Source organism: Setaria viridis, chromosome 9 (assembly GCF_005286985.2).
Source record: "Setaria viridis chromosome 9, Setaria_viridis_v4.0, whole genome shotgun sequence".
Taxonomy (NCBI): domain Eukaryota; kingdom Viridiplantae; phylum Streptophyta; class Magnoliopsida; order Poales; family Poaceae; genus Setaria; species Setaria viridis.
Window position 1 is genome coordinate 35034723 of NC_048271.2, and position 67881 is coordinate 35102603.

Below are 67881 nucleotides of genomic sequence, written 5' to 3' on the forward strand. Positions count from 1 at the left end.
TCGAGTTAAGTTGAGTGGTACGATGTGTTGGATGGTACATGTTGATATTCCAATTCGAGTTGGGGTTGGGTTTGTGTAACGGTGTTGTATGACGCGTGCTGATATTCCAATCCAAATAGATCAGTTGTTATTCCAATCCAATAGATCAGTTGTTATTTTACTGCCCGATTTGGATAAATCTATGTAGCTGCTGCTTGCCTATGTACACCGGCTCACGGCTTGAAAATGCTGTGGAGTGTGAACCTAATGGAACAGACCCGTGAAGGCGTCAACCAACCACACATGTCCTCTCGGGTTTTTTTTCCAAGAACTTCCTCTCAAGCTTTTTTTTGGCTAGTTGTGTTCATACCCCTGCTTTGAAGTGTAATTGTGATTTTATCTTCATTTTCTCAACTTTGACCATGTTTAGTTACCTCCCAACTTCCAACTTTGACACTATGCAAAAAGAAGATTCCCCATCACATCAAACTTGCGGTACATGCATGGAGTACTAAATGTAGACGAAATTAAAAACTAATTGCACAGTTTTGTTGTACTTTGCGAGACGAATCTTTTGAGCCTAATTAGTCAATATTTGGACAATAATTCACATATACAAACGAAACGCTACAGTGTGCTACAGTGCTGCACAATAATTTTGCATCTCACAATTTGGCCAACTAAACAACACCTTTGTGATATTTCTCTCAACTATTTACAAGCCAACGTGAATGTGCTCTCGGTGTTTGCCTACTTGTAGGGGGAAGCTAAACTGTGATTTGAAGAACTTCCTCTCGGGCTTTGGCTTGTCTTGGCCTGGCAGACGCCCCCGCCCGCGATTCGCATCGAATCGGATCGGACCAACCCAGGCAGGCGGCGGCGGCGGCGGCGGCGCCGGCGCCCACATCCACCTCCACCCCCGGCACCCGCCCCCCACCCCAAGGTGAGCCGCTCCGCTCCTCCTCCACCCGCCCGCCCCGCGTCTCACCCCTCTCGCCGCATTGCTCGTCGGATCGCCTGGGTGCCGTCTCCTCCTCGTATCGTTCCCCGCCCTGCGCGCGCGGGCGCCTTAGCCTGCAACGATCTGACTGCCCGAATCATTTCATCTCATCTCATCTCTAGTTAGTTGTCGTGTCGTGTGCGTGTGCGCTCGCGCGCGCGCGGCCCTGCTTACTGTTTCTGTTCGCCGCGATGACATCGAGGGCGCCTGTGGTCCGCGGCGACCGTATCGCAGGTACTCCAAACGATCAAATTCGGTGTGTTCGTCAGGTTTCGGTCAAGGCCTGCCGAGTGGCTACGCGAGATGCCAGGGCAACGTTGCGCCCAACAGGCTGTAGGAGGATTAGGGAGCCCCTCAATCCTGATGCAGACGGCCTCCTCATGTGCCTGAGGATTCTGATGGTTCGCCGTGAAACGCTTTTCAACTTCTGCAGGAAGGGTTGCTTACATACCCCACTTCTGTAAAAAGTATCGATCATTCATGCCACAGTGTAATTTTCTTTGACATCTCTATTGGTGACTGCCACACTGTAAATTTCTGAACTTTGAACCAGCTGACCTGTTTTGTTTGTCTGTCTGTTCCTTTGAAAAGCCAAGCTGACTTGTTTTAAGGTTCAATATGCCAGTGTAGAATTCCTTGGTACGTTGGTTGTTATTTTGCTTATCAGCTTGGCTCGGCTCAGCTCATTCTTAGTTTCCATCCAGACAACCCGGTGCTTGATGCAAAATCCTGCCATGAATATTTACTTGCATCAAGTCATTTATATTTTTTCCCCTCATAATTCCTGGCAAATTGAATTACATTGAACTGATTTTTGTTGCATTTAGCAGATGGGGGAAGTTGTGAAGGACTTGACAGCCGGGACTGTAGGAGGGGCTGCCAACCTGATTGTTGGGCACCCCTTCGACACCATCAAGGTGAAGCTCCAGAGCCAGCCCACCCCTGCTCCTGGCCAGCTCCCCAAGTATGCAGGCGCCATCGATGCTGTTAAGCAGACGATTGCAGCTGAAGGGCCCAGGGGCTTGTACAAGGGAATGGGGGCACCTCTAGCCACCGTTGCTGCCTTCAATGCTCTCTTGTTCAGTGTGAGGGGGCAGATGGAGGCTCTCCTCAGGGAAGAACCCGGTGTGGCCCTGACGGTGAAGCAGCAGGTTATCGCAGGGGCTGGTGCTGGACTCGCAGTCTCCTTCTTGGCGTGTCCAACAGAACTGATCAAGTGCAGGTCAGTGGAGCTAGTCCAAATTTTCGTCACTCCATTGTTCACTTGAATGGTGATGTTCAATAGGTGGCCTTTTAAATATTAACATGACATTCATGTGGTAAAGAGAGATGCACTTCTATGAAATACACTTCCCTGAAGATGTTAGACATCATACATGTCTCATACTTTATTGTCATGCATCGCAGTGCCTCATAGTTCATCTCACTTCCATCTTATGACCTGTAGCGACGAATTTAAGCAATTCTATTGAGAATTTCTTATGCAGCTTAAACAACTGAAAAAATATCCTTGTGTTTGTTTGAACACAAACAAATAAAATTAGTCATCGTTTTCTTGGATCACACAATTCACCTTGTGATTAAAGTTGTGAAGACTCATGTAAAATACATGATTATTTGTCCTATGTAATGCACTTTCCTGCAGATGTTAGACATCATGCATGTCACATACTAAATTGCATTCAATCCAGTGTTTCTCAGTTAAATTATTTGTGTCTAATGCCAACACAGACTAAAATTATTTATGTGCTTATTTGCAAATAAAGTCTGGTCAGACTCATGTAAAATGCACGTTGATCCAATTTCAAATTACGTTCAGGGGCTGTGCTGCTGTCACCTCTTGTGCATTTTATGTCTCCTGATCTTTTCAGAAAAGGTTGTTCTAGGCAAATCATGTAGAATTTAATTGTGGTCAAATTACTTGTCGAATCATGTTGTGCATCCTACATTCGTTGAGAAATCTTTTCAAAAGGGACTGTGTTCCTCGGTCCATCATATTTGCATCACTTGAATGTTCCATTGGAATCGATGCGATAAAGCCTGATATCCGTTCTCTAGGGAATGCACTTTTCGGCAGACGTTAGAAATCGTACCGTCAGATACTGCTTGCCATGCATTCCAGTGATTCAGTTCATCTCAGTTGCATCATATCATGCTTAACTGCACTAGATTAATGCTATAGTATTTTCCATGTAAGTCTTTTAGTGTTGATTTCCTGCGTGACCTGGGCTGCTGTAGTGCTTTTTACCAAATGCCATAAACTTAGACTGCAAAACTTATTGTGTCAAATGCAAACAGATAGAACAGAGTCTGCAATATCTTTCTGCAGTTATGCTTTTCTGTTTTGCAAATGAGTTCCTACAAGCCATACTCATGTAGAACAGATGGTGGATAGGATAACATTCAAGGGCTGTGCAAGCCATCTTTTGTGCATTCAATTTTCCATTACTGCTTCTGAGCTATCTCCCCTCTTGCAGGTTGCAAGCCCAGAGTTCCTTAGCCGAGGCAGCAGCCGCTTCCGGCGTGGCTCTACCCAAAGGCCCGATCGATGTGGCGAAGCACGTGGTGCGGGATGCCGGTGCGAAGGGTCTCTTCAAAGGTCTTGTCCCGACGATGGGTCGCGAGGTCCCCGGCAACGCTTTGATGTTTGGCGTGTACGAAGCCACCAAGCAGTACCTCGCGGGTGGCCGGGATACTTCTAACCTCGGCAGGGGCTCCCAGATCCTGGCTGGTGGCCTCGCTGGCGCCGCCTTCTGGTTGTCCGTGTACCCAACTGACGTGGTGAAGAGCGTGGTCCAGGTGGACGACTACAAGAACCCTAGGTACTCCGGGTCCCTCGACGCGCTGAGGAAGATCGTGGCGGCTGATGGCGTGAAGGGCCTGTACAAGGGGTTCGGACCGGCCATGGCACGCAGCGTCCCCGCCAATGCTGCTACGTTCGTGGCGTACGAGATAACGAGATCTGCTCTCGGTTGATTGGCTGCTACTCCAGTGCCACTGCCATTTCTTCTGCTGGCACGGCTGGAGCTGCTACATCTTCCATAGCAACACAGGATGGAGCAAAGGCACGCCTTGCATGTGCAACCCAGAAATTGTACAATTGCAAGCATTTTTTTAGGGTGGAAAAGGGGGGAACTTTTGGCTGCAATGGTGACTGTTGGGATTGTTTAATAAGCAAGCTTCATAAGATGTTGATGGGTGTAGTGAGTGAGTGTGATGGTGGTTGCGCGATGGTGGTGGACTGGTGGCCTTTGCTTTGTTGGGTTGTGGCGTCTGGTGGCGAGTGGCCCCCTCGTCAGCAGGTTGTCGTCTCCCTTTCTTGGCCTTGGCTTATTGGCCTGGATTTTATTCCCTCTTTTCCGCCATATACTGCTCTCTCTTTTTTTGCAGTGGTATATGCGCCGTGCATTTATTAGTATCGCATTGCCGCTCAGGTTGGTGTGGAGGAGCGCTGGGCCGTACGTAGGTGGAGTCGAGTCGTGTTCGTTGGGTGAGGAGGAGGCACCCGTCCCTGGGCTCCTCCTCCATTGCCGACCTCCGCCGCTGCCGCACCTCTCCTTGCACAAGTATGGGTTGTTTTGTTCCCTTGCAGATTAGCTTCTGTCGTCTGGTCAGCTTGTTTATTTGATTGTGTATGGGCATTGCTCCTGCTCTGTCTTGCTCTTCTCCTTAATTTTGGATTCGTCGACCTGGTTGAACCACTACGGTTCGTCAGATTCATCAGAAAGTAGCATGAATCAGCCCAAGTGTACCTTTCTTTTCTTTACCTCGTAAAACAATCTGTACCTGACGCGCCTCCCCTCTGCGGCACTACTCGTTGCCGAAAGGGTTACAATGCCTGAACATCAACATGTTCCCCTTGTGTCTTCTCTTATCAGAATTCAGAGCAAACTTGTCTATCTACCCTCGTAGATGTTCCTACGACAAGAGTGCGAAACCGTAGGTTCATAAGCCAGTTGGAACATCGAGCCACCCCATACATGGTGAGTGCATACAGCAAAGTGTGTCTGCGGTCTGTGCTCTCCATTCCCGTTCACAAAAAGCTCAGCAGTCAAGCTTGTTGTTCCATTTCGCCTTGGTCACAAAAATGTCTATCATTTTTACAAACCCATCGGCGGCTGATGTCAGCACCATCTCTAACCTGCTACGACTTTTTGGAGAGCTCTGTGGCACCAATCAGATGTCAAAGACATAGACCTCTCAGCTGTCCTAGCTAATTTCCCGGCCGTGAGAACAAGTTTTCCGATCAAATACCTGGGACTGCCATTATCACTCACCAGAATTAAGCGAGTTGATTCCCAACCCTTGAAGGACAAGTCCCTCTGATTGCTCCGGCCGGAAGAGCAACACTGGTTTCTTCAGTCCTCACCTCGCAGGCGATCTATTATCTGACAGCCTTGAGAGCGCCAGCTTCTGTACTTGAGGAACTTGACGGGAAGCGCAAACGTTTTCTGTGGACCGGCACTGATGCTATTGCGAGAGGTAAATGCAAAGTGAAGTGGACAAAGGTATGCGTTCCTAAAAGTCTTTTTGTTCACTGTCGTTTCTCCGCACGCATCTGGGATGCAATCTTTGACTGGCTCTCTTCAGATCTTCCACCGCGAGGTAACTGGCACAACTTGTAAACGGTATTCGAGTGATGGACACACACGGCAACAACACAAAATACCCCTCTTAATCAAGGGCCTTGGCTCGATCCTGATTCTCAGCCGCTTCAAAAAAGAAACTTTCCATTTGTTCGATCGTTTTGTTTCACGTGTGCATCTTTGATCCTCTTCTATGTCAATACACGGCAGTCGCTGCTTTACTGGCAGCCGCTTCAAAAAAAGAAAGAAGAAGAGAAGAAGAAGAAGAAGAAGAAGAACTTTCCGTTAGTTTGATCTTGCGTTTACTCAACCTAAACACGTGCTCCGGCATGTTCTCGAAAACTGACACGCTGAGAAAAATCACTGAAAATGAGTACAACTGGCATACTGATGCGCTGAGAAAAACCACTGAAAATGAGTACCGTGTATACACTGGTAATCAGATGGCCGACGGGAGCACCCACTGAAATTTGCAGAACGTGCGCCCCGCAGATGGGTGACGTCGCCAAGGACCTGGCCGCCGGCACGGTGGGCGGCGCGGCGCAGCTGGTGGTGGGCCACCCGTTCGACACCATCAAGGTGAAGCTGCAGAGCCAGCCCACGCCGCCGCCGGGCCGGCCGCCCCTATACGCCGGCGCCGGCGACGCCGTCAGGCAGACCCTGGCCGCCGAGGGGGCCCGGGGCCTCTACAAGGGCATGGGCGCGCCGCTCGCCACCGTCGCCGCCTTCAACGCCGTCCTCTTCACCATCAGGGGCCAGATGGAGGCCGTGCTGCGCTCCGAGCCAGGCGTGCCGCTCACCGTCGGCCAGCAGGTCGTTGCCGGCGCCGGCGCGGGGGTCGCCGTCTCGTTCCTGGCGTGCCCCACCGAGCTCATCAAGTGCAGGTCAGTTCTGACACCGTCCTGTTTCTTATGTTCTGCCTTCTGTGTCACATGTTTATGTAGCCTGAATGCAACAATAATACATAAAGAGTGTCATCTCATTCCATAAACATGAATGCCCGAGTACTTGGGGTTCTGAATTCTGAACATGAACGCCGAGGTCCTGAGGTCCTGAATACGAATGTTGGTATCAGTAACCTGAATGCAACCAAGCATACATTGGCATCTGATTCCATAAACATGCATAATGTCAGATCCAAATGAAAAGAGCCATCACTTATCACTGTCTTAGCATCGTTTCCCTGTGGCATGGCGTTATGCAAATGCTCTAGCAAAATACAGGAATAACATTTGTGTTCCATTCTTCCATTCAAGCAACCCATGGCTTTTATCTTGGCACTGCTTAACTGAGCTTATCAGTTAGTATGATGTCTGTCAGTGGTATGCTTGTTTCCTCAGACATTTTGGCATCTTAAAACTTGTTTCTCCATGGCAAAAAGGATGTGATCACATACGCCAATGACAATCATCTAGCAAATATACTCTGGTGTGTACTATAACTCGCAGATTATTTTGTCTCATAATCCCATCTAAATTTTTCACTCAGCTAGACCATATTATACATCAGAAATTCAGAAGGCGCAATGCATCTCTTGCTGCTGCTTGTTCAAAGTTGTTTGACAAATGACAATACAGAAATATGCATAAGTTTCAGATCAAGTGGAGCACTGATCCTTTTATGTTCCTATATCATGTTAGGCTTCAAGCCCAGAGCGCCTTGGCAGCGGCCGCTCCCGCCGCCGCCGCTGCAGGCGCAGGAGGCGCTGCCGCCGCCACCGTCGCCGCCCCAGCCGCGGCCGTGAAGTACGGCGGCCCGATGGAGGTCGCGAGGCACGTGCTCAGATCGGAGGGCGGCACGCGCGGGCTCTTCAAGGGGCTCTTCCCGACGCTGGCGCGCGAGGTGCCCGGCAACGCCATCATGTTCGGCATGTACGAGGCGATCAAGCAGGCCCTCGCCGGCGGGCAGGACACGTCGCAGCTCGGCCGGGGCTCGCTGATCCTGGCGGGCGGGCTCGCCGGCGCCTCCTTCTGGGGCCCCGTGTACCCGGCCGACGTGGTCAAGAGCGTGCTCCAGGTGGACGACTACAAGAACCCCAAGTACTCGGGCTCCATGGACGCCTTCAGGAAGATCCTCGCCGCCGACGGCGTGAAGGGCCTCTACAAGGGGTTCGGCCCCGCCATGTTGCGCAGCATGCCGGCCAACGGCGCCTGCTTCTTGGCGTACGAGGTGACCAGGTCCGCGCTAGGGTGATGATCGGTTGCGTGCTAGACTGATGGCACCGTTTCAATGCCTTGTGATCTTTGTTTCCCACCTCTACTGATCCATGTCATGATGGCGATGATGAATTGATGATAATGATGATCGTGTCGATTGTCGAGATCAGGTCAATTCCCCTGTGAAGGAGAGTTTATTTACAAAATCTGCATTAACTTTGCTTGGATTGGAGCTTTGCTCATGCCTCGCTTTGGCGCCATGGGATTTATGAAGCTGGTAAGGTACTGCTGATGCGAAGCATTCGGCGACTTTGCGTTGGCAGTGACGTCACAGCGTCCGTCCCAAATTTTAGGAGCTGATGATAGTGACCTCTGACGGCTGCACAATTGCGGTCTCAGCGGTTGCCGAATTCCAACTTTTGTTGTTGGTGTCACGACCTCACAAATATACTTTTATTTATCCACAGAAAGGAGCGTAGACATCATTGGGGTGGTGGCGCAGTTGGCTAGCGCGTAGGTCTCATAGCTAAACGTGAGTGATCCTGAGGTCGAGAGTTCGAGCCTCTCTCACCCCAACTTTTTTTTATCCAATTTAAATTTCGTCTATCAGGTACCTTTTGCGCCTAAAGTTTGAAGAATTTTTTTCCCCACTTGATGTGATTTGGTGATCAGTGATCACTAGCTATTGGACTTTTGAGAAAAATTAATTTAATCGCATGACTGTATGAGTTGAGCTTGACATGATGGTATCCTGGCCAGCTGAGCCCGAGGGGCCCAGAGGAGAAGAGTCTTTTCTTGCTTTGATTATTAGGGCAAGTTGAGCAAGTTGACGAGGGGAGGTCAGTGTCCTAAAGACAGCGCCATGTGAGTGTGCAAGAGTGCAACTGCCTCCCGGACTTTTAATTCTCTCTCTCTCATCATCTCCGACGGCACGGCAGCCACCACCAGCACACATCTCTTCTTCTTCTTCTTTTCTTTTTCTTTAAGTACCAGGACAACTCTGCTTCTGCCTTCTGCCATGTAAAAAACCAATAATTATGCTGCACTGAATATTGGAAGTGCATGTTATGAGATATAGGATGGGACCATAGGAATGTGGCGGGTCTCTTTCAGGCTTCGTTCTTGTTTGGACAAATCCAAGATTGATGTCGTTCAGGCGGTCAGGCCTGATGAGAGTTGGCGCCCAATTTCATCGCCGGAAATCTAGGCTTCTTGTTGTTGATCTAGGGACCACGATAAGATCACTGCCCATTAACATTATTCAGGGGAGGGGTGTGTGAATTTTCCACCAAGCCTTTTTATTTCAGCTGTGGCTGCAAAAGCAGAAGGAATCTAAACAAGTTGGCGATGGGGTTGAATCGGCAAGGAAGATGGGGCGAAAGGCTACGAAAATGTCGAATTGCTGATGAAGCAAAAGCGGATTGGTGAGATGGAAGTGGAGCACTCGTTATTATTCCAAAGTGCCCTCCGAGGCTTTATTTCCAGTCATTTGATCGAGCAACGACATTGCTCCCCCGGAATCTCTTGATTTTTCACTTGTGGCAAGTACCCCTCTGGTAATGGCCTTGTGTGGCTGAATAGGAAAGGAAATGCCCATTGGTTTTCCCCCCTTCGCTGTCTGAATCTTCCATCGCTTTTCGAAGGCGATGCAAGATATGGCTTCGAGAAGGTGCGGCGGCATCCGGAACAAAAAGAACTTTACAAGAAATAGTTGCATGGACTTTACAAGGAGCAATTCAATTTTCGTACCAGTCCGAAAACATTTGGGAAGGAAAGAATTTTACCAAAAAAAAAATTCAACGATCATGTCATTCAAACGGGTCCAAGAACATGCCAAGCTCAAGATAGGCACAAGAAAATGTGTGCAGGATGAATATACATTCACTTCAGTACACTGACATGCTTACAAATTTAAATTGCTTGAACTGCAGCAAAAAAGATGGTGACATCCATTCCGTGTGAAACAAAACAAGCGTCGCCATGGCACATATGACGCTTGTTCCAAAACACTGGCCTTGGGAGGGAGTATACTGCACACGGAGCAGGAAAATATGGCAAGAAGAGACAAAAACACTGCCAGCAATAGTACTTAAGCGAGCATCTCAAGACAAATCATCAAATATAGTACAAGTACAATTTAAGGAATCGACGACACTTACTATTTCCTCATGTACTGCTAAGCTGGAGCAACCTGAGATTTACTCAAACTTATGGTGTACAGTACCCCTACAAGGCAAAGAAAACTCCAGGTCCAAGGTGCCTGCAACCTGCACAAAATATAGGCTGCCAGCTCCTCCAGAATCTTGGCAAAAAAGAATCAAAAATGATTCATGCATTCTCAAACAATTGAACAAATTCAGTTGCAACCACAACATGTAACCATGCGTAGTCATCATCGTCAAACAACTTCTAAGATACTAATGAGCACAATTGATCTATGATTAATTCAGTAGTGCTAGCAATAGCTGGCTTCTCTTGCATTTGTACTTGCCAATCTATGAGGATCAAACTATGAGTGGATCACGCTAATGAAGATAGGCGCATGCGAATATGCAGTGCAATGCAAAGACACATGAGAAGCCGCAATTCCTAAGGAACCATTCCAATCACATAAAGCTGAAATTAACCAAATTCCGGAAGAAGTAAAGAAGAATGGAAGGAATCCCAGCAGGAGAAAGAGAGATTATTACAGGTAGCAGCACCCTTGCAATGACACCTAAATTCAAGCTGACCCCTCCTTGTCCAGAAGTGCATCCATGATCCGATTCAATTCAGAGAAACCCTGTCCCCATGAAGCGAAATTACAGAAACGCCCAAAACTTGCTGTTGCTCCCACTCCAGCCGTCGCTACTCCGCCGGCTCCGGCGGAGGGGCGGCGGCGGCTGCGGCGTTGGCCTCAGCGACGGACTTGAGCTTCTGGAGGTTGAGCCTGATAACCGTGTCGGCGAAGAGGCGGGTGTCATCCTCGGTGTTGCCGTCGGGGACGTCGACGACGTAGGACTCGAGCACGACGGTGCAGATCCCGGGGCCGGCGAGCTCGTTGACGGTGGTGACGGAGCGGTAGTTGCGGAGGCGGTGCTCGCCGCCGGTGATGGAGAAGCCGAAGACCCTGGCGGCGTCGTCGAGGAGGTCGAGGCGCTCGGTGCTGGTGCTGGCGGGGAGGCCGGAGATGACGCTGACCTCGCGGAGGCGGCCGGGGCGGAGGTTGTCGCCGGCCTCAGGATCCGGGCGGAGCGCGCAGCTGCGGATGAAGTGCTTGTACACCTGCGGGCAGTCGAAGCGGCGTACGATGGCCCAGACGGCGGCCGGCGGCGCGTGGATGCGCTGCGCCAGCAGAGAGGAGCATTGGCCCGCCCCCACGGCGTAGCGGTGGTGCGCCTCCACCGTCGACCGCAGCTGCTCGTACTCCGCCGCCGTCAACCCCAGCCCCGCCGGAACCTCACCGTCCGCCCCCGCGCCCTGCTGGTCCATCGCCTTGGGCTCGATTGGATTCGCTGGGGCGATTTGGGAAGAGAAGGGAGAGGACAGCCGGTGAGCTGGAGCGCGAGTATATTTAGGGTGCGTTTGGCATAGCTCCCGAGATGATTATACGTTGAATCTAGAAGGAGTTCTACCAAACAAACAGTTTTTTCACAGAGGAGCAGAGTAGTTCTCTGCTGATTCGATAGAGTGATTCTCTGAAATGAACTAAGAAGCTAAAAACTGAAAAAAGTAGGTTCTTCTAGTTATGTGGAGTGATTCTCCATCCTGATTGCAAGAGTTTATGCTAAACAATTAAAGAGACTCATTTCCAGCCATAGAATCACTTCTCTCTAAGAATCAGCTCCCGTAGAGAATCAGAATTAGATGAAGCTTTACCAAACAGACCCTTAATACACTGGGGAGCGTGAAGGGGAATTGGGATTTGGGCTTTCTACCCTCTTGCTTACCTTATCCTCCCCTTCTTTGTTTTGCCTTGCCTAATTGCCTTCGGTTCACACTCTCGCCCTCGTCTCTAGCCATGCATCCCTCCCTCCCTCTCTCCCCCCACCTTCCACTTTTGGAGGAGCATGGATCCTTCTCCAATCGTGTCATCCCTCTACTTTGGGCTTTACCTTTTATAGTAAAGTTTTTTTCTTATACACGCTCTTTTGTTCCCTGTTTGAATTTTAAATGCTTGTTCTCTTGAATTGGTTTTTTTTTGCAGTCTAGAGCTGTTTGTAGTTTCTATTATTTTATTGGTTCAAAAAATAAGAGATTTTGTTCAAACTGTCATTTGTTATACCACAATATTTGAATGCTTTTTTGGGGGTTTTGTGTGAACTTTAGTGTTGTTTAAAACATAAAATAAAATGTTCTCTATTAACCTTTAGCATATCATTGTTTAAGCAGTAAAAGGTCTTAGCATCTCACAAAAAGTTTTTGTTGTTAACTTTAACATCTTGTAATAAACCGCAAAAGGTAACGTCTTCGCACAAGGTTGTTACTAACTTTAACGACTCAAACTGTTTTAAGCCACAAAATGTTTTTTTAACTTTATCATCAAAGCAAAAAATTTGTTAAAGGTGACGGTTTAAACTACCAAAGTCGCCGGTTTTACTAGGGGTTATTCGGCAATTTTAATGGCTCAAAAATAAATGAATTTGTTAAAGAAAGAATTGTTTAAGCTATCAAATAAGTGAGTTTATTAAAGCTTTGATCTTTTGAGGTACAAAAGTCATCATTTATCCTAGGGATTCTTGAGTAATTCTCATGGATAGAAAAAATAAGCAAGTTTATTAAATCTATGACTATTTAAACCACGAAAGTAATCGTAATGGTACTTTGATAATCTTAATGGTTGGAAACCAAACAGAGTTTATTAAAACGTGCCACCATGTAAGCTGTTAAGGCTTTAAGTTTCTATGTGTATGTACTTTGTTAGTTTCTAGCTTATACATATATACGCTAAAGTTGTGATCATTTAGAGCCACAAGAACCATCAACGTCATAGTTGTTATCTGGTAATTTTAATAGTTTGAAATCAAGAAAGTTGTTTGATTTAAAATTGCAACCTTAAAGCCGCAAATGCCACACGGTTGTCTATAACTTAAGTCTCCAGAACAAGAAAGTTTCTTAAAGTTGCAGCAGTTTGAACCTTTGGTTATTTTAATGGCTCGAGAACAAGAGAGTCAATAAAGCTACCACCAATTTTAAACCACAAAAGCTATCAATTTCTTTGGAGCTTCTTTGCTAATTTTAATGGTGAAACAAGTGAGTTTGTTAAACCATAAATGTTTAAGCCACAAAAGTGATAGGGGTTCTTTATTAGTTTCTAATTGCTCGAAAACAAAATTTTTTCTTAACCTGTAACTTTTACACACAAAGTCATTTGTTTTGCATGAAAATTGTTTGTTTTTGGTGTGCTCATGAAACATGGTTTTGTTTAATTCATAACTTTTGTCAATTTTTGGCATACTCTCTCTGTTTCAAAACGAATTCAATTCTAATTTTGCCATAAGTCAAATTATCTAAATTTTTATTGAAATTGTAAAGAATAGTATCACATTTATAGCAACAAATTGGTAGAGTAAGTTCTTAATGAATCTAATGATACTTATTTCATGCTAGAAATTGGATAATCTTCTCAATAAACTTGGACATTTTAAATTGTTTGATTTAGGACAAAGCTTAAATCACATTCTTTTTGAACGGAGGGAGTACTCACCAACACTAGAGCCATACCAATGCCATTTATTTGAAGTTGGGGGCTACTTTTTAGATGTAAAGGATAGCTACTGCTCACTTCATCCACAAACATAAGGAGTTCAAAGTTTGTTCTAAGTCAAATTATCCTAAGTTTGATCAAATTTACTCAAAGATTATTAGTATCTACCACATCAAAAAGTAAATTATGAAAGTATGTTTCGCTAATGACACTCATTTGATATTATAAAAATTATTATTCTTTCTATAACTTGGTCAAACTAGAATAGTTCGACCTAAGGCAAACCCAAAATCTCTTACATTTATGGACAAAAAAAGTATGTTTGTTGAGCCTATAAAACTCATGTTATTATTTTAATCGATAAATGACATGAGTGAAGGAGACAGATAAACAAGTTTGTTTAAGCAAATACCTTTAGGGTTGTCATAATTATGGGAGAGGTATTTTGAGTTATCAATTAGAAAGGTAGGCATTTTATTAAAACTATCATCTTTTTCTATACAACATGATATTGTTTTACCAAGTGGGTTTATTGCATATGCCCATGAGTTTTTCAAAGCCGTAACTCTTTTAGCTGTAACTATTATCTGTTTCTAGCATAAAAGACATGGGTTGTTAAAGCAATGATCTTTTTTAGTCGTAATAATTGGTTGTTCTCTAACACATGGGTCGTGAGTTTGTTAAAGCGATAGTTTCTTTAGTGGTAATGATATTACTGCTAGTTCTCTAGCCTAAGGGTCATGATATTGTCAAAGCAGCAAATGTAAGGGTGTGTTTGGTTTCAAGGACGGGACGAGACAGAATGGGATGGTTCCAATTTTAGAGGTGTTTGGATGGGAGTCAAGCGGGATGGGCTCATCGCCTTGGAGGAATATTCCTCCAATATGCGAGACAACCCCGTCCCTCCGAATCGAGCGGACGGGGTCATCCCGATTCGACGGTGCGGCTCTCCGTTACCAACGCGAGCGAGTGAAGATGAGTGGCGGGCCGGCCACCAGCAGGGACGAGCGGCAGGGATGGCAGCCACGGGAGCCCTGAGGGGATCAGCGGCAGGACGACCGCTGCGCCGTCGTTGGGGCGACCGCTGCGCCGCCGGCAGGGCGAGCAGGAGCTCCGCCGCAAGTCCTCGGGTGACAAGATCCGGCATCGGTGAGGCAGAGCGACGAGCTCGGGCAACAAGATCCAGTGCAGGCGGCGGGCACGAGCTCCCCAGGCGGCACGGCCAGGGCACGAGGCCGGTGGGGGCGGGTCCTCGAGCGGGGGCGGTGGGGGCGAGGTTCCCTGGCGGGGCGGCAAGGGGCTGGAGCTCCACTTGCGGCACGCGGCGTGGTCCCTGGCGGGTGGGACGAGCTCCAGTGTCGGTGGGGCAAGCTCCCCTGCGGCCTGCCGTCACACCGAGGAAGAAGATGAAGTTGTTAGAATGACTGGTGGGGTCCGCTGATGGGAGCTAACAGAAGCTGCAAACGGTGCTCATCCCCTCTACCGTAAAACCTCCAACCAAACAAAAAATGAGGATGAACCTGTCCTTCTCAACCAAACACGAGTTGGGACCGTCCCATCCCAAAAACTTAGGACAGGATCAACCTATCCCATCTCGTGTCCAAACCAAACACGTGCTAAGTTATAAAAAAAATCATATGTATATTTTTCTGGCATTAAAGATCATGGACGTATTAGAGCAATGTGAGCTGCCAATTAGGAAAGGTAGCAAGTTTGTAAACACGATAGTATTCTTTTTAATTGTACAATTCTCAGATTTCTAACATTGTACAATTCTCATATTTCTAACTTGAGGGTGAGCTCTAATACGATGGGTCAGTGGTAATCCGTAATCGTGATTATCGCCATGAGTTCACAAGACAAACATCCAAGTTTGTCGAACACTAGTCTATCCAAAAAAAGATACTTCCTCCGTTCCAAATTGTAGGTTATTTTGACTTTTTTAGTTTATAGTATGCGCCTAAGTGTATGTCTAGATGTATAATAATATCTATTAATCTAAAAAAACTAAAATGATCTGTAATTTGAATTTGGAACGGAGGAGTATCTAGGTTCGCCGAATTTAAGAGTTGTTGTAGGTTGCTAGAACAAGGCTATGGCGAAATGATTTGGGGAAGCGGGGTATAGCCGTATAGGGTCAGCAGCCGTGAGATGATGATGTGGGGTGGGGGCCGGAGGAGACGTTTTTGTTTCTACGACGAGCATGTGGGCCCACCGGGCTCTCCAATCAGCGTGCCGCTAATCCTGAGGCTGGGCCCGCCTTAACGAAGGTCCAGGAGGTCACCAACAGCACCAGCAAGACTAGCAGGCGCGCGCAGAGGGCAGAGGCCCCTCGACGAGAATTTGGTAGCAAGGACAGTTGCGATTTGGACGGCGAAACATACCAAACCTCACACACATTCAAATCAGATATCGTCACAGCTTTTCAGCCAACTTGGCCAAAGTTTTATTGCCTGCTTTTCCTTATTTCTTGCACGGCTCAGGGTAATGTCAAAAGTACGGAGAAAACAAAATAGTTGAACTTGTCATAAGCCACTACCTTATACTCCCTCCATCTATATTTACAAGGCATGCCATGACTTGCACGATTTTTCAAAAAACATTTTGACCATTCATTTACCTTATATTATATTATTTATAATTATAAATTTATAATCACTGTAGAGTATATTTGATTACGAATCTAACCATATAAAGTTTACATTGTAAAAATAAAAGAATTAATAGTCAAATTATTGATCAAAGATCGCAAAGTTTGAACCTTAATATACGTGTATGCCTTATAAATAAATCGGAGGAAGTATGTGCTCCTTCATTTTTAAATATATAAATATAGAACAAGCATCGATAAAGCTACGTACTTCCATCGTTTTAAAATAGTACACCACTATAAAATTGGTTCAGATCCCACATAGAATGAGGTAATTAGAACTGAGGCCATGTTTAGTTACTCCCAACTCCCAACTTTGACACTATGCAAAAAGAAGATTCCCCATCACATCAAACTTGTGGTACATGCATGGAGTACTAAATGTAGATGAAATTAAAAACTAATTGCACAGTTTTGTTGTACTTTGCGAGACGAATCTTTTGAGCCTAATTAGTCAATATTTGGACAATAATTCACAAATACAAACGAAACGCTACAGTGTGCTACAGTGCTGTAACAGTAATTTGGCACCTCCCAAATTCCCCAACTAAACAAGGCCTGAGTATTTGGTTGCCCCGTGCATGTTCCAGTACACAGTCACCGCAACATGTTCGAAGCACTAATACATGCACAAAAGCACGGACAATCGATTTCATTACCGTTACCACTTTCTTAGCTGATCCAAACACCATCCAAATAATCTGTTGCTCCCATGCACATTTCAGTGCTCATGTACATCACACCACCTACCCCACCATAAATACGACGAGCGTCCCGTATATGTGTAGAGTACCATGTTGCATTCCGGAGTCCGGATGGATGGACGGATATGCATCTGCATCTGCGACTGTTGCACTGTGTCATCCGATCGATCTGAGGACCTGTTTGGTTTCAGGGTGCTAAAATTTAGCACCCGTTATATCGGATGTTTGAATACTAATTAGGAGTATTAAACATATGCTAATTACAAAATAAATTGCACAAATTGAGTCTAATTCGCGAGACGAATCTATTAAGCCTAATTAGTCCATGATTTGACAATGTGGTGCTACAGTAACCATTTGCTAATGATGGATTAATTAGGCTTAATAGATTCGTCTCGCAAATTAGACTCCATCTGTGCAATTAGTTTTGTAATTAGCTCATATTTAGTCCTCCTAATTAGCATCCGAACATCCGATGTGACACTGCTAAAGTTTAGCACATTGTATCCAAACAACCCCTATACGGTTTCCCCGTCACCATCTGTCGTTGTACTACCTCCGTCCCTAAATAATATCGTTTTTGTTTTCCGTACCATAAATTTAATTGGATTTGTAAGAAATACATGCACTATTTATATCTTCAAATAAATTTATTAAAAAACTAGATTCAAATAGATTCAAATATATATGTAATGGTATTAATTTCGTATCATAAATATTAATATTATATATATAGTTAAATTTGTTTCTCGGAAACGAAAACGACACTTAAAGATGGATTGGGTACGCGTTACACGTACCGAGGCTGGCAGCCTGGCAGCAGTAATCCTGCTCTCTGCTCACTGCGATCTGTATGGGTGGTCCCCACCATTGCTGCTGCGGCTGAGCCAACATGAGCTGACCAACCCAGCCGTCAAATACCAGGGGGCCTTTCCCACTGCTTTGCCCCTCCCTGCTGTTTCTTTGCCCACGCCCTCGTGGCCTTCTCCCTTCTCGCTCCTCGGTTTGGGAACGAAACAACGAAAAAAGGGGTTCCGGCCGCGGATGAAGCCAGGCCAGATAATTAACCCAGATGTGCATGTCGAGTTCGTCGTATAACATCTATACAATGCAACGCAAACTCGTATACTAAAAGCATTTTTAGCAGATTAATTTTCTCCTTTTTTTTCTTTACCTCTTTCATCGTTCACCTTTTCATCCCACTTGTTAGTGACACTTCTCTCCTCTTCTCTCCCACGCACGACCTCCCATGACAGCACGCACCACGTATAGCGGGGTGGCCGGCGGGCGACGGCACACGTGGGTGCCGCGGCGGGTAGTGGCATGGGCGGCCGGCGAGGTGGCCAATGGTGGCGGCCAGCGATGGCAGCCAGCGGGGCACATGTTGGCACACGGAAACCACGGCCAACGACGGGCAAAGGTGCGGGCGGAAGGTGAGGGCGGCCAGCAAGGGAGGTCGTTAGTGGCACGGATGCTAGGGGCGACTGAATGGGCCTGCGGACGGTAGGGGCATGGGCGGATGGCAGATCGCGAGGTGGGCAGCGGTGGTGCTGGTGAACGGCGAGGTGACCAGCAGGCAGATCGAGCGGCCAACATTTCTCGCACGCATGTAGATTGAATGGTTGAAGAGAAAAATGAATCGAAGAAAGGGAGAAAGAAAGGAAGATGAGTGAATTTCCCTTTAGAAAGGGGAGAGGGAGGAGGATAAAAGGGATTGAGAAAAAAAGAAAAAGGAAATGGAAAGAGGATCTATTAGAGTATGTTTTTCTTCCCTCAATCCATTTTTAACTGAAAAGAGAAAAGAAAATCTGCTGAAGATGCTCTAATAACAGGTACTCCACTTCTACTCCGCATTGTTATACACCAAATGCCAATTCTTTTCTTTCCCTTTACCTACCTCTCACTATCACATGCGACGGTAGAGTTCTATACTCCGCATTGTTATACACCAAACGACAATTATTTTTTTTCCCGTTACCTACCTCTCACGATCACATGCGACGGTAAAGGCGTAGAGGTGATGCCGTTCTCATTCTCTTTTAATATACTAACAGAATACTAGAAGTAACCAAAGCTACATATTTCTTAGTTGCTCCCCACGACCAAAGGAGAATCTCGCGGACATGCATGGCCACTCTTGCATTTGAGTATTCAATCCCTACAGGTACGTGTTGATATTTACAATTATAGCTAGTTACTTTTTCAGTAGTAGATTATGTGCTCGTTGATTTGACTTCTATGTGTCTGTTCATATTTGTAGCTAATTATTTTTCAGTAGTAGATGATGCGTTTGTCGATGGTGTGTTTATCGACAGCAAGACATCTATGATAGATATGCGTAAGTGGGTGCGTTCACAAAGATAATTGTGTGTTCATATATGTAAATGTATGAATACCTAGTGCGGTGTTTCGTAAAAAAGCATTTAGCCTTTATTTTAAAAGTTATAATGTATAGTGGGTGCGTTTACAAAGATAATTGTGTGTTCATATTTTTAAATATATCTATGTTTGCACATGTTTCGTAAGAAAAATATTTAGACTTTATTTTAAAAAGTGGTGGTAAACGGCGCCTAGCTTAGCTAGCCGATGCTTGGGCGCTTGGAAGAACAACTCCATCTTGCCTATAGTGATTTCCCGCTTATAGTGATTTATGGTTTCATTTATATATGAAAGTGGAGATGTTGGAGATGGACGAAGATTAGTCATGGGTGCATAATAATACCAAAGTTACTCGATTTAACATGGCTTAGCTAGTCGACTGAGCTCGACCTTGTCTATCTAGTTCCTAAAGAGTTTTTTTAATGAAAATTTGAGCTTAGCTAACAATCCATGTCAGCTCAACCTCGACATGCTACTCGATCATGGCTTGACAAGCCCTGAATAGCCATGCTTCTCGCGATGGACCGGTTAGAGTATAGAACTCCAGGAGTCATTAGAACTTCCGTCTCAATCCGAGTTCGACGGCACCATCTTAAAACAAAGCCCGGGGAGTCTCCGCCCGTGGTTGAATTTTTTTGACAAGCTCGGAATAGAGCTTGGCTACAAATCTACAATATTGGAAAATGTTGACGCCAAGCCTCACACAAGCTTTATATTACCAGCCTCCGCCGAGCGACCTTGTATTGCCATTTGCCAAGTGTAATGTAAATGTTTAATACACGCTTTCTAAGAAATATAGTTGGGGATGTGATCGTGATAGAATTTTTCAGAAAGGATAGGGAATCACAATGGACAAAAACAGTGAGATAAAGTATAGTAGCTACTCCCTCTATCCTAAATTGCTGATTATTTTAGCATTTCTAGATTCATATATTTTACTATGTATTTAGACATATTGTATATCTAGATGTAAAGAAAAACTACGAACTTAGAAATGCCACGACCTATAATTTGGAATGAATGGAGTTCTTCGGTCAAACTTTTTTTTAGGGCGGTCAGCCTTTTTTTTTACTTGAGAGAGATTTCTGTCGGACAAGAGGAAATGCAGGCCATGCGCAGGTGTGTGCAGTCGGGCCCGATCAATGCAGTAGGCCCAATTTACACAAGCTTTGCCCGAAAAGGCCCAACCATTTCATGGGTCCCACAAGTCAGAAACGCTGCCGCCGAATTCGGCGATCAGACGCGCCGTCGTTCGGTTCGGGCGCTACGCATTTCGAATCGAAACTCAAAAACCCTCCCCTCTTCTTCCTCATCGCTCGCCCGCCGAACCCAACGTTCCCCAACCCGATCGCAGCCGCCCCCCGCCGTCTAGGGTTTCGGCCCGCGCCCTCCCTCCCCATGGCGAAGGTCAGGAGGTCGACGCCCGCCCCCGTGCCCGCGGCCAAGGCCCCGGCAGCGACGGCGAAGGCCGCGAAAGCCAAGAGCTCGGCGTCCGCGGGCGCGGCGGATACGGCCGCGAAGAGCCCCGCGGCGGCGGCGGCGTCGCCGCCAATTGTGATCGAAATCCCGTCGTCCCCCGACCCCTCCGTGGGGGTAGGCTCCAAGGGGAGCAGCGGTTCCAAGAAGAAGGCGCGGAAGAGGCCCGCGCCGCAGCTCGATCTCGACGACGAGATCGAAATGTGGACCCCGCGGCAGAAGATGCTCCGCGACGAGGACTGCCAGATCCTCGCCAGAGATCCGTTCTCGGCCACCAGCGAGGTGGCCTCCTCGCCCGCCACCGCCAATGACGAAATCGCGGTCGTCGCCGAGCGGGGCAAGGTACGCGCGCGACCGGACTCCCAGAACACGGGCTCTGTTTCTTGTTTGTGCGGTGGAGCGGTTGAGCGGCCAAGGCGTCGATCTGAAATGTGCGATCATTCTGATGGGGTGTTGAAAAGCCGAGCCTCCCTCTGAAATGTGTGGTCTCTGATGTGGTATTGCAGGTGGCGTGCAGAGATTACCCGCATCCGAGGTCTGCTTGCGCCAAGAACCCGTTTGGCACTACGCCTCATGAGCGTCACTGTGACAAGGTACTGTCGCGCCAAGACTTCCACTCCTTGCTCATGATATTTTACAGACAGGCTAGGCTTATTGCACATATTGTCCATTTTAAGTCTGGGGATGAAAATGAAGCTTTTTGTAAATATCATACAACGAATAACTGCTTGGTATACTGTAACATGCAAATTAGTTGCTAAAGTTGCAAAGTATAACATACATTTATGATTTTCATGCCAATATAAGTTGGCTGCAAGAGCTTGCTCTTCACGCCAAACGGCACCCATTTATCATGTTTCCTTATCTCATTGGCTCATTGCAGCCTTGTTCACTTTATTTAGCTATTTGGATTCCAATAGGGATGAATTTGCGTGTTATTATGATAAATTACTACACCATGTAAACCAGTGGCTTTGCTTAGTTCCCAAGTCCTAGATGATAAATAAGTTGTTGCTTGTTACTGAATGCTCCACATTTACAGTTGCATTACCACTAAGGCTTATCACTTATCAGAATGCCACGAAGTAGTGTTTATCTTGTGTGGCAGAATTCCTGCTTTACATGCTACATCATAGTCCTATGTGTGCTTTTGAAAGGGTCCTGGCAAGCATTGTTGTGCTTCTTACAAGGAGATAAAGTGAAATGTCATGAGATCATTAAGGATCTCATGATCTTTGCCACATTACACTCAAACTTAGCAGTAGTTGCTGACAGCATAGGCATACTGTGTTCATGCTTGCATTGTTCATTTAAGTTCAAGGGATGAAAATGAAGCCATTTGCAAATCTTTGCTTGCCACAAATTAGATGGGTCTTGTGAGCTATTGTTAAGGCATTTCAACGCAGTTCTTTCTATATGAATTAATTAATGTTGCTTTATTTAATGTTGCTTTATTTAAGTTCAAGCAAGAAAATTGAATATTTGTGCGAATATTGTATCATTAAGTAGTTATTCGCTGTATGGTGATCAGTTAATTTGTTTCCCAATCTGCATGTGTAACGCATACCTGTTGGTTGCCATGCCAATAACAGTATTCTAAAACTGATTCTTCGAATGGCATGGTCGATTGGCTAGATTACCATGTTGCTTTAGGCCTTAGCTCAGTGTGGTCTTGTTTATTTTGGTCATTTATCTGGATGAGAACTGAAATGGACTACTGCCTTGTTTAGTACTTGATGTGTTATTGTGGCAAGGTAACTTTGCCCTGTTTTTTAGGACTCAAATAGCAATAAGGTAACCTTGCCTGCTTCCAGAACTTAAAATGGCAATCGGGATTTTGATTGCTACCGGAAATCCCACAATGTTAGAGTTGCATTACTGCCATCGCATATATCAGACTTGGCTGATATCGTGCTCATCTTTTGCAGTGTTTCTGCTACGTGTGCGACATTGCTGCCCCATGTGTGTCCTGGAAGGGTCACGGAGGGCACTGTCATGCTTCAGATAAAGACAAGAAGTGGAAGACTATGAGATTGATCAAGAAAAGGGCGCAAGTTAAGCCTAGTTAAGTCAATCCTAACTCTAGGTCTGGCAATCAGTATTTTGCAAGCGCTTGTCAGCTTGTTCTGATAGGAGGGTTATTTTGCAGCAACTTGTACAGAGGGTTAGTACCGGCAATAGATCTGTCCCAATGCTTGGTGCATCTGTGTGCCGCCTATCACAAACTGAATGATACTCCTATATAAGAAGAACATCTTCGGAGTGTCATCAGTGTTGTGTTACATTAAATTCCAGCATCTATGTATCTCCTGCTCTCTTTGTCCCACAAAGAATGTTTATTTAAAAAAATTTAGATAAGATAGTACCAATGCTAGAAGTCTAAAGTACCCCTAATAACTCTTCTTAATCGGATGGATTATTGAGTATAATTAATTATGCATGCACGCTTGTTGAATCTATTAACCTTCCTTATTTAGCAAGTCTAACTAAATGATCGATTCGTTAACTGGGACAGCAAGTATTATGAGGGTATTTGTTGGATTGTCAGAAAGTTTTATGGACACTTCTTTATGGGATAAATTTTGAAGGGCTAAATGAACGGTCACGAATTTCAGTTCGTCTACTCCAACCCCTTGGGACCTGCAAATTCGTCGAGACTTTGCAGTGCCCATAGTTGTTTTTTGAGTGGCTTGCATTTATGAGTACCTTTGCGTCCCTTTGTTTCCCACGCGAGACTCCTCGTTGCCTGGTATGCCACTTGGAATTCTGCAACCTGTTTTTATTGCAGAGATAAATCAGTTTCGCTGCCCTCTGCTATATAAACGGGCATGATATGTGGTTGTTTTCCCATCAAAGTGGACACGGGAAAAGGTCTGCCAGGAAAATATGGTGAAGATAGTAGATGTCGGAGAAGAGCCTGATGTTAGCCGTGATGAGGACGACTGCGTCGAGATAGACCCTGCGGAGTTCGCCAAGAAGCTTAATCTGAAGGAAACTGATGATGTGATTCTTGTCGCTGCAAAAGGGAAGGTTAGCCCCTTTTCTAATCCCTTTCTCATTTTCTTCTCCATTAATCTCCCTGTAGGCTAAAAATTGTACAACGATTGCGTCTATTGCTTATAAGTCGTAGGCAATCCCTTTGGAGTAAGCATTGCTTTATCAATTGGTGGCGCTCGGGAAATTTTAAAACCGATATCTAAAGAAAATTTCGCACTCTAAAAGACTGTAAAGTCATCTGTGATCAAATCATAAACTGCCACATCTTTCCTTTCATGACCTGTAGATCGTTAAGGTGGAAGTGGATCAACCGGAGGGCGTTGCAAAAGCGTTGTATGGCTGTGGCCGTGAGGCCAACCATAAACATGATGCTGCTGGTGATTGCATCGACAACCCATACAAGATAGATGAAGTTGGAACGAGTCTCCTTAAGGTCGAGATTGATGTGGACAGGTTTGCGCTTGACAAGCCTTCTGCCAAACTCCACGGTGTCGACCACAACGTCGGCCAATTTTTCCGTGGAGACAAAGATGACCTCAGCAGCCACACTGTCAAAATCATTCCTGGCAAACTGGTGGTGAAGCTCGACAACATCGGCGCTGAAGTCATTCCTGACAAGGCGGTGGTAAAGTGCGAACCTGTTGGCGACAATGGCGTCGAAGCTGATGAAGAAGGTTCATATGACTACTGCCTTGAGATGACCCCTAAGATAAGGATATTTGACGAGGAAGATGACGAGGACGTCGTTATAGTCAGATAGGTTCCGTCCGTGAGCGTTTGATCCCTTGCATGATTCTACCAACTCAGCACTATGTATTCAGTCAGTATTAACCTTTGTTCCCAGTGTGAAAAACCGACGTGTTAAACTGTCTGATCTTCTTCGAATTAATACCGAAGCAAGAGATTATAATTTGTTATTGTTTCATCTTCCATGATTTGATTGCAAATACACGGCATAATTAAATCTTAACATCTACTTGGTGATGGCGAATTAACTAGGTGGCACTGAGAGACTATCCTCATCCAAGGCACTTGTGTGGTAATTTCCCCTTCGACAAGACTCCTCATGAGAGCCTTTGCGGCAAGGTAATCAGATCAGTCATCCCATTATATTTTCCTAAATCTCTTGGCACGTGTCTATAACATCAGATGTACACCAACTGCTCTGCTCAATGCAGTGCTACTGTTCTTTGTGCGATGTGCCTGCTTCCAGTTGCTTCAAGTGGAAAGGAATAGGAGGACATTGCCATGCTACACACAGGCAATGTAAGCTGCTACTATGTTTTGTTAGTCCTCTTTGACATTGATGCAAGATCAGATAAAGAAAAAAAAATGAATTGAGGCAAACTACAGATTAATAGGAACGATCATCTCAAATCGATCAATTTCACCACATAATTTGCACTTGTTGTAGCACATAGAGTATTCCGAGATACATAAGCACCATCCATCACAGGAAGACATTATTCTGGGGACTTGTTGGTATGGTGCCCCCCTTTCCTTGGAATTTGATGATGCTAGACCAATGAGCTGTGAGGGGTGGGAACTCTTCTAAGAAATTCTCACCCCCAAATTGCTCCTAGATAAATTATAAACAGTTCTTTTCAGCTTTTGCAATACGGATAAATCAATGGCCTGGCTTGAAGCCATTAACTACAGTCACCCCGTTAATTGCTGGGGCTGCACCTCTATTCTTCTTGACGTATGCAACATATTCACCATAGTGCATGGTGTACAGGGTGCTCTGGTAGCGAGTGACACGGATCTTCTTCCTCAAGGACTCAGTGATGGTACCATGGTAACCCGCCTTCTTCATCAGCGTGTCAATAGTCTCTACGTGTCCCCATCCTGCCAGAGATAATCAAACCTTAAGTTACAGGTTGTTTTAGATAGATGGGAAATGTACTGGTCAATTGACTTTTTATTTAATCTTTATTGCTCATTAGACTGTATTTCAGCCATATGGATATGAAAGATGGTGAAATTCATATCTGATTTCAACTTCTGACCATCCCTTGTAGCAGTTTTAGAAACTAAAATATTCTACGTAAAGTGAAAATGCATGCATTAGATGATGGAGCATTCACCTTCATGGCTAGCAACCTCAGGTAAATAGGTTGCACTGCGTCTTATGTTATAGTCTGGATCTGTAAATTCAATAATTAAACCATGCTTTCCAACCTGCATTCACAACAAGAAATTGACTTTGATGTAAACGTTGGTGAAACAATAATACCTAATGGTGAGTGAGAACATTTCACGATCAGAACATGCAGAAAGGAAAGGAACATCTGAGAACGTGGAAGTTGACCTCCCAATCGAGGTAGCCCTCTGCAGTTTCATAATCAGTCAGTATAGACACTGTGCACTCCAAGGTTGGCAGTTCCTTTGATTGGATTGGGGGGAAGCGCCGGTCCCTCAGGGCACTGCGAGAGGATACCAAGCTTACTATATGCCTAAACATTATTCAATACAAAATGCATAATTGCTACTTACTAGCACAAGTCCACTAAATGTTTTGAGGACTGATAATACAACTCGGTAAGAAAATCAGACAGGATTTTATTGCTGAAACAATAGTTACCTAGTTAGTGCGTAGTCCTTAAAGCCACTGACAATCTGACGGGGCTCCAAGGTTCCTATGCATCCTCGGAGGCGTGGTTCTGAACCATTGGTAGCCTTCTTCCAGGTCACAAACAATGGGCTGAAGTTACAAAAATTGACCAAACAAGTTAAGCCATCGTATGCTAGAATAACAATATCTACTCCGTATATCTGAGACTACAATATAACTGTCGGTCAACCTTGATAAGCACTACATGGTTAAAAAGGAACTCATTAACATTCTGAATCCTAGACTAACGAAACATTAGAGGGTTATAGTCGAACACGAAAAGCCTTATGATTAAATTGCTTCTCCCACTTAAATTATAATATCAGCTGTGCAGCAGTGAGATTCCTTGTCCTCCCCTACTCTCGGACAGACAATCACAAGAGGCAGGAAACCTGCACTCTCTACGAAAGTCCAGAGGCGACGAGCGTAGTGTGCTACTTTGCTTCCCCTCTTCCATGCAGCAGAAACTAGCGGCACGCGATATGATCAGATGATGCAATCGCCAAGCGAAGAGCCGAGCCGAACCAAATCTACCAAGGCGCCGCCTTTTGCCCAAATCTACCACAATTGACCGAAACCCAACATCAGAACCACCGTAAAAAACCCTGATTGTGACGGGGGCAGCGCGGACCACGCGCCCACGCTCCATCGCGGAGGGAGGAGGCTTACTGGTTGCCGTCCTCGAAGGCGGGGGCCGGCGGCTGGTCGCCGGTGAAGTGGGAGACGAGGGTGTCGAAGCAGTAGACCGCCATTTCCTCCGTGGCCACCACCATCCTGCCGATCGCCGGGGGAGCCTGCCGCGGCGGGCTACGTCGTCTCCCGCGAGGGTGGGGGGCACGGCGGGGGCGGCGACCGCCGCGGGAATCGGGCGGTGGTGAGGAAGAGGAAGTTGGGAGGGGGAAGCGAGCGAATGCGTCTGTTTCTTCTCTCGCTTCTGGGCGTTTGCCTTTGCGGGGTTTCCCTTTTCTATGGACGATTTTGCCTCTGGGGGTGTGGGTATTTACGTCTGCATTACTTGTTGTTCGTTTGCATTGCTGGAATGGATTTTGCTCGTGTTTTATTTTCTTTTTTTTTTTTGCTCGTGTTCGTCTCCAACTCGCTTTCAGCAGCGATAGAATTTAGGCAAAGTAGCGTAGAAGTACTGAACCATTTTATGATCCTCAAACTTTCAGGTGCATCATCATAGCACAAACCCCTCATTAGCTGTTGATTTAGGGCATGTTCGGCTGGACTTATAAGTCGGTTGAAAAGTTGAAATGGCTGATTTGTTGTGAGAGAAAAATACTGTTCGATGGTTGATAAGCCGACTGAATAAGCTGAAGCGAACAGGCTTTGAACCAATCACGACGTTAATCGTCCGAGTTCATTGGTACTAGATGAGAACTGACACGTTTCTTCAGTTTTTGACTACTCCGATTCGTCACCAAACGCACATGACTCCGACACGTCAACGTTTCTAGCAGTACAATTTCTTGATGATTCCTCAAAGATTGTTACTTGGATTCAGTGGAAAACTTTGAGATCGGACACCGAATATCAACCGTTCCCCAACTTTTCTTTTCCGTCGAAAATGGAAGGCTTTCGATCACGACATGTTGCGTAGATTCATTGATCTCTTGATTCTTTTAGTCCCTCCATTCTCACTCTTCAGTGTCAAGGACTGCGTATGCTGCAAGCAGCATCTCCACTGAATTCTTTTATCCATTAAAAAATTGATAGAAACAAAGTAAGAGCATCAGTTGAACAGCATAGGGAGAGATTTGCTGCTTTAGGTGAACCAACCAGGGCCAAAGATATTATATATAGCAACCTTTCGCGGGCGATAGCGATGTCTGACCCAACCAGGTCGAATCCGATCCAGCAACGCCGGATCGCATCACTGCAGCTTCAGCTTCATAGTCTCACTCTGGCTGCGGTTTTCAGTGGATCGCAGAATGTTGCTCACTTCACCTAAAGGCCAGCATAGCATTCATCCGAGCGCATTTTTATGAACTCTATACCACTGTAATTTCCATGTCCAATGAAATCTGTTCAATTCCAATTATGGGCAATGAGGGTGGTAAGGAATATCAAATGGGCTGCCAGGCTTTATCCAGCTCGGCTGCCTGCCCTGAACAAATGTACTAGACCTACTGAAAAGGGCAGGGATTTGTATGTACACATAGATGTCTAGGGTTCGGACTAAACCAGAAACAATCAGATGTTTGCAACTCGTCAATTCAAACATCTGAACAGAACTCCAAGCTATCCAGGTGATGCGCAAACGATTCAGCCAATCTGTCGGCGTCCTGGACCCGCAGGCGCGTGCCTTGCTGCCCGACAACAACAGCAGCTACCCGTGAGGCCAGCAGGCCGATGCCTTTCAGGTCTGAAGCACCCCGGAGGATGCCATACAGAATCCCAGAAGCGTATGCATCGCCGGCGCCACAGGTGTCCACAGGCAAGCAGGGTGGCGGAGGGATGTATATTGCTTCACCTTTCACCCCAATGTAGGAGCCATGCACGCCATCGGTCACGGATACTAACGGAACAGAGTGGCTTAAGTATCTTGTGGCTGACATGGGGCTGTCTGTTGAAGGTAGCTCGCAGAATGCCCTTGCTTCGTTGGCATTGGCGAACAGAATGTCAGCATAGTTTCCTACAATGTCCCTGAAAATGGTTTGGTTCATGATCATTAGTATTATAAATGAGGCCACAGTATAGATGCATTACAGTAAAAAGAAAATAGTTTTGGGACCATAAACAAAAATGAATTTAATGGTACTATGCGATGAACAATTATGCCCTAATATTCTATTGCTACTTTCAGTGATATGACCAGATGCAGAATAAGGTGGGCTTTGTGTAGGCCATGAAAGCGATTTTAGATGCGTAGCAGTCGTCTTTTTAGAGTGGACATGCACTATCAATGGAAGCAAGTAAAAGATTGCTCATGGAGATTTGAGAATTGTGTAACTGGGCCCAGATGGTCGCAAATGTGAAACTGACAGGAAATTCTTTGAAAGGAGGCTAGCCTCACCAAAAATCATTGTAGCATCTCTTGATGCAAGATACATCTGATGCTGTAACAGCAATGAGTGCACCATTCTTGTGAGCATCTTCACACGCTTGCTTGATAGCTTCAATTGTGTGAGGAAGCTCAAATAGATAACCTTCCACAATTAGTACATTTGATTTGGACACTAAATTGGCCAAGTCTGAATCATAACTCAGAGTTGACGATGTACCCTGCAAAGACAGAAAGCGCACGGTGTTGTTAGAGCATATATTAGTTGCAGGTGCAACAGCATATCTAGATGATTGTCAAATGAATTATTCTTGACCAAAATACAGGTTGACAAAAGGATGTATCATTAAAATCTCATGTTAGCCCTTGCTTCCATATTCACACTACAAACAGTACAATGACAAAAAAAATATACTGGAAAATTCACTTGATGCATTGCACATTAATATGCACTAGTCCATCAACCCGTGCTCCGCACAGGCTAATATTTTTAAAAGCTATTGTATTTGAAAATTATTTAGAAATTAAACTCCTAACTAATAATCAAAATTATTTACCTACTACTCTCTCATTTTTTTCAATACTTCAAAATAATACTCATATAGATGTGTACTTATCTATATCCAGTTGTGATTGATTTTTAATTAGTAATTACTCTATACACTTTTCAATCCACATTCACACTTTTTTTTTATTTTGTATCGCACCTTTATGCATTGTGTTTAGCATAAAAATCAATATTTTTCATCACTTCCTCGCATACATGTTGACACTCATGATACGTATATACCTTAACTTAGTATTTCTATATTAACAATAACATAAATAGGTAATTTAGAACATATATTAGTTTAATTTTGAACATTTCTTTATGATGCACAGGAAGATAATTAGATTAAGATAGATGTGGGTAACATTTCTTTATGATTTTTATTAATAATAGCATATGTGGGTAATATAGATGCAAATTTAGGAGGTTACTTTAAGTTATTTTTAACTATTTAGCTGTGGGCAATTTGATTGCAAATATAGGGGGTTATTTTAAATATTGTTTATAATGGCATAAGTGGATAATTTTGACGAAGATTAGGGGGTTACTTCAGTTTATTTTATATAATTTATATAATGGCAGAGGTGGGTAATTTAGATATAGATTTCGGGGGTTACTTTAGGCTATTTTCATAATGGCATAGGTGGGTAATTTTTAGAAAATGTAATATATCCAATAGCTATGATGATTTGAGTCTACTGATTAATGGCCAAATGTTTTGCTTTTTTATGAGAATTTCTAGGATTTCTCTCTTTTTCTAAAGTGTCCACCTAGGATCCTAGGTGGCTTCACCTGAAGGCTTCAAAAGGAGTCTCCAATTAGTAATAGTAAGATATGATTTAGATATGATGGACTCATAGCGGACAGAAACTGAACTGCTTAATTACCAAACACAACTTGCTACCCTGAGGTATCTAACAAAAGTAGGAGGGATGAGAAGCGCAGCATAAGCAAATAAATTTAAATTGGAGTAATATCTACCAAGCTCAGAAATACAGAGCTGTCCGCAAAGGAACTGACCTGATATGCAAGCATAGTTCGCTGAGCATCCGGTGTTGTTAGGACAATGACAGTTCCAGTAGTCCCATCTTTGACCGGCTTAGACAAGAAATGCACATTAGCACGACGCAATTTCGCCCTAATAGAGTGATTGAACAAAAAGCATGATGTCAGCCAATGCTTTTAACGCTTTGTGCAGAAATAGGACATCAGGATCAGCTGCGACAGAAATAGTGCCAAATTAGCGAATTACCTGTAGAAACTACCTAGTGGGTCACTGCCCACACTGCCAGCCATTGCAATTTTAAGCTCAGGGTAGCCAGCAGACCGGCTACTTCCAAGCCTTGCCAGCGCCACAAGTGAGTTGGACAGGGAACCTCCGGCTGCAGCCTTGTAGCTGCACCCATCCATGGCGCGCAAGACCCGTCCCCTCTCCTCATGGTTTACGACCTTCCTCGTGCCCTTCTCTATGCCCAATCTCTCGAGGAACTCATCATCCACCGTCCCTGAGAAATCAACCTGTTTGCCCCCACGAACCAGTCACCAATCAGCATTGATCTCAATAACACATCCATATTGGGTACTGGCAGAATGTTGAGCTACAGTTTTGAAGTTTTATCTAGAATTTTTGGCAGATAAAATACAGATGAAGAACCGCTGATGTTTGATTGTTGCACACTGAGTCCTTATTATCATCAAGCATACCAGTCACAACTTACCAAACAGCGACGACAGTTCATTTAAAGCATATAATATTCTATATTTCTACTGTGTAAGCACCCAAGTTTGTTTTGGGTGCAGCTACTTCCTTCTTGCTATTTGACGTCAACAACAGCTGCTAATTCCGTAATCGCACGAATAACAAGAAACAGTTAGAGAACGCACAGAAAGAAGGGGATAGAAGAAGATGCTCGCACCATGGCCTGGCCGAGGCCGAGCACGTCCCATCTCTCGGGCGCGGCGGCCGCCGCGGCGGGCTCGACGGCGTCCTCGTCCTCGTCATCGTCGTCGCTCTCGCTGACGCCGGCGTCCGAGAATCCCCCGAGGAGCGCTCGCGCCCGGCCCTTCCAACGCACCACGAACCGGTGGTAGCTGCAGGCGCGCGGGGAGCTCCGGGCCCCTGGGCGCGCGGCGAGGGGGAGTAGCGAGGGAGGAGGTGGGGAGGAAGGGAAGCGGCGGATGAGGCGGGAGGGGGAGGAGGCCGTGGCGGCGGCGGCAATGGTGGCGGAGGCGAGCGCCATCGGGGGTGGGGCGCCGCGCCGTGCCGTGCCGTGCCGTGGCGACGTGGCCTGCCGTATTTGAGGTGGAAACGGATTGGGGTGAAGGTGGGAAGAGTCTGGATGGGAGGCGCGGCCGACCAGGCTGCCGCCTCGCTGCCTCGCTGCCCATCACCAAAAAGCCAGCAGAGAGAAAAATAACGGATGAATAGAAAATAAGGTAATGTGGGGCTCACTCTACAGTCTCTGCCACGGGGGGCTAAGGCGTCACTGTGATTTTTGAGGGCTTCCCTCTCTCTCTGGGCTTCATTAGTCGATGGGCTAGAAATTGTCCTTTCGATGGGCCGACGCCCATATCGAGTGATGGGCCATCATTTGTTTTTTTAGGAGCCATCATCTGTTAGGCCTTGTTTAGTTGCTCAATTTTGGGGTGCCCAAATTACTGTAGCAACACTGTAGCGTTTCGTTTGTATTTATGAATTATTGTCCAAATATTGACTAATTAGGCTCAAAAGATTTGTCTCGCAAAGTATAACAAAACTGTGCAATTAGTTTTTGATTTCGTCTACATTCAGTACTCCATGCATGTACCGCAAGTTTGATGTGATGGGGAATCTTCTTTTTGCATAGTGCTAAAGTTGGGATTTGGGGGTGAACTAAACAAGGGCTTAGTTCAGCAGCCTCTTTCCCTCCCAGAAAGCGAAAAAGGAGAGAGAGAAATGCATTCTACCGCTCAAGCGGCTCTCCATCCTCGATTTATCAGGGCTCTTTTTCATCTGCGCATATTGGCTAAATATGACAAGAAGATTTTGAGTACTCTCTTCTCTCTCAAAAAAAAACAAATCTACGTACACATGAATAAGGTGTTATATGAGCACTGGGCATGTTTGGTTCTCCACTACAACCAGTCACGCTACAATTATCTGCAGGCTGGTGGTTGTTTCGTTAGTTAGTTTTGGTGTACTACAAGATTTATCGTGGTTTGCTGCAGGGATCTCGCCACAAAGTGTGGTGTTGTTTTTTGGCGCCACGGCTGTGGTGCTGCCACACCTACAGGCTATAGCTTGGCAGGTAACGGTCTAGAACCGAACAACCTCTACATTTTTAGCAAGGTAACTTCTTCTACTTCCAGCCCAAGCTCAATTTTCTTCTATCTCCAAAGCTCGGTGTGCATCTCGGGCTCCCTCTGATTCTTCACAAGGATAAGCATCTGCACAACCACTACCGTACCCTCTATTTGTCTTCGTTGGTTTCATGTTGATAAATCTATCACGCACGCTAAGTTTACAATATATGATGCAATTTTCTTATTTTTAACATGCATTTTGAACGTTCTGTCCCATTGTACTTTTTGTGCTGGACTCCTCTCTTATGCTATTCCTAGAGCGGTACTGCGGTAGAACCTTATCTTAATAATTGCAAATATTTCTCTGTTGCTAGATTGTAGATAAGTTTCATTGAACGCTGACTTGAACTCCATCCAACCTTTTTAGTATGCCTATAAAAACAATAAAAGGAACAAAGCTACAACTAAGTTGTCCCGATATGGCTTCATCAAAAGTTTGAAAAATAATATATATCTCTACTTAAAAAAAAGTGAAAAGGGGATTTTTTTTTCTACGTCTCCTTCCGCTCCGCTCTGTGACCCTCGCTTCGAGCGTCTCCTTCTGTCTGATCCTGCAACTTCCCCTCCGATCCGTCCCTCCACCTCCTCTTCTCGCACGTCCTGCGCCGCCGCTGCCACTTGCCCTCCTCCTCTCCTCGCGCGCCCTGCGCCGCCGCCCGCCCTCCTCCTCGCGCGCCCTGCGCCGCCGCCCGCCCTCCTCCTCGCTCTCCTCCGCCCGGAGACTCCATTCGCGCCACCTCCATGCGTTGCCACGCCGGATCCGCGGTGGAGGCGCCCCAGGACTCCATCTGCGCCGCCTCTGTGCACCGCCCAACCGAGCCACCTCCGAGCACCCAATTGATACTCCCGGACCGCTCCTCCTCCGTCCACCGCCCAACCGTGCCTTCTCCAGATGCCCAATGCCGGCGCACCCCCTGCCCGGTTGCCCATCCACGCCAGCACCCCCCTTCCTGGCCTTCTCTCCACGACGCCCCCCGCCCCCGCCCCCCGTCTCCCCTCCACGCCGGCGCGCTGGTAGACGGACGCCTCTGGCTACTTTTGTGCCGGCCACACCGCCGCCAAGCTCGCCCCTACGAAAATGGTAACATCTTCCGCCCATCTGCACATCTCCATGACAATCCATTTTTATGCATCCTTATTAAGGCGGATCTGGTGGTTCGAATGCATAGAGGAGGATAATGATTAGTTGATTTGCTTGATTGGCAACATACTCCATCATTTATTCTCCTGTTCTCCATTATCAGTATTGTGAAATTGCTTGACAAATGGCTGGTCACTTGTTTTGTTTTTTTAGTGATTCCAATGGTAATTAGATCATACCAGACCTAGATAGAATGTAATATGAGATGATGTTGCAGACTAAGTCATCTGATTCTTGCAGTCTAATTATAGGAGTTTTAGGTAGTGACATGTGAATATTATCAATACTTCTGCTTCAGTTAACATATGCAACTTATGGGCACTCAAATAGCAGGTTATTTTTCTGTTCTTGTTCTCAAGACACCAGGGAGCCAGCACCATTCAGGCAATCATCTTGATTCCCTAAAATCCATTCCGCCAGCAAATTGTTTTCTAGAGATGGGCAACCCATCTACTAATCAGCAGGAAAATCAAGAAGAAATCTCAGCCAAGGTGAGAGCTGCTCACATTAAATAACAGGGGACACATACATATGAGGCTCGGGTTCCAGAGCTGATTTGGGCTCTGAAATGCGTGTAAATGTAGGTGGCTTCCCATTCAAACATTTGTATCTTTGGTGATTAGTTCTCATTATGCTTGAAGCCTTGAAGGAAGCAGAGGCTTATATATACTAACCTTTTTCCATCCAATGTGTATGTCTAACGCTTTTTTGTTTGACAGGGGGTACTTCTGATCTACAACCATTAATAGACTATACTTGTGATCTGCAACCATTGATAATTGACATTGTTTCCCATCTCCTTGGTTGGCTTCACATAACGGATAGTTTCATTTACTTTTAAATTAGAATATGACCTTAATAAATTATTGATATAAATCTTGGGTTATTTGCAGATTTCTATTTGACAAACACTGTCCAGACTACAAGTATTATGAGTTTCAGCTTGCTGAAGAGGAAAAAGGCTCTTGGTCGATCAAATGATGCTAAGCATCAAAAAATAGTTTGTGGCACAATTTTTTTATTTTCTATATTTAAAATTTCTATAAAAGTCTTGATGCTATATACTCTTGTTAATGTAGCTAATTCTAGCACTGCAAGCTTCAAAGCACCAAGTGGTCCGTATAGATGCTCATTTGAACAAAAGTCTAACTATCAGACACCTGCATCAGCTTTGTATGGGGCATACGAGGGTAATTTGATTTGTTGTGTAAACTTTAAAACATAGCATTTTTTTATTTATATAGGTCTTCAATGGTATTAACTCGACCAAATTTTGGATACGAAATGTATGACATTTATTTCAGAAATCGTTCCTATCTCGGCAATAGTTTGTATGTTCTCTTTTACTCACTTACTCTGTCAGATGGTTGTTTCATATTTATTGCCTTTATTCAGCAGCAAATATCATGTATTTTGCAGTTCAATGTAAATGAAATAGAGGCTTTGTACCAGCTGTTCAAGAAGATTAGCAGCGCTGCGGTTGATGATGGATTATTGATTAGTATGGTTTGTAAGTTCTGCTAATTTCTTTGAGCGTGACGTGGCAGTACATGGCAATTCTAACACCTATGGTAGCAATTCTGTCACCCATCTTATCACCCATCTTATCTGCAGGACAAATTCCAATTAGCCATGTTTAAGACAAATAGAAAGGATAGCATGTTTGCTGATTGGGTATGTGCATTGGAGCCTTGCACCTTTAGTCAGTGATTTTTTTTTTGTCGTGGAAAAAAGGTTCACTGTTGCTCTGTTCATGGTGTTCAGTCTGTTATTTAACAATTATTGTGTCCTTCTGCGCTATTTGGGTCATACTATTTTTTCAAGTTGTGTCTTACAAAATGATCAATAGTACGCCATGTATTATGAACATTGACATTATGCCAAGCTATCTAGAATAGTGGTAGGACAGCATGAACCGTGAGCTTTTAAGTTTGATCATGGGCTCACACGTATGTTTATGTTGGCATGCATGCACATATCTTAGGGAAGAGGAGGCTTGTAGAGTATATTATGCAGGGCCTGCATCTTTGTTTCCAAAAACATAAAAGATATTTAGGATTGAGCTTTTCTGTGATGAACACTTTATGATGACTATGTAGTGAACCAATTCAGTTGATTCTACTTTGAATTTTTTTGCCAAAAGCGAATCACTTTATCTCTTGAATTTATAGTTAATTCTTGCTACCTTACAGTACTTAATTTTTTATTTTCATGTTGCTACAACAGAATAGGTGGCGTTGGGGTGTGTACCAAAGCAGCTAGAGAAGTGACGATGGGTACCTCTGTCTGCTAGGAAAGATCATCGAAGGGTGCCTGTTGCCTCAAGGTTGCCTTTGATTTGTACTTACGGTGCTCAACTTATACGATTGGTGCTCAACGCATGTGAATTGTGGCAGGTTGTTGCCTTCGTGTACAGTGTCTTGTCATGAATTTAAATCTTTGTACTTATGTACAATATAAAATTATACTGTTTTGCAAGACAAGAAGCTGCGACCAGTAATCTTTTATTAAGTTTATTTGCATCAAGCATTGTTTCTTTGCCATGGTGTTATGGTTGAAGCTATGTCATTTAACTTGTCATAAGGTGTTTACACATGGTGTGTTGTGTGGATTTCTTGCAGCATCTCCTTTCGATAACAATCGGTAATTGTTATGCCCTGGTGTCTCCTACTAATTATTTATGGGGCATTTGCAGTGTTCAATTGTTTCCTCATTACAACCTGCCACTGGAATGATCGTGGGTAAGCTGAGCACTAAACAAATTTGGTTTTCCTGATTGGTGAACATATACTGTATGTTTAATCATTTTTACACACGGGCGTTGATATTGGTCAACTTCAGTGCGATGGTATAACATATTAAAATTATTTATTTGTTCTGCCAGGTATAACATATTAAAATTATTTATTTGTTCTGCTCGTAGCAACAAAGTATATGATATGTTGTTACAAAAAATTTATACAATGAAAATTAATCTTATGGCAAGAATTTGTTTTGCTCGTAGCAACGCATATGCATGATCCTTATCTAGAAGAAACCTATTGATATATTAATATGATGAAAAGAATAAAGGACCTAATAATCTAGCGGATTCCAAATCATATACAGATTCCCAAGCTCCTAATAATCTAGCGGATTCCAAATCATATACAGATTCCCAAGCTCCCCTTTGAGCTCATCAATATATTCATTCATAGCTGAAAATTCACTTGAATATGGTTATTATTATGGTCATATCACATAACTAATTGCTCAAGATTGGAATTTTATTTTCCGAGTAATTGCTAGAACCTCCCCATCCTTTTTTTCGGGGGTATAACCTCTACTTTTCTCACAGAAATATGACACAGCCAATTTCTGTCAACCAATGCAAAAATCATGTAATTTTGTGCCTTTTTATTTATTATAATATTTAATATTAGCTTATCGCACTATTTTCAGGAACTCACTACTTTGATCACGCCATCGTAAAGGGGTGTGAAAACATGTAAAAATGTATCATTGCACATTCCATTTCACAATGTCTGTCACACCACTCTTGGTTGCCATGGCAAGAAATGTGGGTGGAGTGATAGTAGTAATTTGTCACCCTGGAAACGGCTATGACCAAAATAGTTAGTTTATTTATGGATATAACATATTCCGTTGGAGGTTGAATGAAATTATTTAAAATATAAAAGGTTTATAAAATAAAAAATATAGAAAATCCAACTAGTGTCATATCACAAGCCGTGTTCGATATGGTGCCTTGACTTTCGCATCGTGTGATGTAAATGTGCCGTGACCTCACATGTTAAGGAAACGGCGTCCCGCAGGCAGGGCCCGCACAGACAGAAGCTCCCCTGCGCCTGCGGTCACTGTGCATGGTCGAAACTGCCCCTCCTTGCTTTCCTCTCCTCTCTGCAAGGACTGGACGAGGAGACGAGACATCCATCCCTTCTCTCTCCCCACCTCTCGACCCGACCTCGCTCGCCGTCTCTGCTGCGCTCTGCCCCCTACCCCCCTGCCCCTGCCCCTGCCGCGATCTCTCTCTCTCTCCCTCCCCCCCTCGAATCGCCGAAATTTTCTCTCTCCTCCTCCTCCACCCCACCTCGGATCGAGTCCAACCCCCCGCGCCCAGCCCGCTCCGCTGACCCCGCCCCGGAATCCCCAAATCCCCCCAATCGAGCCCGACCGGAGCCCGCCGATTCCGCCGGATTCGAGCCCCCGCCGGTGAGGCGGTCCGCCTGAATCGGCCGATTGGACGCGAATTCGGGCGTTCCGGATGCGCGCGCAGCGGAGGCCCGCGGATCTAGGGTTTCGGAGGGCCTAGGGTTGCCGCCCGGCGATCTGGTGATGGTGGCGCGGCGCGGCGCCGGAGCTCGGCGAGGAGGAGGGATCGGCGGCGCCGTCAGGGAAGATGCAGCGGGCCGGATATGCATGGGTGGCGCGGCGCTGAGGGGTGCGACGGCAGGAGGCGGCGTCTCGTTCGGCTCATGTGGCCAGCCGCTCGCGTAGAGGCAGAAGCTCCACCACCACCGGCACAGGGACCACCTACTTCCCCTTCCAGCTCATCTGTTCCCCCGTCTCGGACTACTTCTTATCCGCCGGAATCGGCGGCGCGGAAGCAGGACTGCGTCGATTCCCCTCGCCCCGTGTCACCCGACTCGTTTATAAAGGTGCGTTTTTTTTTGTTGGGTATAGCTTTGGAATTTGCTTGCTAACCTTCACGGGTTTAGTCCAACCGAGAATGCTAACCTTGTCAAATCATTATGTTTCCTTTTTGTTTCCGCTTGGGCAATACCTGCTATATATTCCCTGTCTAGATGGTGGTATACTGGAGCAATAGGCTGAGACGTGCCATGAAGTTTTGTGTTGACTGTTGAGTAAACTAGTTTCGATGCCTTACTAGTACTGGCAACTGCAAACATGCTAGTATGGGCATATTTAAATGGAGTTCCTTTTGGCATGATTGTATTGAATTCTGTGAATTGCTATCAAATCGACAATTTTGGCATACTATATATGTAAGGATCTCCTTGCTTGCACGCTTGTGAGAAAAGGTTTTCTGCATATCATTTGCCTACTGGTTTGAGGAGTGGTAAGAACTAATTAACTTATTTTAGTGAATTTCATCAGCAGCCCCTAAGCATGTCCTGCGTTCTCATCAAGGTCCACCAACTCTCAAATTGCATTTTTGTGACTTTAAACTTCTCCCGTATTTTCAGGTAGGTGGCTTGGCGGTCACGCAAATCTTACCTGCATATAGTATCTAGTAGAAAGTCACATTTAAGGAATTCGTTGAAAAAACCCAAGTATTAGGAGGGCATCTTCTATAACCACAAATCATATGCATTAGAGTTGAGACTTCCACACAGGCGCCATGGTAGCTGGTGGCACACTACATAGAGGCAGATGGGGCTGATTTGGACTGGCTCGGACCCTGAAAACCTGGACAAGTTAAAGGCCTTGGATATACAATTTGAGAGTTTGCGGACTGCATGACAACCTGGTTTGCCTTCAATAAACTGTGTGCCTGTATGGTTTTTGGGCCTGGTTTCCCAGTCATGAAGTGGGTCAATTCTTTTTGTACCTATAGTGAATAGCAGGAACTCCCTGCCCTCTTCGGAGGTTGCTTGAAAGAAAAGAGAACCTGGGACAAGTTTAAGGACCGCTGATGAAATTCACTCTTTTTTTTTAACAAATGATCATGGGAAAGTGCCTTCTCGTGAATGTGTGTAAGGTGTAACAAAGTGTGTAGTTTCATGGTACAGTGGTATTGTTACTTGCTCAAAATGGCACAATACATACCTTGCTTCTGCTGGGCTTCATTGCAATCACACAGTTTACAGTTATTTGTTCATTGCTTGTTTGATTGCTAATTTAATGCACACAGGGAAATTGCAATTGCTAAGCTTGTACACCAAATTTACAAGAGAATGGAGCAACATGATCGATGTTTCATGCTGGAAAAACATATAATAAATTACTTTTTAATTTTCAGGACGGGCGTGAGATTCGAGTTGGCGATTGTGCACTTTTTCGGGCTGTTGATGTTCCTCCATTTATTGGATTGATACGTTGGATTGAGAAAAAAGAAGAAGGCTATCCCAAATTACGCGTTAGTTGGCTTTATAGACCTGCTGACGTGAAGCTTAACAAGGGCATCCAACTCAACGCTGCACCAAACGAGATCTTCTACTCTTTCCACCAGGACGAAGCATCTGCTGTTTCCCTGCTGCATCCTTGCAAAGTTGCCTTTTTACGTAAAGGTGTTGAGCTACCAGCTGGAATTTCTTCATTTGTATGTTGGCGTGTATACGATATTGACAACAAGTGCTTATGGTGGCTTACTGACCAGGATTATATTAATGTAGGTACATTAATTCTTTCCTGTTTTATCTATTATATATTCATATATCCTGCTTCACACACGAAATTTATGACCAGGAACGGCAGGAAGAAGTAAATCGGCTTCTACACAGAACAAGGCTAGAAATGCGTGCCGCAGTGCAGTCAGGTGGACGCTCTCCAAAGCGGTTAAATGGCCCATCAGCTTCCCAACAACCGAAGACCTCTTCAGATGGTACTCAGAATGGTGGTTTATCTAAAGGGAAGAAGAGAGATAGAGGTGAGCAGGGAATTGATCCAGCTAAACGGGATCGGGATCGTCTTGTTAAGGTCGATGACAGTGAGCCTGGAAGCTTTAACTTGGAAGATATAAAGTCCGAGGTAGCAAAGATAACAGAAAAGGGTGGACTTCCAAATGCAGAAGCAGTTGACAAGCTTGTACATCTTATGCAACTTGATCGGACTGAGCAAAAGATAGACCTTGCTGGCCGGGTTGTACTTGCTGAGGTTATTGCTGCTACTGAGAGTCTTGATTGCCTTGGCAGATTTGTGCAATCAAGAGGCCTTCCCGTGTTGGACAGTTGGCTTCAAGAGGCACACAAAGGGAAGTCTGGTGATGGGAGCAGTCCTAAAGAAGCAGATAAACCTATTGACGAACTTCTCTTGGCCCTGCTTCGCGCACTAGCGAAATTGCCTATTAATCTCAGTGCATTGCAAAGTTGTAGTATTGGGAAATCTGTCAATCATCTGCGCAGCCATAAAAATTTGGACATTCAGAAGAAAGCTAAGTGTCTTGTTGAGAACTGGAAGAAGCGTGTTGATGCTGAAATGAAGTCAAATGATGCGAAGCCTTTAGCCTCAGGTCAATCTGTTTCCTGGTCAGGAAAAGCAGGTTTCCAAGAAATTTCAAATACTGCAAACAAACGAGGTGGCTCAAGTGAGAGCAGTCCAAAAAATCCAGTGCCCACTGTTTCATCATCAAAAGTTTTGACTGATAAACCTGGGGGCACAGATGCAGCTGCGAAGTTGAATCCTGTGGTACCTGCCTCATCAAAACTACAACATATGCAACCAACAAATGTCGCCACCAACTTGAAGGACCAGCCCTGTAAATCAACTGGTGGGACTGGTGGTTCTGAGCTACCTACTGTGAAAGAGGAAAAAAGCAGCAGTTCAAGCCAATCACCGAACAACAGCCAGTCGTGCTCTAGTGAGCCATCAAAGGATGCGAGAAGTTCAACTGCTGCTTCTGGTGGTGCTAGTAAACCTTCTGGAAGTTCCTCACGGAGCCATCGGAGGGCAAACAATGGTCTTGTTTCAGGGAACCTGAAGGAAGCATCTGCGGGAAGATCTGTTTCCCTTGATCGATCTTTGCTGCAGGATAAATCATCTCAAAGTGGGACGGCTTCTGAAAAAGGAGTTGATACTCCAGCTGATCACGGAAACAATCATAGATTGATTGTTCGGTTTCCAAATCCTGCTCGTAGTCCTGCTAGAAGTGCAAGTGGAGGATCTTTCGAGGACCCATCTGTTACTGGGGGTAGAGCTTCATCTCCTGTGGTCGCAGATAGACATGAGCAGACTGACCGCAGAGTGAAAATGAAGACTGAAAGTTCTCGGCCTCATTTAGCTTCTGATGCTAATGCAGAGTCTTGGCATAGCAATGATATTAAAGGAGCTGAGGAAGGTGATAAATCACCATGTGCTATGTTAGATGATGACAACAGCAGGACTCCTGACGATTCTGTTAAGGATGCACATGTATCACGAGTTGCATGTTCTTATATGAACGAAAAAGTTGTCTGCTCAAGTGAAACTAGGGTGGGAAATTCATTCAGCCCAATGAACGCTCTGATTGAAATTAAGTACTCTGAAGCTAGTCATTCATTGCAAGATGGAGATGACACGGCTATGAATCTTCTTGCTAGTGTGGCAGGAGAAATATCTAAATCTGAATTGGTTTCCCCATCTTCTTCCCCCAGAAGTTCATCTGCAAAGAAGTTGGTCTGTGAGGGTGACAGTACTGGAAAGTTTAAAGTAGAAAGCGACGTGGGTCCATCACAGGATTCAGGGCCGACAGATGCTAAGAAAGTCATTGTGGGGAAGGAAGTGAAAAATGATGCTTCTTTGGTTGCAAAGGAGGAACAATGCCAAACTGTGCTATCTCCTGAGCTAGCGGATCCTAAAGCAGTTGGATCTTCAGCCAAAGTTGAAATCCATGAAGGGCGTGCAAACAAATGCAACTCTCAACCTGCTTCAGTCGATTCCAAAGGTGAACATGATCATAACTCCAACTTGTACCCCTCAACTAATACTAAAGTTGTCAGTATGTCTAATATGGAGTCATCTGCAGGTGAAAATCCGGATGCCTGTACTGTCCATAGAAAAGTTGAAGATGGTTGTACAGACAAAGATAGCGCTGTTGAATCTGCATTGGGCAGCCAGTGTAGCTTGGTTGTTTCCAATAGAAATTCAAAATTGATCCTTGCCGGGGAATCTTCATTGTCTGCTGCTGATAAACAAGCCCAGGGTTTGTTAAAGTCAACTAATAATAAGCAGCTTCTGGGTGTATCAGACCACCCACGAACCTTTGATAGACGTGACAGTATTGCTGGCAAATTAGATTTGATGGCTACGGAGGTGAAAAAGGCTGATGCTGTTCGAGATAGTAGCACAGTGCAGAATGAGGATGAAAAGAAGGAACAAGCTACTTCCTCTTTGGCTGATGTTACCAAACTTGTAGGAGCAGCGTCCCCACTTGGTGTGGCAAATGTGATTAAGGAGACGAAAGAATCAAAAGACAGTTCCAGTGAATCCAATGTTCATGTAAAACCTGAAGGTCTTAATTCTCAGCAAAGTGAGCATAGTGCAAAGCAGAGTTCAAAGAAATCCAGTGATGGTGTGAGTGGAAAAGAGGACGGAAAAGAAGACCTAGTCTCATCAGATGAGGGTTCTTCTCTAGCTGCTCGCACAAAGTCAAATTCTACAGCCAAGCTTGACTTTGACTTGAATGAAGGGATACCTGGGGATGATTGCCATCAGTCTGAGCCAGCTGTCTCACCTGTTATATGTTCCTCAGCGATCCATTTACCTGGTCTTTCGCCATTCACTTCACCTGTTACAAGTGGGCTGCAGCCGGCTCCAATAACAGTAGCTGCTCCAGCTAAAGGACCCTTTGTTCCCCCTGATAACCTACTAAGAGCGAAGCCTGAGATTGGGTGGAAAGGTTCAGCAGCTACAAGTGCATTTCGTCCTGCTGAACCGAGGAAGGTGTTGGAGATGCCTGTCACCACACGTGACATTCCAGTATCTCATACTGCTGGGAAGCAGTCTCGTCCCACCCTTGGCTTTGATTTGAATGTTGCAGATGACCAAGCTCTTGAGGAAGATGTCCCGCAGAGTTCTGCACAGACTACTTGTTCTGAATCTGGAAATACCAGAAGTCGTGATGGCTCTTCACGAAGTGCTGGCATTGAGTTTGATTTGAACAGAGCTGATGAAGTTGCAGACAATGGCCAATTTGTACCAAATGCTGCACACAGAGTTGAAGTCCCGTTGTTACCAGCAAGAGCATTACCTGGAGTCTTCTCTAATACTGGCATGAATAGCTCGAGAGACTTTGATCTTAATAGTGGGCCGGGCCTTGATGATGCTGGCACCGAACCCACACCAAAGAATCTACCTACTAAAAATGCAGGCAGTATTCAATTCCTACCACAAGTTCCTGGCGTTAGGATGAATAATGCTGCCATGAGTAATATATCACCATGGTTTGCCTCTGCCAACCCTTGTGGTCCAGTGCCGATGCAATCATTTTTGCCTTCTAGAGGAGAACAGCCTTACCCAATTGAGGCAGCACCTGGAACCCAGCGGATTATTGCGCCTACAGCTGAAAGTGGTCAATTTGGAGGTGATCCCAGCAGGGCTCCAGTTATTTCATCGTCTCCAACAATGGTTTTTCATCAGCCTGCATATCCGTATGCAGGATTTGCTTTTCCTCCCAGTGTTCACCTTCAAACACCGGGATTTTCAATTGGGTCAACAACATTTCCCAACTCTGTTCCGTCAGGGGTGCCGTATTTTCCTGCCATTTCTCCATCGCTTGTTGGGCCAACAGGTGCATTACCATCCCATCATTCAAGGCAGTATGCAATAAATCTTGTTGAGGGCAGCAGCAGCAGTGGACGTGACAATAATCGTAAATGGGAAAGTCAGGGCCTTGATCTTAACTCAGGCCCTGGAAGTATAGATCTAGAAGGAAAGGATGAACGGGCACCTTTACAAATTAGACAAAATTTGATCCCACCCCCACATGGCTTTGCAGAGGAGCAAGGAAGAATTTACCAAATTCCAGTTGTAGGAACAAAGAGGAAGGAACCTGATGGCAGTTGGGACACAGAAAGATCTACATACAAGCAATTATCGTGGCAATGAGGGCTCTGAAGGAGATCAGTTAGCAGCGACTTGTCTGCACTGAGCATGTAAGTAGTTTGATTTCGACTTTTGAGACCTGTTTGATTTCTTACTGTAAGTTGCTAATCATGTGAAATTTGTGGAATTGTGCATACTTACAGAGGTCCTGCAATGTAGAACTTGGGCTGGGTGTTCTTCCGTCACTGGACTATACTCATGGATCCATCCCAACGACGATGATGCCGGGTTGTGAGGAAAGAAGAAACTTTGCTGTAATTGTTGTAGATTTTTCTTAGCTGTTAGGCTTTTGGTTCTAATTTACTCAGGAGGGTATGGCTTTGGAGGTGGAATCTTGTTGATCCTGAGCTCTGGAGCCGCTGTAATTAGACCGTCCGCTCTGTTTGTTGGTGATAAACTGTTGAGCACATGCTGCAGCTTTACATAAAAATTTAGATGTGACTTTGTACTTTGTTGGGGAAGCGTTACTTCAGCTGACCATGTAAGCACTGCTGCACTGGTGCAGCGTCTAGCGTGACGAGTTGCGCCGTCATGTATCTTGTGTTGCCGTGCAGCTGTATGTATAAGAATTCCAGCAGATCAGCAAAGTTATATTTTGTTGCTGTTTCTCTGACATCGACTCTTATCGACATCCGGTTTGCATCATGCTCCAGTGATTCTCTCTTTTTTACTTCTTTTTTCTTCTAGGCACCTCATGTCTGTTGCCTGTTGGCGCCCCAATCAGTTGGTTGGGGCCGCTACAAATAATTAAATCAGTGTGTCGTTCTCAAGATTATTGTGACATGACCCTATTATTGCGGTAATGCTTTCGTGGATTACTATGGCACTGATGTTGCCAGTGGTGTGCTTCTCAGATGTTGCTTAGCTGTTGCGTATTGTTACCAATTTGGTCTAATATCTCACCCTCACGTGATACCCTTTCAGCTTCTTTAACTGTCATTTGAACTTGCTGATGTATTTCGGTTATCCCTTTTCCGTAGCTAAATATTTGCAAGTTCACCTTGAGAAGTTGCATCTGTGCAAAACAACTGATTTTTTCAGAAAATCAATTCATTTAGGAACTTAGGACAGCCATACAAAAGAACTATGCGTCTTCTAGTCACAGAGCTGTAAAGCATGCATTTTGATTTCTGTTTGGCATGATTGCATCAATTCCTTTTACTGGACTATTTTGTTAAGGTAATCATGCTTTTCTTCGATTATTTTGGGGGCCTGTTTCTCGAGCTCATATTTAAATTTCTTTAGGTCGAACTAACTGCTGGCCGTATATTCCTCCCTAGACCATGACTAATAACATAGTCATCTTCTGGTTATATAACGTTGCCATGCCATTTAGAGCCATCAATCAATAGTTATTATATTTTATATAATTGGATGGTTAAGCCTGGCTATTAGGTTGCCCATCTCCTCTCTTTCTTTCTCCTATATATGCATTTTGAAGCACGTGTAGGTGTAGATGCCGCCTGTTGCATGTGATACGACTTCTCTCTTTTTCATTGCACCTCTCCTCCGAGTAGGAAAACTTGCCATGTAAGAGCATCTTCGGCAGATTCATTTTTCTCTTTCCTCTTTTCAGCCATAAAGAGGATTTAGGGGAGAAAAACGTGCTCCAGCAAATCACCTTTCAATTTTACTTTTTTCTTTATTTTTTCTCAATCTCCTTTGCTTCCCTCCCTCTTCCCCTTTCTAAAGGGGAATTTACTCCTCTCCATTTCCTTCTTTTTCTCTGCGACCGTAGGATCTCCCAGGTGATATGGCCTCCTGGCCTCTTGATGTCCCGCTCCTGGCGCCGCCGCCTGGCCCTGCCTGGCTCGTCGCGCCGCCCTGTCCGCGCCGTCGGGGGCCGCCGCCCGCTCCTGCCCAGCTTGCCTCCAAGCCACGCATGGACGCGATGCTGACCGCTACCCCATCCCAGGCCACGCACGGGCCCGACGCTGGCCGCCGCCCCATCCCACGCCGAGGGCCGCCGCCGTCCGAGCCATGCGCGGCCGCGCCGCCGCCATCCAGCCATGCGCGGCTGCGCCAAAGGCCGCCGCTGTCCGTCTCGGTGCAGTCGCACCCTCATCCCGACCATGTGCGGGCGTGCCGCCGGAGCCACCGGAGTTGAAGGGAGAGAGAAGGTAGAAAGGGAGAGAGAGAGGAAGAAGAAAGGTCATTTTACCTATTAGCAGATGGACCCCACGTGTTAGGAGAAAAGGAAGGGAAATGCAGCCTATCTCCTTGAAATTCTCCAATTGTAAAAGAGGTGATAGAGGGGTAAGAGCAACTCCAAGAGTATCCTAAAAAATTCTTCCTCAAAACTATATATTAGGGGTTCTCCTAAAAAAATTTCCCCCAAAAACATATCAGTCCACAGCAGATCGCTAATAAATAGCCCCCAATATTTTAAACACAAGCCACGTCATCGTATTGGGCCCATCGGAAGGGACGCGCGGGCGTGCGGGAATCAGGATTGGGGGAGGAACGTCAACGCTAAAATATACGCGGTGGCAGACTGTTTTTTAGCGTCGCTAAAAAATTGGGGAAGGTTTAGGTGGATTGTTGGAGTTTATTTTTTCTCTCTTTTTTCCTAAAAAAGGTATTGGGGGTAAGATTAGCAGCCTCTTGGAGTTGCTCTAAGGGAAAGATCAATCTGTTGGAGATGCTCTAAGCAGGTTATAAGGACTCCTTTGGCAGGGTTCCTCGCGAGGGGCTCCTCGTACGAAGCCGGAGCCAGAGTCGCGGAGCCACTTTTTTGAGCTCCGCCATGCAAGCCTAAAATGGCTCCGGTTTCTCCCAAATGTGCCAAAAAACGGCTCCGCGATCGATGCCGTTTGGTGCGGCTCCGGCTCCGCGCACTTATCGGGTTATCACGGGAGGGAACCACTATTACATAAACGGTTTGTACGCGCATCTTTTTTTTATTTTTACTAGGAGCGGACCAGGCTACCCGCACCCGTTGTCCTCCCCTAGAAAGGGCTATCTTTGAACCGCCTCTACGGATATCTCATTTCTAGCTACGAAAAGTCGATGTGGGCCACATGACCACCCCAAGAGGCTAAGAAATAGTGGTTTGACCGGTTCTACAAATGGTATATGCAGTAGTGAACTATGAGGGTAGGAAGGACAACACAATCTTTTGAATTATTTTCTCACCATTTTTCGTTTTTTTAAATTTTAATTATGCATTCACCTAACTATAGCTAGGGCAAAACCATCTTTTTGACCTTTTCCTCACTATTTCCTTTTTTATTCTCAGTGCACCTAACGGGAGCAAAGCGAGCCTTCGGTTTAGGAAAAGTGTGTGCGGGTGTGGTGGTGGTGGGTGGGGGTTTCGGGGGTGGGGGTTTCACAAAATCTAAATAATTAGGGTAAAATCACAATTCAAATGTAAAGTGGAGTAAGAATATAATGGTTGGAATTTTTCACAACAACGCACAGGGTATAACTAGTATCATTAATGTTTGTTACAAATATACTGGTTTCTTGTACTACCAAACTGTATGCTCTGTAATCAAATATACTGGTTTCTTGTACTACCAAACTGTATGCTCTGTAATCTTAATTTTTTTTTACCGAAATCAGTCGGGAAGCCCCTACCTATTTTTAATTTTTTTTATTCCAATCCCGTTTAATTCGCTCCCACAGGGAGTTGAATCCGAGCCTACTGAGTGCTACTCAGATGCTTTAACCACTAGGCTAGAGGTAAAGTATCGTTTTAGCATTCAGGTTTTTATCTCACAAAAAGTGCATCTTTAACTTCTAGTGAACCTCATCTAATTAAAGCATAACCATATCAATATAAAAACATATGGAGAAGTGTATGGAGCCAATTAATTGAAATGTCTAAATGTCGTCCAATCTTATTGAAACGAAAACACTGGTAGAAAACTCACCTTCAGTCTCGGTTGGTAGAGAGCAAATCTCCCGAAAATCCATCCGGGATAAAAAAAGAAATCCTGAGGATCCCCCACATGTGCAAGTCACAAGTCGCACGGTTTTTCACGCGAAATATGCGCGGTGCGTGGGATTCGAACCCACAACCTAAAGCCTCGCGTGTAGCTTCTTTGCCATCCCACCTACACGGCACATCTAACTATATAGAAGATGCAATTCTTTTGTATTAACTCGTGGGGGACCCTTTTATCCCGGTTGGAAACACCAACTGGGACTAAAGACCCCCCTTTTATCCCGGTTGGTTACAAACCGGGATAAAAGGGTTCGAGGGATTTAGTCCTTTTTTTAGCCATCCATGGGAACCCTTTTATCCCGGTTGGTGTTACCAACCGGTATAAAAGTGGAATCTTTTATCCCGGTTGGTGTTTCAAATCGGGATAAAAGGGCTTTCAGGATTTTTTTTCCACTAACTTTTGCAACCAGGATAAAAGATTCCGATTGGTGAACCCCTGCAAGTAACCGAGCTTTAATCCCGGTTCGTAAATCTTTTGTCCCGGACTAACTTCAAATCGGGATAAATTTTTTTTCCACTAACTTTTGCAACCAGGATAAAAGATTCCGATTGGTGAACCCCTGCAAGTAACCGAGCTTTAATCCCGGTTCGTAAATCTTTTGTCCCGGACTAACTTCAAATCGGGATAAAAGGGGCATATGGAAGGTGCTTTCTCCGCTAGTGAACCACCGTACATTTATTTTGATGGGAGTAGAGTTGAGCGTAATACGAGCATTTCCGAGAGAATGTAAGAAAATATAAGATCGCTACGTACAGTGAGCGACAGGGCATGCGCGTGGTAGTCTTGTCGATCGAGACATTCAATTATGATCGCAGGCCCAGGCCGAGCCACGATGGATCGGAGCCAGTCGGCATCCATCCACATCAGTCCCGTCCCGTTCGTCGAGCAGGCCCTTCCGTCCGTCCATCCCACACGAGCGAGAGACAGACCATCGCCACCACGGCACCCACGTCCTGTCAGCACGTAGTCCATCGTTGCCTGCCTACCTATCCCCATCCCCAACCCGGCAACCCCAACCAAAAGACGCCAGCTATCCACATGCTGACATGCACGGGCCTTTTGTGGCTGGGATTAGTGCACGATGCAAGTGCAAGTGAAATACCTACGCAAGTTGGGGGGAAAGACGGACACGTAGCACGCTCTGCACGCCCGATTAATAACAGCCACATGTACACGACGTGCTGGCCTTTTGTTTGGAAAAGCACAGAGCTGCACCGAAAACCTGTTTTCTGAGCCAGATTGGTGATTACTAGTTAGCATTCTCAGCGTGGAAACCTCGTTCGTGCCAGTAATCAGATAGGCAACACAACCACAACGAGAATAGGGAAGGTTATTCATGCCGGCGTAGAATCTAGCATGAATAACGACTCGCTGATGGGAATATCACACCTGCACGGAATCGGTGCTAATCGATGCCAAGAAAGATAATTACCTATGACTACCAGTATTTGATAAGCGCCGGTAGCAATACTTCTCCACCCCTACCGATGTAATTTTGGGTCGGCAGGTTCGTTAACCTATGACTATCGGTGTAATTTCGTGCCAGTTAGAATATTGTCAAAAGAATTCTCTCTCTATATATACACACACCCAGGGTACATAATAGTTTATTCCGTACCCGAGCCCTGTCCCCTCCCCGCACACGCGAGCGAACCAGTCCTTCCAGACCTGGGTTTTTTTACGGGCGACAAGAACCCCGCACACGCGAGCGAACCAGTCCATCTATTGGAACCGCTGTTCCGACGCCGTCTCCCCGCATCGACGACGACACTGCGGCCCGGCATCGCTTCGACGGAGAACGCCGCCCCGACCAGCCGGACACCGCCACCGCTGTTCCGACGGTAGCCACGCCAGGAGGAGGACGACGCTGCGGCCCCGGCATCACTCCAGTGGAGAACGCTGCCCCGACGAGCAGGACTCCGCCACCGCTGTTCCGTCGGGAGCCACGCCCAGAGGAGGACGACGCTACGGCCCAACATCGCTCCGGTGGAGAACGCCGCCCCGACCAACAGAACACCGCCACCGCTGTTCCGCCGGCAGCCACGCCAGGAGGAGGACGACGCTGCGACCCCCGCATCAACACGCCCTATTCAACCCCGCCGCCGTCTCTCCGAGCAGGACGCTGCTGGTTCACCGTCTACGATGCCCCCGCATCAACATGCCTGTATTTAACCCCGCTGCCGTCTTCCCGAGTAGGACGCCGCTAGTTCACCATCTACAACGCCCCCGCATCAATGTGCCCGTATTCAACCCCGCCGCCGTCTCCCTGAGCAAGACGCCGCTGGTTTGCCGTCTACGACGCGCCCCCCATCAGGACTCCAAAGTTGCCAGCAACCTTCTAGCTACGAAGTATCCTGGGAAGGAGCTTGTGCAGCGGTATGGTTTTGCTTCTCTATGCCTTTCTGTCATTGCCTTCATTTAAGCTTCTGATTATACCTCTGTTTAACATAAATCTATTGAAATTGATGATGTTTGTGTATGTTTCATTTGCTGCAACATTTTACAACCTGTTTCTGTTGTAACCACTTTTTAATTTGAAGACCCAGTTGATGTTTTCAATTCCCAACCAGAATAGGAAAACAGATTGATTGCTCAGTTAACGAGCATGATCTCCATTCATTTCAGTTCCGCCGGCAGCCACGCCCAGCAAGACAGTGATGGGTTGTCGGAAGCTATTGTTTCAAGAAGCAGGACCGAATAGGGAGAAGTCCGCGGATAGCCCTTCACCGGCAAGGCTTGATATGAATGACATGAATGTTGCCGTCGACATGCAAAATTCAGAAGTGCCGGAAAGGTCACCGTGTGGTTCAGAACCATCAAAGCTGGGAGGATGAGGCACTATGGACTCCTGCATCAACGTTCCGGAGGTGGTGGAGAGCTTTAGCGCTAGATTCCAAACACCCACATAGACAGCTTGTTGGGATGGGAGAAGTGAGGGTCAAACCGTTGGAACTAGAAGCCAGGGTGTTGTGTTCTCGCCTCCGGCTACTTTGAACGCAATCCAGATGAATGCTAGTGAAGAAGAACTTCCGCCACAAACACAAGTAAGTGATGCATGGTTAACCTTTTTTCTGAATTTTTGAAAGCAGTGATGCATGGTTAATAAACACGAATGCTTGTGAGTAGTCAATGAAAATATATTATGTCATATGTTCAGTCCGTGATGCTAATCGAATTTTCTACCTAAGATTGATTCGTATGCTGGTGCGTTAGTGGTGGTGGTGTTATGTTTGTCCATTGTCGATCACCAAATTGCATTCAGTATGTGATGTTAATCGAAATTATTCTCATTTGAAGCAGAAGGAAAGCATGGACCCAGTATTGATTCCCAGAGAAGGGATGTCATTCCACTCAGAAGTGGAAGCAAAGGAGTTCTTCATGAGATATGCACAACTGGCCGGGTTCGGCGTGAAAATGGGCAACTAGAAAACATTCTCTAGAGTGATAAGGTGTAGCTGTGAAGGAAAAGGAGATTATTATAAAGGTGATGAGGCTCTGCGAGTACGGAACAAGACGACAATGAAGATGAAGTGCAATGCACATCTGAAGTTTACGAGAGTTTATGACAATGAAGGCAACAAAGTAGATATGGTTATAGAAAAGACAAACTTATTTCACAACCACATGCTGCATACGCCTTTGAAGACCAAGCAAATGAGGTCGCACAAGATCATAGAGCCAATACTTTATCGAATTATTGATGAATTGCAGGTAGCCGACGTGAGTACACAAAGTATAAAGAACGTACTTCATGCACGGAGGGTAGAACTTGTTCTGATAATAGCGCGGGACATAAAGAACATGTAAGAGAACCTCACACAGTATGTTATTTGGAATTGCATATGAGACAACTCCTGGAATGGCTAATATGTTTAGGATAGTGCAATTATGCAAGGTTATGGAGTGAAACAAATGTGGTGGTGGATCTATTCCTGATAGAAAGGTTCATGTCATTAAGATTTTGATTTGCAGCTTAGTGAAAAATGAAGCTAAAGTGTGTGATCATTGGTGTCATTAATCAAATAGACTTCCAATTTTGAAGGATGATATGTTGACTTGTTATACATGTTTTACAGGAAGGCTATGAATGTACAAGCAGAGCACGCAGACGCTATTAACAAGCTTATTGAGTTCTTCAAGGATTGTGAGGCTCAGAACGCGCAGTTTCGATGGGAACCCAAGTTGGACTCTGAAGGTGTTATACACAGCTTATTCTTGAGTCATGCAAGCATGCAAGGGGATTATGCATATTTTGGGGATGCAATGAGCTTTGACACAACTCATAAGACTAATATTTATGAGAAACCACTAGTGATGTTTGTTGGATCTAACCACCATCTACAGAACACATTGTTTGGATGCGCACTGCTGGGAGATGAAACAGCTGAAACTTTTGAGTGGGTGTTCAAAGCATTCAAAAATGCATGGGAGGAAATAGAACAAGGTGTATCCTCACAGGTAATATGTTCATTATGGATATTCAGGATAAAATTATTTGATACTTGAGCATGTACAACATTTTAGAGCAAGTAAAGAACTAACATTGATGAATTTGCATCTTGTGGTAGACCAAGACCAGGCAATGGGTGTGGCTATTGCCAAAAAGTTCTCAGGGGTTGTTCATAAGATTTGCAGATGGCATGTGGTGAACAAGCACATGCCACAACTGACCAACCTGTTTGGGATGTATGCGAAGATAAATTTTAAGGATAAATTTTATTCTATGCTAAACCACCCCCTCACGTCAATGGAGTTTGAGGCTACTTGGTCGGAACTACTGGATGAGTTTGACCTACATAAGGATAGCACTTTAGATAGCCTTTACCGCCAGCGAGAATTGTATGTAGCGGCATATTTCAAAGACCAATATTGTGGCAGGATGGCATCAACACAGCGAAGCGAGAGCTCAAATTTTGTGATGAAGAGTTGTTTTGTTGACAAGCATACAACTTTGCATAGGTTCGCTAAAAAAACGCTTGACTTCATGCATTCAAGGAAGATGAAGGAGTCTGAAGAGACGTACCATGGAACGGTAATGTAACCAGCTTGTCAATTACTTATTTATGGAGTGTGTGATTAAATATCAATTTATTAACTAACTGTTGTGCTTGTACTGTGACAGAGCAAGAGGCTCACAAGAAGCATGTGGCCATTTGAAACCATGTTTCAAGGATTTATACTAGAAATGTGTTCAATGACTTTGAAAAGAAGATGATCGATTGCACAATATTTAATATAGAAGACGATCCAATAGAGGGAGAAAATTGCTATTTCGTAACTCACACAAATAGGTCCTCAAAAATATCTTGGGGGCAGCACCAGTTCAAAGTCCATGCAAACAAAGAAAATGGCGACTTTCATTGCGAGTGCAAGGAGTGGCAGCATACAGGTACATGATAAAATATTTCAATATTCATAATGTACATCCCAATTTCATATTTACAGTTCATATACTCTCTCTGTTATTTAGGTTTGTTCTATGTGCACTTGTTGAGAGCCTTCGTGAGGATCCAGCTAAAAAAAATACCAGAACATTGCATTCTCCGTAGATACACAAAATATGCACAACAGGAGTTGGGATTCGACAGGAATGTCAAGCTCCTAGTTGGGGCTGATGGAATCATGCAGTTGTACAGAATCAAGGATCTAACGACACTAGCCATGGCTGCAGTCAAGTCTGGGAGCATGTCGTCCGCTGCACACCTTAGATCAAGAGAGGTGTTGGCAAACCTTGACAAAGACAACAAAGAAATACCCCCAGACATCGGCCTAAGATCAAGAAGCGGGTGCCAAGAAGCACCTGGAGAGGTAATAATCTAAAAGTTGCATCAAGTCTAGGTTGCATGGCAAGGCACTTAGCCACATACATCTCGGTTTGATTTTGCAGGAGTTATCAGTATGTAGCAAAAGTAATGATGCCTCTGGTGAGAACGCAAATGATCAACAATTGGCGAAAAAGGTAACTCAAGTGGTATTGTATCAGATAATAGGTGTAGGCGAGTTAACACAGTAGGAAAGATGATTTTCACAATATCAATGGCGCAATGTGAAGCAGGAAATGGCACAAGCAAACGTGGATGGAAATGAAGCCAAAGAGAGGATAAAGAGGAAACTGGTTCTTGTAGCAGATCTGGTATGATTTATAATGCATGTAGTATAAATACCGGAAAAGACACAAGTTAGCTTGAAGATCAACCAGAAATAGAAAAAGTATGTGATTATTGTATTTCAGGATGCTTTTGGCGGAGACGCTGTGCGCAACGTGGTAGTGCGAACCAACCAAACAGACATGACAACTGAAGATGGAATAAGTGTTTTGATTACATTTCCGTACTCAAAGTGTTTATGTTCGTTACTAGTTGTAAAGAGACATAAAAACCTTATAAACACTTTTTGGTGGTTTAGATATGGCAAAAGTAGACGTTCCAAATTTGCCAAACCAGATTTCTAATTTTGGGTGCCATATGACTCTAACGGCTAACTAATTTGGCAAACCAAAGGATCTAGTTTTTACTAATCTAATGGCTAGTTTGTGTGGAGCTAAGTATTTATACTCCTCATCCACTCCTTTGGCTCATTGCTATTGCTATTGCTGCTGCCTGAGAGAAAGCATAGTTGAGCTCTCATCAACCCCTATTTGTGAGGTTGAGTGATCCCTGTGGGATCTAGTGAGTTGGATGTGAGATAGAAGTTTATGAGCATTAGAGAGCACTCAAACTCTTGAGCACTATTGAGCTTTGTCAAGTTAATTTCCAAGTTAAGTATTTGTTACTTTTGGAGGCCAAGCCTCCTAGACAGTTAAACAGCCCCAATGAGTTCCCAAGCTTGTGATGAGCCTCAGGAAGTTTTTGCACGTCTTGCTTTGCCTTCGCAAGGGAAGAAGCTAAGTAGTGAATTGAGGAAAGCGGTTGAAACTAATCCGACTCAAAGAAGGAAGTTGAAAGAGACTCATATCCTTAATTAGAGCTTCTCAGCGGAGACGTAGGCTTCATAGTGGTGAATCTAAACTTCGGGAAGAAAAACTTTATCTCTCCCTACCAACTTGCTTGCACTGTTGTGCTTGTCCATATTATTATGAATTTGGTTGATCGACTAAGGTTTTGTGAGTGTAGAGACTTGGTCAACCTACTAAGAAATACTTCCGGATCTTACTCTTCAAATTTGATTTGGAGTAAAACTCGTTTGTGGGGTTATTCATTTTGGTTGCCTCTGGTCAGCTCAAACCGGAGCTTCCAGTTTTGCAAAATAATGCAGGGTATATTTAATCCGCTATGTTCAGTTCATTTCAGGTTAGGCCTATTCAACACCCCTCCCCCCTTAGGAGACATATCGGTCCTTTCAATTGGTATAGAGCTTGATCTCATTATCAAGCTCAACCGTCGTGAGAAAATGCATCAACAGATGAGTATGTTTGACCCGATCCTCTCATGTTTGATGGCTCTAACTATCAACCATGGAGTTATATTTTTCCAAGTATTTTAAATCTTGTTGTTATCTTGTTTAGTCAATTATGGATGTAAGCATGCTTTTTGTAGTATTGATTGGTATCCCACTAAGTAATAAGTCGAAGGCTGCACATAATAGGTGCACATGCTGTTATTTCCCTTAACAACTGCGAAAGTACCCAAGTAGAAAAAAATCCGAGTAGTGAAGCTTTGCTCCATGAAAAAGACGAACTCAAGTCACCTAATACACATGCTTAGAGCATTTCCATCAGTTTTCCAATAAATATTTCATAATAACTAGTTAATAGGGACCGTTATTGAGAGAGTTGCTTTTGCAGTTTTCCAATAATCTCATCCCAATCCAACTACCTTATTGGGAGAGTCACAACTCCTCCTTTATTTAGGAAGAGTTAGGGTGAATTATTAGGTTATCTGGTTGTCCCAATAATTATTGGGAAAAGGGAAAAGTAAGAAGTTGGATTGGGGAAAGGGAGACTGTTAGAGATGCTCTTAGGAAAAGAGTCATGAGTGGGGGCTATGACTAGTCGGGCAAGAGTGACGCAAGAAATCTACTACTCCAGAAAATTAAGATCAATAAGAGTGAAACATGTATTTGCAAGAATTACAGAGCACTTAGATTTTCTACCGAGTGAATGTTGTTTTACGCCGGATACTACTCATCCTACGTGTATGTAATGCAGGGTCTAGAACAAGACACGCTTATGATTCAGATGGAAGTAATGCTAAAGCGTCTACAATACACCACAATTATCCTAATTATAGTAGTTATACCTTAATTTTATAAAGCATGTGATACCTATTTAATCGCCAAAATTGACAAAATTAATCGTGAATATAGTCTAGATATATTTTTGGTGTTCACATTTGACATTGGTTTGGGAAGGTCGATGCCGTATCATACTCACGGAAAACGTATGCACCAAGAATTCATTAAACAACACATCATATTCGAATAACTAATCATCCTATGTGTATAATAGTTTTAAGCACATGTCATTTTTGCTCTAAACACCAAAGGTCAATTCAAATATGTAGTTTTGATTTGATTGACGTTCACCTTTTTGCTACTGCCAAGGTCAATGTCAAATGTATCGTGCCTGGTTGAGTGACCTTCTTTTTTCCACGCTATGCCCGAATTTCATTACTAATAAAAGCAACGAAATTATCACATCATCTGAGTGCCGGGTTGAGCGACCTACAATGCCATTATTCACACACTATTGTCTTTAATCATCTTTTATTCCTTTTTTTTAAAGAAAGACACCCAAAAAGGTTCATCTTTGAGACTTTGATATTTATCAAAGAAAATAAAAAGCAATATAAAAGAAGGACAACTTACGCACAAATCGACCTCAAAAAATTACACAGGGGTCCTTTTCTTTGTTTGTCTTTTTGCTCCCGAGTGAAACAGGCGTCGTTTTCTTTTGATTTCATGCGCTCGCTCTCATGGGGTCGGGTGGCGGTCAAATGCATGTGGCCCATGGGCTTTAGTGGAGTTGGGCTGAGCCCGTTATTGTAACCGGATAAATACTTCTGGCTGCTGATTTGCGACCATAGACGAAGAAATAGACAAATCCTTACAACTTTATCTCTCGTGTTCTTCCTCCTCCCTCCTTCCCCGAGCCCCTAAATTCTGCTCCAATTTCTGTGATTGACCTCTAATTCCCTGCTGAGTTCCCCGAATCGGGTTAGGATTTTTGCACCCCTCCTCCACCGCACCCTCAGATCGATACCAAACCCCTCCTCAGTCCTCACCCTGCCCACTCCGCTGACCCCAACCCCTAAAATCCCTCAATCCCCAACCGAGCCCGCCCGCGGCCGGAGCCCGTCGATTCCATTCGGATTAGAGCTCCCGCCGCTGAGGCGATTAGCCTGAATCGGCTGATTCGATGCGAATTTGCGTGTTCCGGGTGCGCGAAGAGCAGAGGCCCGCGGATCTAGGGTTGCTCCAGGCGATCTGGTGATGGTGGTGCGCCGCGGCGCCGGAGCTCGGCGAGGAGGAGGGATCGGCAGCGGCAGCGTGGAAGATGCAGCGAGCCGGCTATGCATGGGTGGCGCGGCGGTGAGGGGTGCGACGGCAGGAGGCGGCGTCTCGTTCGGCTCATGTGGCCAGCCGCACGCGTAGAGGCAGAAGCTCCATCGCCACCGGCACAAGGACCAGCTACTTCTCCTTCCCGTTCATCTGTTCTCCCCCCTCGGACGACTTCTTATCCGCCAGCAGCGGCGGCGGCACGGGAGCAAGGGTGCGTCGATTCTCCCCGTCCAGGGTCACCTGGCTCCTTTATAAAGGTGCGTCTTTGTTGGGAATCGCTTTGGAATTTGCTCGCTAACCTGGATGAGATTTAGTGGATTTGAGCATGCTATTTTTGTCAAATCGTTATTATCTGTCACTGCTTGGACTATATCTGCTATATGAAGTACAACTAGACTAGATTTCACTGTAGCTGGGAAATTGGAGACAGTAGAGTGAGATGTATCAGGAAAATTGTTTTGAGTAACTGATGTGTCGGTTGCGGTTGTAACATGCTAGTATGTATATATTTAAATGGAGTTCACTATGTATCATTGGTTTCAGTCTGTGGCCATCTTACCCTCTGCTCGACAATTTTGGCACGTGACATCATTCCCTGTTAGTTTGAGGAGTGGTACAGCTTATTTTTTTTAAAAAAAATCAATGGATTGTGAAAATACGCGTGTAAGGTGTAAAACATTACTTAGTTTCGTATTGATTAAGTGATGCCATTACTTGCGGCAAATAGTGTAAGCCATACCTTGCCTGTGCTGGTCTTCATTGAAATTGCTCGCTTTACTATTGTTTGTTCATTCATTGTTTGATTGCAAATGTAAACCACACAGGAAGGTTGCAATATTAAACTTCTACTCAAACTAACAAGAGCACATAACTAACATGAAAGGATGTTTTGCGCTCCTTCAGAAAATAATAAGTTACTTTTTAATTTTCAGGACGGGCGTGAGATTCAAGTTGGTGATTGTGCTCTTTTTCGGGCTGTTGATGTTCCTCCATTCATCGGATTGATACGTTGGATTGAGAAAAAAGAAGAAGGCTATCCCAAACTACGCGTTAGTTGGCTTTATAGACCTGCCGACATCAAGCTTAACAAGGGCATTCAACTCAACGCTGCACCAAACGAGATCTTCTACTCTTTCCACCAGGACGAGGCATCTGCTGTTTCCCTGCTGCATCCTTGCAAAGTTGCCTTTTTACGTAAAGGCGTTGAGCTCCCAGCTGGAATTTCTTCATTTGTATGTCGGCGCGTATATGATATTGACAACAAGTGTTTATGGTGGCTTACAGATCGGGATTATATTAATGTAGGTCCATTATTTCTTTCCTCTTTCCTCTATCTGTTATATATATTTATAGTGCTGTTTCATGTCTGTTTTCTCTACCAGGAACGGCAGGATGAAGTAAATCGCCTTCTATATAGAACAAGGCTAGAAATGCATGCTGCGGTGCAGTCAGGTGGACGGTCTCCAAAGCGTCTAAATGGTCCGTCAGCATCCCAACAACTGAAGGCTGCTCCGGATGGTACACAGAATTGTGGTTTATCTAAAGGAAAGAAGAGAGAGAGAGGTGAGCAAGGAATTGATCCAGATAAGCGGGATCAAGATCGTCTGCTTGTCGATGACAGTGAGCCTGGAAGCAAGTTGGACGATATGAAGTCTGAAATAGAAAAATTTGAAAAAGGTGGACTTCCAAATGCAGAAGCAGTTGAAAAGCTTGTGCATCTTATGCAACTTGATCAGACTGAACAGAGGATAGACCTAGCTGGTCGGATTATGCTTGCTGATGTTATTGCAGCTACAGAGAGCACTGATTATCTTGGCAGATTTGTGCAATCAAGAGGCCTTCCTGTGTTGGATAGTTGGCTTCAGGAGGCTCATAAAGGGAAGTCTGGTGATGGGAGTAAAGGAGATAAGCCTATTGATGACCTTCTCTTGTCCCTGCTTCGTGCACTAGCTAAATTGCCTATTAATCTCAGTGCACTGCAAAGTTGTAGCATTGGAAAATCTGTCAATCATCTGCGCGGCCATAAAAATCTGGAGATTCAGAAGAAAGCTAAGTGTCTTGTTGAGAACTGGAAGAAGCGTGTTGATGCTGAAATGAAGTCAAATGATGCCAAAGCTTTAATATCTGGTCAATCTGCTTCCTGGCCAGGAAAAGCAGGGTTCCAAGAAATTTCAAATGCTGGAAACAAGCGAGGTGGCTCAAGTGAGCATAGCCCGAAAAATCCAGCATCAACTGTTTCATCACCAAAGGTTTTGACTGATAAACCTGGGGGCACAGATGCTGTTATGAAGTTGAATCATGTAGTTTCTGTCTCTTCAAAAGGACAACATATGCAACCAGGAAATGTTGCTGCCAATTCGAAGGAGCAGCCCTGCAAATCAATTGGCGGTTCTGAACTGCCTACTGTGAAAGAGGAGAAAAGCAGTAGCTCAAGCCAATCACCGAACAATAGCCAGTCATGCTCTAGTGAGCCATCCAAGGATGCTAGAAGTTCAACTGCCGCTTCTGGTGGTGCTACTAAAACTTCTGGAAGTTCTTCACGGGGCCATCGAAGAGCAAATAATGGTCTTGTTTCAGGAAATCTGAAGGAAGCTTCTGTGGGAAGATCTGCCTCCCTTGATCGACCTTTGCTACCAGATAAATCATCTCAAACTGGAACAGCTTCTGAAAAAGGAGTTGACATACTGGCTGATCATGGAAATAATCATAGATTGATTGTTCGGTTTCCAAATCCTGGGCGTAGTCCTGCTAGAAGCACGAGTGGAGGATCTTTCGAGGATCCATCTGTTACTGGGGGTACAGCTTCATCTCCTGTGGTTGCAGATAGACATGAGCAAACTGATCGCAGAGTGAAAATGAAGACTGAAATTTCTCGACCTCATTTAGCTTCTGATGCTAATACGGAGTCTTGGCAGAGCAATGGTATTAAAGGAGCTGCAGGTTCTGAGGAAGGTGATAAATCACCATGTGCTATATTGGATGATGACAACAGCAGGACAGCTGAGGATTCTGGAAAGGACACACATGCATCACGGGTTGCATGTTTGTCATATATGAACGAAAAAGGTGTCTGTTCAAGTGAAACCAGGGTGGGAAACTCATTCAGCCCAATGAATGCTCTGATTGAAATTAAGTATTCTGAAGCTAGTCATTCCTTGCAACCTGGGGATGACACAGCTATGAATCTTCTTGCTAGTGTTGCAGGAGAAATATCTAAATCTGAATTGGTTTCCCCATCTTCTTCCCCCGGAAGTTCATCTGCAAAGAAATTGGTCTGTGAGGGTGACAATACTGGAAAGTGTAAAGCAGAAACTGATGTTGGGCCTGTACAGGATCCAGGGCCGACAGATGCTAAGAAAGCTGTTGTGGGGAAGGAAGAGAAAAATGATGCTTTGGTTGCAAAGGAGGAACAACGCCAAACTGTGCCATCTCCTGAGATAGCGGATTCTAAAGCGGTTGGACCTCCAGCCAAAGTTGAAATCCATGAAGGGTGTGCTAACAAATGTAACTCTCAGCCTGCTTCAGTCGATTCCAAAGGTGAACATGATCTTAACTTGTGCGATTCAATTAATACTAAAGTTGCCAATATGTCTAATATGGATTCATCTGCAGGTGAAAATCTGGATGCTTGTACTGTCCCTGTGAAAGTTGAAGATAGTTGTGCAGACAAGGATGGCGCTGTTGAATCTGCATTGGGCAGCCAGTCTAGCTTGATTATTTCCAATAGAAATTCAAGATCGATCCTTGCTGGCAAATCTTCACTGTCTGCTGCTGATAAACAAGACCAGGGTTTGTTAAAGTCAACTAATCACAAGCAATTTCTGGGTGTATCGGACCACCCAGGAGTCTTTGATAGACGTGACAGTATCACTGGCAAGGCTGCAGAGGTGAAAAAAACTGATGACATTGGAGATATTAGCACAGTGCAGAAAGAGAACAAAACGAAGGAACAACCTTCTTCCGATTTGGCTGATGTTCCCAAACTAGCTGTAGCAGCAGCAGCCCTGCTTGGTGTGGCAAATGTCATTACGGAGAAGAAAGAATCAAAAGACAGTTCCAGTGAATCCAATAATCATGTAAAATCTGAAGGTGTCAATTCTCAGCAAAGCGAGCATGGTGCAAAGCAGTGTTCAAAAAAATATGATGATGCTGTGAGTGTTAAAGAGGATGGAAAAGAAGACCTTGTCTCATCAGATGAGGATTCTTCTCTGGCCCCTCACACCAAGTCTGGTGCTGCCAAGCTTGACTTCGACTTGAATGAAGGGATACCTGGAGATGATGGGAATCTGTCTGAGCCAACTATCTCACCTATTATGTGCTCCTCGGCAATCCATGTACCTAGTATTTCGCCATTCACTCCTCCTGTTACAAGTGGTCTGCAGCCAGCTCCAATAACAGTAGCTGCTCCAGTTAAAAGACCATTTGTTCCTCCTGAAAATCTTCTAAGAGCGAAGCCGGAGATTGGGTGGAAAGGTTCGGCAGCTACTAGTGCATTTCGTCCTGCTGAACCAAGAATGATTATGGAGGTGCCACGTGACATTTCAGGATCTGGTGCTTCAGAGAGCCAGTCTCGCCCCACACTTGGCTTTGATTTAAATGTTGCTGATGACCAAGCTCTCGAGGACGATGTCCCACAGAGTTCTGCACAGACAACTTGTTCTGAATCTGGAAATAATAGAAGTCGTGATGGCTCTTCACGAAGTGCTGGCATTGAGCTTGATTTGAACAGAGCTGATGAAGTTGCTGAGAATGGCCAATTTGCACCAAATACTTCCCACAGAGTTGAAGTGTCTCTGTTACCGGCAAGACCTTTACCTGAAGTTTTTTCTAATACTGGCACGAGTAGCTCCAGGGACTTTGATCTCAATAATGGACCAGGCATTGATGAAGCTGGCACAGAACCTGCACCAAAGAACCCACCAGCTAAAAATACAAGCAGTATACAATTCTTACCACAAGTTCCTGGTGTTAGGATGAATAACGCTACCATGAGTAATATATCACCATGGTTTGCCTCTGCCAACCCTTGCGGTCCTGTAGCTATACAGTCATTTTTGCCTGCTAGAGGAGAACAACCTTACCCGATTGAGATGACACCTGGAACTCAGAGGATTGTTGCACCAACAGCTGATGGTGGCCAATTTGGAGGCGATCCCAGCAGGGCTCCTGTTATTTCAACATCACCAACGGTGGTTTTTCACCCACCTGGATATCCATATGCAGGATTCCCTTTTCCTCCCAGTGTTCACCTTCAAACGCCAGGATTTTCAATTGGGTCAACAACATTTCCCAACTCTGTTCCATCAGGAGTGCCGTATTTTCCTGCCATTTCTCCATCGCTTGTTGGGCCAACAGGTGCATTAGCTGCACAGCACTCAAGGCAGTATGCAATAAATCTTGCTGAAGGTAGCAGCAGCAGTGGACGCGACAGTACTCGTAAATGGGACAGTCAGGTCCTAGATCTTAATTCTGGCCCTGGAAGTATAGATATAGAAGGGAAGGATGAACGGCTTCCTTTACCTGCCAGGCAAAATTTGATCACACCCCCACATGCCTTTGCAGAGGAGCAAGCAAGAATTTACCAAATGTCAGGTGTAGGAACAAAAAGAAAGGAACCTGATGGCAGTTGGGACACAGAAAGATCTACATACAAGCAATTATCATGGCAATGAGGACTCTGGAGGAGATCACTTTACACTGACTTATGTCACGTGTGTGGATGTACGTGCTTTTTTTCGGACTTTAGAAGACCTGTTTTGATTTCTTACTCACTTTCTTTTGTGATATTTAAGGAATGTGCTTTTATTTGCAGAGGTAGCTGGACGTATAACAGGTGGTGTATTCTTCCCTTGCTGGACTATACTCCCATGGATTCATCCCAACGATGATGATGATGCAGGATTGTGTGAGGAAACAAACACTCTGCTGTAATTGTTGTAAATGTTCATCACATTTCATGCTCTCATTGAAACAATTTTCCTCGACTTGAGCAGTTGCTTTGCTAGATTTTTCTTTAGCTGTTAGGCTTTTGGTTCTAATTTACTCAGGAGGGTGTGGCTTTGGAGGTGGAATCTTTGTGACCCTGAGCCCAGCCCAGCCTCTTCAAAGATCTGGGAGCCACTGTAATTAGCCCGCTCTGTTTGTTCTTGATAAAAGTCTTGAGAGCACATTCATCAGCTTTACATAACAATTTAGATGTGACCTGGCTTTAGCTGACATTTCAACACTATGGAGCGACAAGTAGCATATCGCTGCGCCGTCATGTATCTTGTGTTGCGCTGCAGCTGTATGTATAAGAATTCAAACAGATCAGCAAGTTATAATATGTCACCGTTTCCTTGTTATCAGGTTTATAAACATCTGGTTTACATCCACTTTTTCTTCTGTGATCCCCAGAGGCCCTGTTTCAATTTGGCTTCATGATGAATTTTCGGCTGCCTGTCTTAATGCCTTTGGCTGGCTTTGCTGTCCTCATCTAATGCCCTCGTTTGTTTTTTAGATGTTGGAAATTCTATTATCTAGTGGCATCAGCTATTGTACTGCAAGTTCTGGGTACTGCAGCCCGGGTGGTGGAGAATTGGAGAGGCAGGAGATACCCGCAGGCGGTTCTCGCAGACAGCAGGCTAAGCTGCAGGGCAATCCAAGTAGAAGGCGTACTACGCTTGTTAACTAAGTAAGTAGGGCACGCTAATTAGTACTCTCAAGACTTTTTGATGGCCTGCGTCTTCCCTGCAACATCACGCGCAGGGGCAGAGCTAGGCTTGATTAACGCTTAGGGCCACTCAGTGGAGTTGATGGACTAGCTGGATTGGGCCTTCATTGCTACAGTTATCTACAGTGTAGAGAACAACGCCTAGGCCATGGCCATACTGACCCTAGGCGTTCCTCCGTCGCTGACCACGTGGTTGGGAGCTAGCGCGTGGTTATGAGCGGTCAGGCGTACCGCCCAGTGAAAATGTTAATTTGACAGTGTTTCCATGCATATTCTTATACTAACATGTCACTTAGCATCTGAAATAACCCCATATTCGCATATGTGTTGTGTTTTGAACCATATTGCAAAATCTACAGGAAATACGACATAAATGAAGAGTTTTTCTACAAGTTGGATTTAGACCCGAACTTTAGACATTGGAAGGCCCAAATGCGAACATTGAACTACAGACCTGCAGGAGGAGCTGAATTTGTACGGGCCATATCTTCCTTATCCGAACTCCGATTGGAGCGAATTTACATGGAAAATTGTATGCCTCAAAAAAATCTACAACTTTAGTATGAAGTGCTTGGGCATCGGAGGCCTGTAGGGCTGAGCTGATCGGCCCAAAGAGGCCCAAGCCGATAGGCATGGCCTTTTTCTGGATCGGTTCAGGGTGCCCTTCGCCCCACGGCACCTCTGAACTATAAATATCCCCGTTTTCCGTCGGCAAGCAAAATCCATCCACCGGAACTCGACAAAACCTAGGGCATTCACAGAGGGAGCTGGCAGCCGCCGCAAGTCTTTGGAGTTGTTTAGGAGATGGCTTAGGCCAAATCCTAGCCGCCATAGCCTCCCAACGCGGTTGTGCCATGGTGGAGTTCAAGAGAGCTAGTAGTAGATTATCGATGGTATGCACTCGGAGGTGATGATCTAATACATCTATTATGTGAGCAATGTTCTTCATGTCATTCGATCTGTTAGTCACTCAATGCCTCCTTTTATGCTTTCTATCTATCATGAATATGCTTGTTCCTTAGTCTAATGCTATAGTTTAGGCTACATAACATGCTTTATGTGATCATGGTGATTAGATCTAGTATGTCGATCCTTCATGATAGCTAGACATGTTCATCTGTTCGTGCCCTTAAACTGCCTGCGCCGATAGGGGGGATCATGACGAGGTCTGCTTCCATGTAGGGTGGGGGTTGTCGGGAGGTTGACCGGAGGTAGTAGTTTAAATATTACTTTGGATGAGATGCATGATGTGCTTGTTCATTGGCTAGAACTACAACTAGAAGATAATAGACTCTTGCTACCCTTAGTGGTGTTATATCATATATATTTGTGGATGTGATCTACACTTATTCATGCTTTCGATCTTTACAACAAGTTTGCCTTTATATGCAATCGATGCTTCATAATAGGATTGCTCCGTTAGATTAGATGGGAAACCCTAGTCAGTTCGCTGTCGATCCACGAATTGATAAACCTTGGATGAATACTCTAAGGGAAAAGCTAAGATGATCCGTGCGCTTGCGGTTCACAAATTGGTGCGCTAATTGCTGTCAGCAAGCTTTTCTGGCGCCGTTGCCGGGGATCGACAACTCGAACCCTGGGGCAATCTATCTAATTTTTTGGACTAACCCTAATTTTTCTATTGCACATATCATTTTTTTCTAGTTTGCGTCCTTGAAAGCAGGTAAATACTAGACACTAGATGATGGGCATCATCAAGTTCAGATTCACTCCAATACGATTATAACAACATAAGGTTCAGCTTTTTAGCAGTAGATGCTAACTTTGTTAGTGGCGAAGCATCTGCTATCGAGTCTACACTAATGAAGACAATACAAATGATGATAAACAAGGTATGCCACTGTGTAAATTATTTTTAAAGCTAATGTTTCTTGGAGAATTGTTTGTTCAAGTAACAGGTGTTAGGGATGATTGGAGGGCCTCTTTGCACAGAAGATGATGATTTGGAGTTGATCAAGACTGGAGGCAACAAGATCAGAAGCACCATGACACTACCAATCTTCTCCAGTGGGATGCTCAATTGCTTCTAATTGAGTGATGCAACCAAGGAAGGAAACTGCTAAGATCCTCATCACAAAGCGCAGGAGCCTCCTCTGATCCCGGCACCTTGGCTAAAGCAAGAATTATGCAGAAGACGCATCATTGCCACCATGCTACTCAATGGCACATAAATGGTGATCACCTTGAAGCCAAAGGGTGCGTGACATAATGCCCCAAAGACCACAAGATCAAGATCATCATCATCTCCCGATCAATTCACAAGAAGCTGTTGTTGTCATCAAGATTTTTGCGTGACCTCCGAAGAAAACACACAGAATCAAGAAGCCCCATGAAGTCTACGTTCCAAGATCCCCATGAAGTTTACGTTCCAACGAATCAAGAAGCAAGGCAATCAGAGATTCCTACAAGAAGTTATGGCTAAATCATCAAACGTCGCGCGTCCTGAAATCAGTTATGGACAGTACGCAGTGCTAAAATAAAACGGGCATCACTCTCTCATTTGAACTCCATTTTAGATGAATGGCCACTCGTTGGAAAGATAATTTCATCAACTTTTCATTAGAGCTATATTTTGGTATATGTTCTGTTTTAGACGTAGGGGGAAATCCACAATGAAGAGGTAGTAGCAAGGTGATGAGAACATGACGGAGGAGATGAAGATGACAACAATG

At 44.9% G+C, this 67881-nt stretch overlaps 9 protein-coding genes and 1 non-coding gene across 15 annotated transcripts; 7 read left to right on the plus strand and 3 right to left on the minus strand.

Annotated features, from left to right (window-relative positions):
- Window positions 1-736: 736 nt before the first annotated feature.
- LOC117837406 (mitochondrial carnitine/acylcarnitine carrier-like protein) lies at window positions 737-4182 on the plus strand. Of its 2 annotated transcripts, none has more exons than XM_034717023.2 (3): window positions 737-922; window positions 1807-2201; window positions 3457-4182. In XM_034717023.2, exons 2-3 carry the CDS (start codon window positions 1810-1812, stop codon window positions 3953-3955), a joined length of 891 nt encoding a protein of 296 aa, XP_034572914.1. In that variant the 5' UTR covers window positions 737-922; window positions 1807-1809; the 3' UTR covers window positions 3956-4182. The 2 variants fall into 2 exon arrangements, with proteins under 2 accessions (XP_034572914.1, XP_034572913.1); XM_034717022.2 differs by having other exon boundaries at window positions 738-922; window positions 1810-2201.
- On the plus strand, window positions 4144-7896 carry LOC117837405 (mitochondrial carnitine/acylcarnitine carrier-like protein). Of its 4 annotated transcripts, XM_034717020.2 has the most exons (4): window positions 4144-4281; window positions 4414-4545; window positions 6009-6449; window positions 7206-7896. In XM_034717020.2, the coding sequence occupies exons 1-4, from the start codon at window positions 4196-4198 to the stop codon at window positions 7756-7758; spliced, it is 1212 nt and encodes a 403-aa protein (XP_034572911.1). In that variant the 5' UTR covers window positions 4144-4195; the 3' UTR covers window positions 7759-7896. The 4 variants fall into 4 exon arrangements, with proteins under 4 accessions (XP_034572911.1, XP_034572908.1, XP_034572909.1 ...); XM_034717017.2 differs by having other exon boundaries at window positions 4196-4545; XM_034717018.2 differs by having other exon boundaries at window positions 4196-4545; window positions 6042-6449.
- A 312-nt stretch (window positions 7897-8208) lies between these two features.
- TRNAM-CAU (transfer RNA methionine (anticodon CAU)) lies at window positions 8209-8296 on the plus strand. Its single transcript is given in 2 exon segments — window positions 8209-8246; window positions 8261-8296. It is a non-coding gene; the product is annotated as a tRNA-Met (tRNA).
- Window positions 8297-10307: 2011 nt separating this feature from the next.
- On the minus strand, window positions 10308-11313 carry LOC117837407 (abscisic acid receptor PYL10). Its single transcript, XM_034717024.2, has one exon. The coding sequence runs from the start codon at window positions 11190-11192 to the stop codon at window positions 10569-10571; it is 624 nt and encodes a 207-aa protein (XP_034572915.1). The 5' UTR covers window positions 11193-11313; the 3' UTR covers window positions 10308-10568.
- An 8983-nt stretch (window positions 11314-20296) lies between these two features.
- Window positions 20297-22932, plus strand: LOC117837711 (uncharacterized). The gene is made up of 3 exons (XM_034717446.2): window positions 20297-20958; window positions 21123-21209; window positions 22545-22932. Exons 1-3 carry the CDS (start codon window positions 20335-20337, stop codon window positions 22683-22685), a joined length of 852 nt encoding a protein of 283 aa, XP_034573337.2. The 5' UTR covers window positions 20297-20334; the 3' UTR covers window positions 22686-22932.
- A 269-nt stretch (window positions 22933-23201) lies between these two features.
- On the plus strand, window positions 23202-24580 carry LOC140221264 (uncharacterized). Its single transcript, XM_072290619.1, has 2 exons — window positions 23202-23646; window positions 23900-24580. The coding sequence occupies exons 1-2, from the start codon at window positions 23503-23505 to the stop codon at window positions 24371-24373; spliced, it is 618 nt and encodes a 205-aa protein (XP_072146720.1). The 5' UTR covers window positions 23202-23502; the 3' UTR covers window positions 24374-24580.
- Window positions 24581-24967: 387 nt separating this feature from the next.
- On the minus strand, window positions 24968-27198 carry LOC117837710 (uncharacterized protein At2g38710). The gene is made up of 5 exons (XM_034717445.2): window positions 26897-27198; window positions 26198-26317; window positions 25925-26039; window positions 25701-25794; window positions 24968-25461 (listed from the first exon to the last, which is right to left on the minus strand). Exons 1-5 carry the CDS (start codon window positions 26998-27000, stop codon window positions 25241-25243), a joined length of 654 nt encoding a protein of 217 aa, XP_034573336.1. The 5' UTR covers window positions 27001-27198; the 3' UTR covers window positions 24968-25240.
- A 1037-nt stretch (window positions 27199-28235) lies between these two features.
- On the minus strand, window positions 28236-32065 carry LOC117837709 (uncharacterized). Its single transcript, XM_034717444.2, has 5 exons — window positions 31701-32065; window positions 31037-31302; window positions 30805-30922; window positions 29247-29455; window positions 28236-28876 (listed from the first exon to the last, which is right to left on the minus strand). Exons 1-5 carry the CDS (start codon window positions 32022-32024, stop codon window positions 28447-28449), a joined length of 1347 nt encoding a protein of 448 aa, XP_034573335.1. The 5' UTR covers window positions 32025-32065; the 3' UTR covers window positions 28236-28446.
- Window positions 32066-38266: 6201 nt separating this feature from the next.
- On the plus strand, window positions 38267-45641 carry LOC117839497 (uncharacterized). Of its 2 annotated transcripts, XM_034719836.2 has the most exons (5): window positions 38269-38925; window positions 40251-40619; window positions 40697-42869; window positions 42951-45078; window positions 45172-45641. In XM_034719836.2, the coding sequence occupies exons 1-4, from the start codon at window positions 38683-38685 to the stop codon at window positions 45029-45031; spliced, it is 4866 nt and encodes a 1621-aa protein (XP_034575727.1). In that variant the 5' UTR covers window positions 38269-38682; the 3' UTR covers window positions 45032-45078; window positions 45172-45641. The 2 variants fall into 2 exon arrangements, with proteins under 2 accessions (XP_072147105.1, XP_034575727.1); XM_072291004.1 differs by having other exon boundaries at window positions 38267-38925; window positions 40697-45078.
- A 12359-nt stretch (window positions 45642-58000) lies between these two features.
- Window positions 58001-64820, plus strand: LOC117840437 (uncharacterized). The gene is made up of 5 exons (XM_034720948.2): window positions 58001-58733; window positions 59409-59777; window positions 59859-62013; window positions 62089-64197; window positions 64289-64820. Exons 1-4 carry the CDS (start codon window positions 58488-58490, stop codon window positions 64146-64148), a joined length of 4830 nt encoding a protein of 1609 aa, XP_034576839.1. The 5' UTR covers window positions 58001-58487; the 3' UTR covers window positions 64149-64197; window positions 64289-64820.
- The last annotated feature ends 3061 nt before the right edge of the window (window positions 64821-67881 follow it).

Excerpts from the sequence above, each read along its gene's own strand:
- LOC117837406 (XM_034717023.2), top strand. The coding sequence starts at position 1,810 with ATGGGGGAAGTTGTGAAGGACTTGACAGCCGGGACTGTAGGAGGGGCT. Across the intron at positions 2,202-3,456 it reads ACAGAACTGATCAAGTGCAG|GTTGCAAGCCCAGAGTTCCT; the intron begins GTCAGTGGAGCT and ends CCCCTCTTGCAG.
- LOC117837405 (XM_034717017.2), top strand. The coding sequence starts at position 4,196 with ATGGTGGTTGCGCGATGGTGGTGGACTGGTGGCCTTTGCTTTGTTGGG. Across the intron at positions 4,546-6,008 it reads CCGCACCTCTCCTTGCACAA|ATGGCCGACGGGAGCACCCA; the intron begins GTATGGGTTGTT and ends ACTGGTAATCAG. Across the intron at positions 6,450-7,205 it reads ACCGAGCTCATCAAGTGCAG|GCTTCAAGCCCAGAGCGCCT; the intron begins GTCAGTTCTGAC and ends ATATCATGTTAG.
- LOC117837407 (XM_034717024.2), bottom strand. The coding sequence starts at position 11,192 with ATGGACCAGCAGGGCGCGGGGGCGGACGGTGAGGTTCCGGCGGGGCTG.
- LOC117837711 (XM_034717446.2), top strand. The coding sequence starts at position 20,335 with ATGGGTCCCACAAGTCAGAAACGCTGCCGCCGAATTCGGCGATCAGAC. Across the intron at positions 20,959-21,122 it reads TCGTCGCCGAGCGGGGCAAG|GTGGCGTGCAGAGATTACCC; the intron begins GTACGCGCGCGA and ends GTGGTATTGCAG. Across the intron at positions 21,210-22,544 it reads ATGAGCGTCACTGTGACAAG|TGTTTCTGCTACGTGTGCGA; the intron begins GTACTGTCGCGC and ends CATCTTTTGCAG.
- LOC140221264 (XM_072290619.1), top strand. The coding sequence starts at position 23,503 with ATGGTGAAGATAGTAGATGTCGGAGAAGAGCCTGATGTTAGCCGTGAT. Across the intron at positions 23,647-23,899 it reads TTGTCGCTGCAAAAGGGAAG|ATCGTTAAGGTGGAAGTGGA; the intron begins GTTAGCCCCTTT and ends CATGACCTGTAG.
- LOC117837710 (XM_034717445.2), bottom strand. The coding sequence starts at position 27,000 with ATGGTGGTGGCCACGGAGGAAATGGCGGTCTACTGCTTCGACACCCTC. Across the intron at positions 25,795-25,924 it reads AGGGCTACCTCGATTGGGAG|GTTGGAAAGCATGGTTTAAT; the intron begins GTCAACTTCCAC and ends TTGTGAATGCAG. Across the intron at positions 25,462-25,700 it reads TGAGGTTGCTAGCCATGAAG|GATGGGGACACGTAGAGACT; the intron begins GTGAATGCTCCA and ends TATCTCTGGCAG.
- LOC117837709 (XM_034717444.2), bottom strand. The coding sequence starts at position 32,024 with ATGGCGCTCGCCTCCGCCACCATTGCCGCCGCCGCCACGGCCTCCTCC. Across the intron at positions 31,303-31,700 it reads TCGGCCTCGGCCAGGCCATG|GTTGATTTCTCAGGGACGGT; the intron begins GTGCGAGCATCT and ends GGGGGCAAACAG. Across the intron at positions 30,923-31,036 it reads CCACTAGGTAGTTTCTACAG|GGCGAAATTGCGTCGTGCTA; the intron begins GTAATTCGCTAA and ends TCACTCTATTAG.
- LOC117839497 (XM_072291004.1), top strand. The coding sequence starts at position 38,683 with ATGCATGGGTGGCGCGGCGCTGAGGGGTGCGACGGCAGGAGGCGGCGT. Across the intron at positions 38,926-40,250 it reads CACCCGACTCGTTTATAAAG|GACGGGCGTGAGATTCGAGT; the intron begins GTGCGTTTTTTT and ends TTTAATTTTCAG. Across the intron at positions 40,620-40,696 it reads CTGACCAGGATTATATTAAT|GAACGGCAGGAAGAAGTAAA; the intron begins GTAGGTACATTA and ends ATTTATGACCAG.
- LOC117840437 (XM_034720948.2), top strand. The coding sequence starts at position 58,488 with ATGCATGGGTGGCGCGGCGGTGAGGGGTGCGACGGCAGGAGGCGGCGT. Across the intron at positions 59,778-59,858 it reads CAGATCGGGATTATATTAAT|GAACGGCAGGATGAAGTAAA; the intron begins GTAGGTCCATTA and ends TTTCTCTACCAG. Across the intron at positions 62,014-62,088 it reads TGCTTCAGTCGATTCCAAAG|GTGAAAATCTGGATGCTTGT; the intron begins GTGAACATGATC and ends ATTCATCTGCAG.